A 72,089-nucleotide genomic window follows, 5' to 3' on the forward strand; every position below is an offset into this window, starting at 1 on the left:
CAGAGCTCTGCCCCGCTAGGGGAAGAGACAGACAGGCTGGGAGTATGTATCAACCTGCCTAAACCCATGTACAGCAGAGAAACAATTACAGAAGCCAGACCTTCCACCTTCTGCACCCCAAAATGTTCCTGGGTCCATACTCCCAGAGGAATAACGAATAGGAAAGCTTTCAAGGGAGGGGATGCAATGCAGAACTCTGGTGGTGGGAATTGTTTGTAATGGTACCCCTCTTAACCAATGGACTTGTCATTGTCACACTCAATAAAAAATAAAATAAAAATAATTTACAAAGGTTATATAATTACAATAACTTTAGTAATGTAATCTATTAGAAAATTAAATTAAAATGTTGTTGCCTTGATATACTTTTCTTCACAAATTTTACCTTGGTTATGAAGCTTAATATTTCCTATCATGTCTAATCCACCTTTTATTTAAAAGTAACATAATGGCTTTATTTAACAGAGACTAATTGTTTTTTTTCTACCATAGGTCAGTTTTGGTTTACTGTGATGCTGGGAACTGAACCTGGGGGCCTCAGGTCTAAATGTCATGTTTGTATAACCATTCTGCTGTCTTTCCAAGACTGCATTTGCTTTTAGTATTTGTTTTAGTATTTAGCATTTTTTTAGTAGTTAGTATTTGTTTTTAGTACTTATCTAGCTATAAATATGTATATATATATACATACATATACACATGTATTTGAATCAGTACATATTAGATTTTAGTTTATTTTACTTTTATTTTATTTATTACATATAAGAGGGAAAATTTAACATGAAAAAGAAGCCAGAGCATCACTTTGGTACATACATTACTAGGAATTGAACCTACCGCAGGTATGCAAGCCCATTCTAGCAGTTGAGCCACTTTTGTTGCACAAAAGTTTTTTTGTGAGAAATTTTCATGAAAAGTTATTTACATTTTATTTACTAAAAACAATGCACAGATACTTATTCCAAATATTTCATACTGGTATGGAAAATATATCCGCAGAACAGCTCCAAGTGTTACAGCGCTGAGTGTCACAAGTCAAAAACAATACAATTTCAGGTGTCACAGCTCAAGGGCATTACAGCTTATGGGTTTGGAAAAGATACATTTTGATTGGTTACAAGGTGCCCAACCAGGTAAGACAAAGGATGAGGTGGACTGGTCACATTCCACACCCAATCTGGACTGCCAAAATACAAGTGCATACAATTTAGTTAGCAAAAAGATTCAACCTGATTGGTTACATTTCTAGTCCCCTAGGTTTACTGAAATGCACAACAGCTGACCCACCAGCCTGCCCCCATGGAACTGGGGAATATTTATTTCAATATAATCACCATTTTTTCTTGCTAATGTCCACATAATCTGCTGGTGCTGTAAGCTGCTCAGCCAAAAGTCTCATTTTATGTGTAAAGAGGGAAAACTGGAAATTAGATTTTCAAGAGAGAAGTAAATTTGAGAGTTGTACCATTAGCATGGAGATGTAATTTGAATTTGGTATCTGCTAATAAAAGAAAGGTACCCTTTACAAATATTCAGGAAGGTATTATTTTTACTCATTTTCTCTGATAATACAATGCATGTTCTAAGACAGCTGGGGGTGGTAACCAAGGGCTTCATTTATTTGAAATTAGAAGTGCCTAGAGTTGGTTGGCAGGGCTGTGGGTAGCATTGTGTGTTTCCCAGCTCCAATTAATCATAGAAAAACGTGAACAATAGCACTCACATTATCCAGATTCTCTTTAGAATTCACCACCTTAAAATATTTTCCTTTTTTGTTATGTTTAATGTGTAATTGTGTTTTCAGAAGGTCCTCTGCTTTGGAATTCACTCCTTGCTTGCTACCTGTTCTCTAGTTGTAAATCATATCCACTAACTACTGCTTATTTGCTGAAGGCTAAATAGTGGTAAAGATTATATAAACACACACACACACACACACACACACACGCGATATACATGTAAAACTTAATATAGTTGAGTAGTCACAACTGACTTACTTTGTTTACCAAGTTAAAAAAAAAACAACTGTTGGAAAAATCCATTAGGTCAGTATACATGACCTTTGGTAAACTTGATATCACTGGTACTTGGATCATGCATCTATTTCTAAATACTCATAAAATCTCTGATGTTTGGAAAATAATAATTGCTTTAAAAAGAGCCTGTCCAGGTCAACATGTGAGTAGTAGCTCTCAGGGGCTTCTCTCTCCTTTATGTGGGCCTCTCATTAAGATATGAGTAGGGAGTCTCTCTCTCTCTCTCTCTCTCTCTCTGCTTAGGTCACCATGTTAAGTAAGCTGCTTTTTGGGTTTTCTAATTCTCTCTTTTTCTCTCTCTCTGTCAGGCTTCCAGCCCTAGTTGAGTGCCCCATCAATATGTGAATAAGAGAGCTCCGGGGCTTCTCCCTTTCTCTCTCTATCTTATTCTTCTCTTCCCTTCTCTTCTCTTCTCTTCTCTTCTCTTCTCTTCTCTTCTCTTCTCTCCTCATCTCTTTTCTTCTCTTCTCTCCTTTCCCCTCCTCTCCTCTCCTCTCCTCTCCTCTCCTCTTCTCTCTCTCTCTCCCTAACATGTGAATGCTCTCAATTTTTCTTAATAAAGTTTAAAGTTTCTGGAAAAAAAAAAACAGGTATTGGGAATATGCTATACTTTATTTACTGTAGACATGAGGAAAACTGTGCCATGTGTACATAATTAGCATACAGTTGACATCAGCTTGGGAAGTAAACTTCCCAAGAAGTTTACTTGGAAAAGGCCAAGAGGAACTATGGCAATTGGAAATTACTTAAGGAAGGGTCTGGCAGAAATAGTCCCATTGGCCTTTTATGTTCTCTCCTGCTTGCTGCCCTTGGTTCCTGATGTCTTGTGCCTGCTGCTCCTGGGGACTACACATCATAGAAGCTGAATGGTAGTGAATGATGAATGTTTAAGGACTGGTGACTCAAAGAGCATGGCTGGCTAGTCTTTTTTTTTTTTTTTTTCTTGCCTATTTCCCTACCTAGGCTTTTAAGAACCTATTAAATCTGTCAATTTTGTAAATACTGCACAAAAGAGGTGTTTTTTAAAATTTTTACAATAAGTAGGCATAATATCAACAACAGAACAGGCGTTTTATTTAGTATGAATCTACTTTAACTAAGACTCTTCCCATGTCATTATATAAGACTGTATCTAGCTAGGAGAGTCTCATATTCTCCAATGTCCATGTCATGACTTGTGCTCAGATCCCTGGAAAACATAAAAGGGCAGGAATAAAACACTAACATTCAAAATCAGACTATTATTCACCATAATACATGTTTGACACAGTCTCTGCTAGTAACAATCAGGAGGAATGATTATGAAATGATGATAGGTAAAAACAGAGGGTGCTAGAGGGAACATGGCAGAAGGTTTTGATATATTCATTTATATATGGAAGAAACATCAATGGGAAACTTCTGAGTAAGCAGTTTTTAGTAAACCAGTGCAATTTGTTAAAGGATTTTAATTTTTGCTTGCAGAAATTGTTTTGAATAGAACATGGATCTCTTTCTCTTAACAAAATTTACTGTTATGATACACTCCTCTTTGGTTTCATTCATCATCCTCATTGAAAATTACTTGACACCATCTCAGTGATTACTTTGCTACTGCTCCAGTACCTGATAATCCCACCCTACTTCCCTGCTATGTAATTTTGGTATCTCCTTCTTTTGTAACAGTATTCTCCTCTGGATCTGAGATAACAGCATTTACTAGCACATTCTCCCTTTGATCTTATACTTTGAACTTGTTACCTCCTCTTAAACATATTTTCTAGCAAACAGCCTCAATCTCTGTACAAGCTTTGTGACCATTTAACTTTTTTCCCCCTCTTCTTAATTTGAGGTTCAAAGCACTATAAAAACAGGTCAAATCGGGAGTCGGGCGGTAGTGCACAGGGTTAAGCTCACGTGGTGCAAAGCGCAAGGACTGGCCATAAGGATCCCGGTTAGAGCCCCCGGCTCCCCACCTGTAGGGGAGCCCCTTCACAGGCAGTGAAGTGGGTCTGCACATGTCTATCTTTCTCTCTCCCTCTCTGTCTTCCCCTCCTCTCTCCATTTCTCTCTGTCCTATCCAACAATGATAACAACAACAATAATTACAACAACAATTAAAAAAAAAAACAAGGGCAACAAAAGTAAAAAATATTTTTAAAAAATTTTAAAAAGATTAAAAAAAGGTCAAATCTACCAAAGATTGGGCCAACTAATTGGGAGTGGTTATTTAATTATAAAAAAGAAAAAGAGAGAGAGAATGAGAGGGGGAACAACTTTGTTCTCTCTCAACTAAGGTTAAGAAAAATTCATTTCCCCCAAATTATTTAAAGGCTGTCAATGAAAAAAAATTCTCTAATCATATAGTGTATCAGATTTAAACCAAAATGTCCATCCCATCATGCTTACCATTACTAGTTTACACTCCCAAGGCATCAAGTTTTTAAAACTGGCAAGTGATGTTTCACTCTGTGAAATTATTAGAAGAGTTCTGGGTGACAGTAGAGATTCTTGACAGTTGCATTTCTCTATTTTTCTTCTTTCTGTGCCCCACCCATTTTGTTATCCTCTCAGATTTTAGGGGCTCAAATTTCAGAATATATGGCCCAAACATTACTTCTTTGTTTGGGTGGAGAAGTAGAAGTCCAGAGAAGGAACACACGTTTTTTGCTATCTCAAGGTTAGAAATAACACCTTCTGTTCCCCACAATGATCCTGGGTCCATACTCCCAGACAGATAAAGAATAGAGAAGCTAGAAAACACCTAGAATCACCAAAACAATCTTGAGGAAAAGAAATAGAAATGGAAGCATCACACTCCCAGATCTCAAACTATATTATAAGCCCATCATCATCAAAACAGTCTGGTACTGGAACAAAAATAGGCACACAGACCAGTGGAACAGAATTGAAAGCCCATAACTAAACCCCCACACCTATGGACATCCAATCTTTGATAAAGGGGACCCAAAATATTAAATGGAGAAAGGAAGCTCTCTTCTATAAATAGTGCTGGGAAAACTGGGAGGAAACATGCAGAAGAATTAAACTGAACCATTTTATCTCACCAGAAACAAAAATCAACTCCAAATGGATTAAGGACCTGGATGTTAGACCTAAAACTATCAAATACTTAGAGGAAAACATTGGTAAAACACTTTCCCATCTAAACCTCAAGGACATCTTTGATGATACAAACCCAATTGCAAGGAATACTAAAGAAGAAACAAATCAATGGGACTACATCAAATTGAAAAGCTTCTGCGCAGCCAAAGAAACTATTACACAAACAAAGAGACCCCCTCACAGATGGGAAAAGATTTTCACATGCCATACACCAGACAAGAGACAAATCACCAAAATATACAAAGATCTCACCAAACTTAGCAGTGAAAAAGCAAATGACTCCATCCAAAAATGGGCAGAGGATATGAACAGAACATTCACTACAGAAGAGATACAAAAGGTTAACAAACACATGAAAAATTGCTCCAGGTCACCGATTGTCAGAGAAATGCAAATAAAGACAACATTGAAATACCACTTCACCCATGTGAGAATGGCATACATCAGAAAGGACAGCAGCAACAAATGCTGGAGAGGTTGTGGGGACAAAGGAACCCTTCTGCACTGCTGGTGGGAATGTAAATTGGTTCAACCCCTGTGGATAGTAGTCTGGAGAACTCTCACAAGGCTAGACATGGACCTTTCATATGATCCAGTAATTCCTCTCCTAGGAATATATCCCAAAAGCTCTGTAATACCCAACCAAAAAGATAAGTGTACACCTATGTTCATAGCAGCAGAATTCATAATAGCTAAAACCTGGAAGCAAACCATATGCCCAACAACAGATGAGTGACTGAGAAAGCTGTGGTATATATACATAATGCAATACTATGCAGTCATTAAGAACAATGAACCCACCTTCTCTGACCCATCGTGGATGGAGATAGAAGGAATTATGTTAAGTGAGCTAAGTCAGAAAGATAATGACAAGTATGGGATGTTCCCACTCATAAACAGAAGTTGAGAAAGAAGAACAGAAAGGGAAACTCAAAGCAGGATTTGACTGAGTTTGGAGTAGGCCACCAAATTGAAAACCCTGGGTTCAGGGTAAGGGATAAGGGTGGATATTCTGCTTGATGGGAATAGAGGGAGGGGATAGGGGGAGGGGGGAGGATGGGATGGGACACAGTCTTTTGGTGGTGGGAATGGTGTTTATGTACACTCCTATTAATTTGTACTCAAATAAATCACTATTTCATTATTATGAGAGGGGAAAACTGATTGAATATCTCAAACTTTTTAATGCACAGACCATAGGCTGATGAGTCTCTGACATGTTGACCCTCTTAAAAGCTTAGACCAGGGAGAACAGAAGCAACCAGTGGCACAGCTATATACAAATAATGTCAAAGGATAAAAATTATGGTGATATTGTGTATGATACAACAAATCCTAACAGGGATATTTCCAAGTTAACCCAGTTACCAAATAATGTGATTATAGCAATAACTATCTATTGCCTTCTTAAACCCTAAGACAGCAGGAACCTTCCACTTCCTCTATAGAACCTATATTTCCCCCAGTCCTGGAACCTCCAGGGCGGGGCTCACTTTCCTGCAGGCTTCTCTCAATCCATCTGCGGATCCCAACCTAAGCAATGCAACGAGTACCACCTCAGCATGTTTCACTTCAGACTGTGTCCAGAGACGTCAGGCATGGAATGTCAACCCTTCAGCCTCATTACTCAGATGAGACCTTTCCTTTCATAGGATTCTCTAATTCCATTCCAAAAGGTTCACTTCCTAACAAAATCCCAAAACCTAGATTTAAACCAGGTCCCATAAGATAGAGCATATGTTCATATGTATCCTTAAATTAGGGCAAAATATATACCTGAAAACAAAAATACACAATAGTCTGTAGTGAGTCAGTATAAAGTTCATAATGAAATAGTGTCTACTTAGACTTAGATACCCTCCTCACCTATTTCCTATTATAGTTCCCTTACTCACTCCAAAGCTAACCTCATCAAAGCAAGGACTGCAAAAGCTGAATAAGGACAAGAGACTGGCATACTTTAATGATGACTCTTCAGTCACTATCAGGCCACCCCATCAGCTGGGGCCCTATCTGGGGAGTCCTAATATTCCCAAATAGACATGATGGGCTTAGACCTCGAATAAATCCCTCTCTCCATTGTTACCAGTCATCTCCATTAGGAACAACACAACACAGTCCTGGAACCTCAGGAACTTTGCTTGTATTTCTTTTTTTTAAATTATTTTATTAGTAATTTAATAATGATTAACATGATTGTAAGGAAACAGGGGTACAATTATGTATGGTTCCCACCACCAAATTTTCATGTCCCATCCCCTCCATTGGAAACTTCTCTATTCATTACCCCTCTAGGGTACAGGAGGTGGAAGGCCTAGCTTTCTTTATGGGGTGCAGGAGGTGGAAGGTCTAGCATTTATAATTGCTTCTCTGCTGGATGTGGACATTGGTGGGGTGATCCATATCCCTAACCTTTTTCTTTTTCTAGTTGGGTAGAGCTCTGGAGAGGTGAGACTTCAGGACACATTGGTGAGGTCATCTGCCCAAGGAAGTCAATATGGTATCATACTTTTGCTTAAATTTGTTGATGCTTCTCCACTTGATCTCCCTACCCTGTTATACTGCCTCTGCTGACCTCAGCTAAATCAGTACTATCATGCTACCATGCCACGTTTCATTTCAAACTGTAGTTAGAGATGTCAAGCCTGAGATGTCAACCTTCCAACTCTAATAATCTGGTGAGACCTTTCCTAATGTATGGGACTAACTAGTTCCATTTCAAATGGTGCAATCCCGAGCGAAGTTACAAATCCTAGACATAGATTAGGGCCTAGGGGACAGGGTACATATACACATGTATCCATAAGTTAGAGGAAACTATATACCCCAAAGTAATAGTGCTCAGTAGTTTGCTGTGATTAGACTTAGGTATAATAAGCCCAGCAAGTAAGAAGAAAAACCTAAAGAAGACACCATAAAGTGTCTAATTAGAAATTTATTCCTTAGGCCTAGACACCATCCTCTCCTCTTACTTCACTTTCCTCAACCACTTTATCTACTCAGTTAGCTACACAAAAGAAAGTAAGAGATGTCCACTTAACTCTCCTGACAGCAACAACATTAAGGTCACCCCTCCTTGATAATCTTTAGAAGAAATACTGTATAAAGTATATATATATCAACTAAAGAAGAATTATTGTCCCCTATGACAACCTCTATTATAATAATCAAACAAGTAAAACTTCAGGTTAACTTAGATCCCACTTAAACCATAGGTCTATTCCCTCCCCAGTTTGAGGCCAGATCCTATAAACCCAAAACTGATTTGCATACAACAAATGACAATAACAACAACTGGGAGGAAGTTAAATCTTGTCAGATAAAGAAAGGACTACAAAAGCTGGATAAGGGCAAGAGACTGGCTCACTTTAATGATGACCTTTTGATCAATACCAGGCCACACCATCATCTGGGGCTCTAGTCAGAGAGTCCTTGGATTCACACACAGATATGATGGGCCTAATCCTCTAACAGATCCATCTCTCCACCATCACAGGTCACTTCAATCAGGAACATCATCATAAGCCCTCTTGTGGGCCTTTCCACCACTGGGTCAGCCTTCTCTACCATTCAAAGAAGACTGGTCCTGAAATGAGTGCAGCTTAGAATGTTCTTAGCTGTGATCATGGACTGTGAGCTCAGACTGACAGGGACTCAGAGGTCACATAGGCTCCTGTGCTAAATATGAGTATATATGGACCCTAGGTCATATTGATGTGGTTTACAATGAATGGCAATTATAAACTTTCCTCATACTTGGAAGCTACTCTCTGCCCTAATAAAACTTTTTAGCCCTATTCTCAACTCTGACACCATCCTCCTAGACAATATTTTTAGTTCACCTGCATGCTAGCTATTAGGCTCAAGCAAAAATTAATAAAGTTACAGGCCCCTTGGAAAAAACCTAAAATAGACTTCCTAGTTTCTTTCCACTTGAAGACCTCTAATTTCATCAGCTCTATTCCTACCTTTGGGTTCCTGTTTCTTAAACAATCTGTCCTGCTTATCTTACCACCTTTCAGCCACCTACTTGCAGATGTTAGTATCATACCCTCCTAACTTCCCTGGGCAGATGACATCACTAATGTGTCTCAAAGTCTTACCTTTCCAAAGCTCTACCCAACTAGGAAAAGATAGAAACAGGATGGGGGTACAGATTGATCTGTCAATGCCCATGTACAGCAGAGAAGCAATTAAAGAAGATAGACCATCTTCTCGACCCCTTAAAGAATTTTGGTCCATACTCCCAGAAGGATAAAGAATAGAAAAGTTTCCAGTGGAGGGGATGGGACATAGAATTCTAGTGGTGGGAACTGTATGGAATTGTACCCCTGCTATCTTGTTAACCGTTATTAAATCACTAATATTTTTCCCATTTAAAAAATTTATTTATAAAATGGAAATATTGAAAAGACCATAGGATAAGAGGGGTACAATGCCACACAATTCCCACCACCAGAACTGTGTATCCAATCCCTTCCCTTGATACCTTCCCTACTCTTTATCCCTCTGCGAGCATGGACCCAGGGTCATTATGGGGTGCAGAAGGTGGAAGGTCTGGCTTCTGTAATTACTTCTCTGCTGAACATGGACATTAGCAGGTCTATCCATACTCCCAGCTTGTCTCTTTCTTTCCCTAGTGGGGCAGGGGTCTGGGGAGGTGGGACTCCAGGATGTATTGGTGAAGCTGTCTGTCTCCAGCTTTCATGAGAATAGAAGTCACCTAGAAATCTTACTCTCTGTGAATATTCTCATACCCTAATCTGGAGGATTCTGATCTGATAATTTTAGAGAGGCAACATGATTTTCTTTTCTTTTCTTTTAATATTTATTCCCTTTTGTTGTCCTTGCTGTTTCATTGTTGTAGTTATTATTGTGTCATTGTTATTGGATAAGACAGAGAGAAATGGAGAAAAGAGGGGAAGACAGAGAGGGGGAGAGAAAGATAGACACCTGCAGACCTGCTTTACCACCTGTGAAGGGACTCCCCTGCAAGTGGGGAGCCAGGGCTCGAACTGGGATCCTTATGCCTGTCCTTGTGCTTTGCGCCACATGCACTTAACCTGCTGCACTATAGCCCAACTCCTGTCAACACAGATTTCCAAGTAACCATTTGTATGTACTTTGCTACAGATAGTTTTTAGAATATATCTGGAATATAGTTGACATAGTCCAGATGTCTGGATGTCTATATGCTCTACCTGGTGAAAGTCAGAAAGATAAATATTTTATCCTTTAATCCTAACAGTTGTTACCTTGAATCACAGTAAGTATGATCCTGGATGAATGGTCTTTAATTGCCACTTCCTAGACAATACTATACTGGACTACATTAGAGTGTTTTATTTTACTTACTTATTTCTTTGACTAGAGCACTACTCAGTGTATGGTAGTACCAGGGACAAACTCAGACCCCTGAGTCTGTTGTATAAATGTCTTTGTTATATTCCGGGCCCTTCATTAGAGTGTGTACACTTGTGGCTTATTCATTCCACAGGCTGACTTTCCCCTCAATATCCCACTCAATATTATCTTAATACATTTTTGGAAATCTAAGTTTTCTTCACAAATCATGACACTGCTAAATTATGCTCTTTATATCAGTTAAAGCAAATGAGAATCATCAGAATAAAAGTTCTAAATTATCATTCATTAGTAAAACGTGTTTATTCAACAGACCACCACAGCAGGTAGCCCTGATTTAAACTTGCAACTGAGAATGCTCATTAGTGACATAGATATGACTAGAACTAGAAGATGTATAATGTCTCCTGGTACCCAGCTCTCCTGACTGCATCTAGCAGTCTTCTTGCTTTGTGGAAGTAGGTTTTCAGCTTTAGAGTGCATAAGTATCAATTACTTTATCTATAAAAATGTAGATTCCTGAACCTATAAAGATTCAGATTCAGAGGAATTTGGTATCCAAAGTCATAAACCTATCTTTTATCAAGACTTGTATTTAGTTAGAAAAACCCTGCAGTGACTTGGGAGGCTGTGCTATTTACTGGCTCTCACTGTTCTAGTTACTCTCTTCTCTTTGAGGTCTACAAGTACATAATACCTGATTTGGCTTTTAAAAATTATCTTTGCTTTTATGTATAACACTTACATGTGTACAGTCTTTTTAAAATGATGTCATTTTTCTCTGCAGTACTTTAATTCTTCTTATATTTTTGTTTTTTTCTTTTTGCTTTTTTCCCCTCATCATTCTTGTTCTAAATGATAAGTTGAGGTTCTTTAATTTGATGTTTGTGTTCAAGGACTCTTATTGCTATATCTGTCTACAAATGACCTGCATTTCTCTGATAACTAGAGCATGGTTTTTGCTCATATGTGCAATATTAAAAACTGAAACACATGAGATTATTAACAAGGAAAACAACAAAGAGTCAAACTGTTGCAAAGACTTTATGAAAACTATAGTTATTCTTGAGAGGGATAACGAAAGGCATATAAGTGTGGTGGAAGGTATGTGTGGTACTATACCCCTGCAATCTTATGATCTTATAAACCATTATTAAATCATAATAAGGTAACATAAAAATAAAAAAATATCTAGTCACAGATGCAAAAAGAAATAAGAACAAAACCTGCAAAGCTTTTCCCCTTCCCTAAGTAGATTCAAGATTCAACCTATCTGTCTCAATAGAAGACATGGAAACTCAGTAAGTTCCTTTTCCCCTAAATAATAGTATACGGGGTATAGTGGGTCCCCACCCAATTCCCCCCCCACACACACCGCTCCCTCTCTCTCTGTCTCAGATTTTTATTTCCTTATTAATGGGATGAATAGAAGGAGAGACTTGTGGTTCCATAGTGTAATGGTTAGCACTCTGGACTCTGAATAGGAGAGAAATTGAACCAGATATCACTCTGGTATATGTGCTACCAGAGACTGAACTCAGGACTTCATCTCTGAGAGCCCAAACTTTATCTACTGTACCACTTCCTGAATCACTAGTCTTTCTCTCTTATTTGGATTTCCTCTAACCTATAGTGGGTCTTCTGCCCGCAAGAGATATCTAAGAATATAGACAGAGAAAAAGAGAGAGAGAGAGAAAGAGAGATATTGAGATTATATGTAAGGTAATATATATCATTTAAGAGACTTTTTTTTTGTTTTATCTAGACAAGATACTATCTTGTTATTTTAAGTGGTCATGTGTGACGTAAACTTTGCCTATAGCAATGTAAATTCAGTCGCATGGTGCAAACTGAATCCGCTAGGATGGCCTGGAGTCTGGCTTTAGTACAGAGCAGGAGGTGAGAAGGAAGAGCACCTGGGAAGGAAACAATTATTATGAGATAGATGTAGGTTGGACTTTAGAAAGGAAAAAGAAGTTGGGGCCATAGAAAGATGCACTTGGGAGACAGGATCAATAGAAAAGAGTCAGGAAAGTTAAATGGATTGATGAAAGTTTATTCTAGGTAAAAACAGACTAGGATATAAAAAGCAAGAGAGAAATCAGATAGTCATCATTTTCTCCAATGACCCCTCCATGTCTGTAAATAACCTAGCTCCTTTTTTCCTAAATAAGATTTGCGTTGTTTGATCTATGGACTCCCCAATTTTCTGTGGAAATCTATCATGATGAGCCAGATACTATAGGAGAGAAACTTTGGCCACTCTCTTCCAACATCCCCATAACTCTAGTTAGCTTCCAAAGTTCTATACATTTTTATGTTTATTTTCTATCCTGTTTTTCCAACTAGAATGAAATATTCAGTAAAGTAGCAGTTATGGATTTGTTTATAGATATATGCTAAGTACCTGCAGTACATATTAGGCATCAGATACATACTTTTTCAGTTCATAGTGGTTTTCTGACAGCACTGCAAAATACTATAATGCCATGTAGATATTATTTATTTTACTTTTACACAATCCAGATTACTAGTTTTTCCTTCCCTTTGAAATAGAAAAATGATAAAAAGAGAAATAATGAAAACAAAGCTCCTACACTATTAATGATGCTTCCTATGAGAACCTAGGTGAATTAGTTATGACCTACCTAATCAGCATCTGTCCCACAGAGAGTTTCTTAAGACTTGAGTGCATGATATTATATATGGAATATTTCTGGGAAAATGTTTTCTGTTTCTATATCATCCTTACACGAAAGGAACTGAATAGATATTTACTAGAAATATGTGAACTGCTAGTGATATAGACTCAAGATATGTGTTAAAAGAGAAATTTGTTTGTAGGGGAGATGTCTTAGGGCCCTTTCAATAGAGTCTGGGAAACAGTATGCCAAGTGAGACTGATCTTGGGAAAAAATCATGATGACCAGAAAGAGTGCCTACTATCTGTGATTTGAATGTTTTCATGTACATCAGGCCCTGGAATGTCAGTAAATATTGATTTGCTCTGGAGCTGCAGTGGGAGACATTTGACCACAGTAGTATGTTGCATCATAGGAAGCAGGGAGACATTTACTGAATGACAGTGAATTTTCCTGGGGCATGGGGTGGGGTTGAGGGTTTTGGGGGCGGGGTCACTTAGTTTACACATATTCACAATTCTTTTTTTTGCTTCTGTTTCAAGTCCACTCAGGCTATTATCTTAAAATTTATTTATAAAAAGGAAACACTGACAAAACCATAGGATAAGAGGGGGTACAGGCTATCTTTTTTTTTAGAGCTTGATAATTGTGGAATAAGGTAATGAGAGTACAAATTTTATCAGAAACTGTTAGTGTGTTTTTTTGTTATAAGAATAGGTCATTAAAATAAATGTATATGTCCTTTAAAAATATTTGACTGTCTACCCAAATGCCTTAATATTCACATTATGCCATTTAATCTAGTATTTTATATAAAAGGCATTTAAGATTTCAACTAACACCCATTCTAGTGAAATAAAATGCTGCCTGCTCCTTTTTGTGTTCAGTTTCTGAGTGCTTGGGCAGTTGTTATTATGTGTACTGAAGGGAAATTGGATTCTTAAAGATACTGCTTAATCTTCTCTACTAAGCAGATGAGTAAAATGGTCATGAGAGGTGCCCATTAAAAAATTACATCTTGTGTTTAAAATTAATATTTAAAGAAGCAAAGAAGAAATGATGGGGAGGTTTTATTTTTATTTTTTATTAAGTGCTTCAAGTTAAGTCAAGAAAGAGTGAGTATTAAAAGTACTTATACAATAAAAAGAGGAAGCCCAGTATGAGGAAGTAGGCCCTCAATTTAAATAGGATCATTCTAAAAGGACACCATGAAATTTACTCTTAATCGTTCAGATTTTCTTCTTTGGGGAGGAAAAGGAAAAATACAGGGGCACAGAAACATAACAGCCTTACCTTGCAAAGCAGTTTTTTTTTTTAGGGTAATGTTATCTTTGCATATGTGTGTGAGAAATACAAGAGTTAAAGATCAAAATGAAAAACAAAAACGAAACTAGTAGTACTATCCTAGCATTAAAGGGCGGGCCTTCCCGTTTTATGTATTTTTTAATTAAAAGAAAAAAAAGGAAGGGGGTATTTGATTTGTCTTAAAAGTTGGTCCTTTCCCGCGAAATCTGAAACTAGAGACACAATCCATTCCGCAATTGGTCAAATACCTACTTTCAGAGCAATAATGCAATTAAAAAGGCTTTGGCCCGGAATTCCGAAGACTCATTTCCACCCCTCCCAGGGAGTCACCTGCTCTGGGGGAACCCCGGCCAGAAAGCTGGGTCGCGCCAGGTCAAATCTTGCACATCTCTTGTTTACTCCGCCCCGGGCAGGGAGGCGGCGCGGCCCGGGGTGGGGAGGCAGCCCTGGCCAGCGGCGCCCGGGGCGGGCGCAGGACTCAGCTGTTAGGTGTGACGGTCCTCAGTCCGCTGGAAGACCACCCGGAGGAAGCGCTTGTGGGCACAAGTCTGATTAGTTACTCTTTGCCTCACACTGCTGCAGCCTTCTGCGTACCTCCTCCCCCAAGGGTGCACAGGAGTCCATACTTGCAGGGTAAAGACCAAGAGTAAGTCCCAGTGTCTCCCGTGGGGGAGGAAGCCCAGGGCTCTAGCCCCCACCCCTCTCGCCTGGGATTTCCCGCTCCCTTCTTTCCCCGCCCAGATCCTGTCTTCTCAGCACAGGGTGTGATTTCACTCTTGTCCCCTCGGGGAGGGAAGCGCTCTGGCTAGAGGCGGCAGCTCGCCCCAGTTCTCAACACAACCCTCCAGGAAAGCCCAGCTGCTTCCCGCGCCGCAGCCTAAGCCTTTCTGAATACCCCGGCGAGGGCGGGCCGCGTCCCCAGAGCAGGGTGCACCCAGGGCGCCCTGGTAAGTGACTCCCCGCTAGGCAACTGGGGCCTTTCAAATGTGTGAAAAGTTACTGTTCCCCCCGGGGCTGGGAGAAACACCTTCGCAAAGCTTTTTGTAGCCAGAACCTACAGTCTGTTTTTCTTTTTCTAGACCGATAACATAACCATGACTTGAGTCAGTGGTGAATGAGAGGAAAGGGATCAGAGGCGCTTGGATAAAAATCATAATGACAATGTAATTATATAATTCCGTTTGTCTTGTAGTCAATGCACTAGGAAGATGGAGTGGGGGCGAGCACATTTCCTCATCTCTGAAGGAAATTCTCGGGCTCCAAGAAACGTCCAAGGGCTTTTATTCCCCCCCCCCTTTTTTTTTTTCTGAGTGACTAGCAGACTGGCTCTCCAGGGAGTTTCCTCGATTCGAGAGAGAGCTTGAGCGCTGCAATGATCTTCCCGCCCCGAGCAGCCGTGGCCTGGCCTGGCCAGGCCCTCCCGGGCACTTCCCTCCAGGGTCACCGGGCGCCGCACATCCTTCTCTCGACCGCCGGCTCCAGACTGGTTTTTCTGGTTCAGCCTCCCTCACAGGGACGCGCTGGGGGATCCGATGACGTCGCTGGCTGAGTCTCTCCCTCTTCCTCCCTCCTCCCCCACCCGCCCTCGCCGCGCACTCCTCCGAGTAACTTCTGTTCTGGGAGGCTCTGCCAGGAATAACCCGGTGCGTCCACAGACCCGGAGGGGAGGCGGCAGCTGCAGCTCCCGCAAGCTCAGTACTGCGGCCCCCGGGCCTCGCGGCTCCCCCCCCCCCGAGCCCGGCGGCCCCGGTCCCGCGCCCATCATCTCTCTACAGTACCAGAAAAATAAATAAAGGGCAGAGAAGCCTGGGCTGGCGGTCGGGATCTCTTCCCTCCCTCCGCGCCCGCCCTCCCTCTCCCTGTCCTTAAGGAAATGCTACCAGACACCCCCCACCAGACACGCTCAGCCTTGGCGAAGAGCGGCCGCCGCGGCAGCAAGAACAAGGGCACCAGGGGGTTTTCCTCCCCCTCCTCTTCTCTCTCTTCTTTCTCCTCCTCTCCGTCTTCCTCCTCCTCAGCGGTGACTTTCCAGGTGAGCGGCAGCAGCTGCTGCGAGGATCCCCCTTGCCCGCTCGATCGGGCTCGGACCGCCGCGTCGCACCATCCTCCAGCCCCTGTCACCCGGTGGCGACCGGGAGCTGACAGCCGCCCGAGGGGCTCGCAGGCGGGAGGCGGGTGGCTGGCTGGAGGCGGGCGGGAGGTGAGGGGGTGGAGAGCCGGCCAGCGGGGAGCAGCTGAGCGCTTTCTCTCAGCGCCGGGGGTGGGGGGGTATCCACAAAAAACATCTTCGGGGACTGTGGCTTAAGTCTTTGCCAAGTTGTGTCATGGACGTTGACGCTCCCAGGAACCCGGAGCAACTTGAAAGGTCCTGGCTCCTTTACAATATTCCGACACGTCTCGACTTTGGGTCCTGGGCTGCAGCCTTGGGGTGCGTGTCTGAGCGAACCTAGATTTGGGAGAGCAGAGCAGCGGGAATCTGGGTCCCCCGGTTGGGTAAGTGGCTTCGGCGCTGGGTTTTTTCTGCCTGCTTTTAGCCTTAGGAGCTTGTTTCACTTTATGCCGTAATCGCCGCCGCCGGACCCTGTCGCTGCTCCGGGGTGCGCGTCCCAGGCCCCTAGCCGGCTTCCCCCGGGTGAGGGTCGGAGGGGGCGGGGATGGGGAGACCTTGGGAGGGAGGGTCCTGCGCGTGGGGAAATGCGGGGAATACCCGGGCCGGCAGAGGATCTATGCAGATGAGGGGAGGCAGCTTTGCGTAATGTCCTGGGGGGAGGGGACCGCGCGGGAGCGCAGGAGGCAGGAATGTGCCTGGTTACTAATGAGGGACGTGCACCGGCGCGCACAGCCGAGCCACCTCTGCGGCTACCGCGGCCGCCGGCAGCCAGTCAGCAGGTAGCGGGGGAGGGGGCGGCGGGCCTTGGCCCCGGGCTGCGGGCGGGCAGGCGGGCGGCGAGAGGGCCGGGCCGCCGGCCTGCGGCCGAGCGAGCGCAGCCAAGGCTGTGGCTGGAGGCATTTCAGTCCCCCCTTTCTCCTCCAGAGCAAGGAAAGAAGGAGCGAAGAAAGAAAGGAGGAGAGGAAGGAGGAGACAGTCTCCATGGAAGGTTCAGGCGGAGGCGCCCTCGCCTTGCGGGTTCACCGGCGGCAGAACGGCTTCCTGAGCGCCGGGCCGGCCAAGGGCGCGTGGAGACGGGTGGGGGCGGTTTGCATTCGTGTTTGTGTGTCTGTCCGGCGACTGGGAAGGAACATGTGTGTTTGGGCTGTGCACTGGGGGGAGCTGGGTCTGCGCCTTTATGTCTGTTCCCTGAAGTGGGTGGAACGTTGGCCCGTTCCGGGAATGTTCCATGACGTGGTGCGGCCACAGGAAGGGGGTTAACGAGGGGCTCTCTGCCGCGGCGGCTCTGCCGGCTGCTATCAAAGCAGATGTGCTGCTGCTGCTCTTCCTCCTCCTCTCTCACCTCCCATCACCCCTACCCCCCCCCCGGCCCCCCGCCTTTCCATTCTGTGCGTCTGGTACTGGTTGGGGTGAGACCAGAAAACACTGCTCTGTTTATGTGTGTTTGTATGTTGGGGGGGATTGATGTGTGTGGTGTCTGTCGTATTCGGTGGGGAAAGACTCCAGATCAGCTTTGCCACCCCAGCTGTTCTCACAGATCGGTGCGCTTTATACTTGTGCCTCGCGTGTTCTGTCTCTCTTACATAACACAGTTAGTGCAGCAGAGGACGCGAGAAAATGCGACCCTTACCTGCAAATCCAAATTGGGAAAGGGACAGAAGGTTAGGAAGTGGTCCCTTGGTGCTGTCCTTCAGGGACGTGAATCCCAATGGGGAAAAGGAAGGGAAGAAAGGTCTTTCTCAAGTGGCTCCTCCCCTCTCTGAATTGAAAGCGTTTAACTATAAAGGATTGCTGGAACTAGTCCTCCCTAATGGGAAAGCTTTTACTTGCTATGCGGAGGTAAAGTGGTTATTTTAACTCGGGGAGTGCAGAGGAGTGAAAGTCCTTCATAAAACTCTTGGAAAGACTGGCAATAATGTGTTCTGGGTAGAGGGCAGTGGCTTTGAAGAAACTGGGGACCAGAGGAATTCCCTGGTAATAGGTTTCACTGGAGGCCTTAGGACACCTGTAATGGTTTAGAATTCACACAGGAAACTGTGTTTGCAACTGACGTTGCAGAAGTCTTATTCTCTGCACAGTTGCTTAGTCCTAAAATGAACACGATAGACTTGTTTCCGGTACTTTCATTATAATGGAAAATTTGAACTGATTTTCCTCCTTCCTTTTTTGACATTTTAAAAATAACTTAGTTTACTTCCAAATAAATATTGGAAATTCCTTAATCATAAGAGAACAGTGTTTTCTTCTTGTATACTTAGAGCCCCAGTCAAGAGCTATTGATTTTTCTCTTTGGTACAGTTGTTTCTTTTGCAGTGCATAATCAAGCCCAGAAGTTACTTGAAATATTAATAAGATCCATTTAAATTAAATTTGCAATGATCTGTCCTCCCAGTAAAAAGGTAATTTAATTTTATTATAAACATTTCCTTCAGTGGTATTGTAATATTTGCCCTTGAGTTATTTAAAAATATTTTATCATACATGTTTATGGATATATGTTATATAACATAAATGTATTTGATTTTACAAGTATTGAGGGTTTTTTTTTTCACCTTATGAAAATCTCAAAGGAAAATTTTAGCCAAGTAGGTTCTGTAAGAGTAGACTGAGTTTGATTTTTAGGGTGTAGACCAACTAGCTTATCAAGACAGCAGTGCACTCCACCTGATCAGGTAAACATTGCACCAGGTGAGTTACCTCACAGGCCTAATATCCTCCTTTTGAATGAAGTGGATATCCTTTTCATTACTAAGAGGAAATTACTGTGGGATGATAGGATGTCTTGAACTAGTGAGAACTGCATTATTACTTTGAGGTGAATGGGATTTACCAGCATCCACTAATGATAGTGTGCATCAAACTGTTGTGATCTCTTTTGACTACTAGGTTTTTAAAATGCAGTATATTTCTTATATACAGAAAAATGTTATCATAGCAACTCTGAAATTGTCTTGATTTAACTGCTTGGAATGTCAATCAGGCATAAAGCAAAATTGTAGGATTTATATTTTTGCTGTGGTGATTGTATTTCCTGTGGCTGACTTTATTAGAGATTGGCTATATTTATAAGAAGATAATTGTGACTAAACTGATGTGAGATTGATATGGAGACAGTTTTGGGAGTGATAGCATATTAATTATATTACAAATTTAAAATCAAACTATTTTCTTAAACTGGTGAAATCATGTGGAAATCTTTGAGAAAACATTTAAAAGAGGTAAAATATTTCTATATTTCTATTAAGCATAGAATGTGAAAGTGGACTTACTATGTGTGTATTATAACATTGTGAAAGCATGCTATTTGACTGCACTGAAAGATTAGCCAGCAGAATCTTTTGATTGATCAGGCTCCTTTTATGAGATTTGTTTACAAACTCATGTTACTATGAAGACAAAACATAAGACAACAGTATGCAAACATTCCTTGTGGAATAATGGTGCATGTATCTGCTTGAACTTTGGCATTTTGTCACTGTTCAGAAGTCAAGATTGAATCTTGCACTGATTCAACTTTAAAAAAAAAAAGAAGATTCTGAATTTACCAAGTTAGTTTTTTAAAGCAGCATTTATTTTACCAACAACAGCAACAAATATAAAAAGTACTTCACTGTGCAGATTCTAGATTTTGAGTTATCATCTGTTATCAGCTGCAATTAATCTCAGTCTTAAATTAGAAAAAGCAGGTAGTTGGAATATTTAATGTAAAGTGTGAGCCATTAGATTGTATAATCACTTAATACCAGATATGTTAACTATTATAATAAAGGAAAAGTTGCTGAGACTAATTGCATGGATGGCTGTAGATCAGTGTTAATCACTTACATATTTAATAAGAGACACTATCTTCATATTTTGGTTTATAGTCAGCATTAGCGGAATGCCTCTGTTGGTCTGTGCAGTAATCCTGCAGGTGGAGAAATAGTTCACAACTTAAGTATCCATTTTAATATTCCAAAGATATTTCTCTGGTTTAATGAATTTATGTATGATATCATCATGAACACACATTTTGACTAAACTAAGGTCATATTTTGGCTAAATCATGTAAGTATTGCAAGTTTTAGAGTGGCAATATAGACAGGAGCAGAGGAAATTTGATACTCAATTCTCTGAACTTCAGCTTGCATAAGAAACTTCAAATCATTCACTATGTGTATGTTTGCTCAAACAGGGTTTTCATTATTACCCTTCAGTAAAATTTTAGTGAAGCCCAGCAACACTCAGTGTTTAAAACTGTGGATGTGCTAAGGTTGTGCTTATTCAAAGGAAAGTATGTGAGAAATTGTATAGTTTTCTATTTATTTGATACTTAATCACAGTCAGAAGTATGGCTTTCCTTGTGCTTTTTATTTCTGTGCTAGCAAACAGGAGATTATAAGTCAGTATGTGTAACTATGGTACATTTAATTAATTTGAGGAAATATTTCTGCACGTTGTTATTGTGACACAACTTCCAAGTCTTTCTTTTATTTTTTTTTTAAATTTCTTTATTGGGGAATTAATGTTTTACATTCAACAGTAAATACAATAGTTTGTACATGCATAACATTTCCCAGTTTCCCATATAACAATACAACCCCCACTAGGTCCTCTGTCATCCTTCTCCGGACCCACGCACCCCAGAGTCTTTTACTTTGGTGTGATAAGCCAACTTCCAAGTCTTTCATATATGAGTATAAAAATATGAGTATGGGGGTCAGGTGGTAGTGCAGCGAGTTAAGCTTACGTGACAATGCGCAAGGACCTGAGTAAGTATCCTGGTTTGAGCCCCTGGCTCCACACCTGCAGAGGAGACGCTTCATAAGCAGTGAAGCAGGTCTGCAGGTGTCTATCTTTCTTTCCCCTTCTCTGTCTTCCCCTTCCTCTCTCCATTTCTCTCTCCCCTATCCAACAACGAATGACATTAACAACAACAAAAATAACCACAACTAGGCTACAACGACAAGGGCAACAAAAGGGGGAAAAAATGGCCTCCAGGAATAGTGGATTCATGGTGCAGGCACTGAGCCCCAGCAATAACCCTGGAGGCAAAAAAAAAATGTATATGGGTATAATGAAGCTTTCTTTCTTAAAAAAATTATTTATTATTGGATAGAGACAGAGAAATTGAGAGGGGAGAAAGAGGTAGAGAGGGAGAGAGTCAGAGACACCTCTAGCCCTGCTCCACCACTTGTGATATCCCCCCCCCCCCCCGCAGGGGCTTGAACCCAGGTCCTTGCATACTGTAAAATGAGTGCTTAATCAGGTGCGCCATTGCCTGGCCCCTTAACGAAGCTTTCTTGGTCAGTGCAGTTTTTTAACTTCTCTGAGTTGGACTGTGAATACTAGTATTAAGATAGACATAGAGCTATTTTATTTCAAAACTGAATTTAGAATACAGTCAACTGCTTGATAATTGAGGTCATTTCATTCTCCAAATATGTGCTAACATAGCCTTTTCTTAATCTTTTGAAGTATTGACTATGACTAATCTATAAGGGCCCATAGTTTTAGAATTACTACTGGCTTAAAATTTGGAATTAAATTAGACATACTTGAAAAAAATGGCTCTGGAGATATGAAATGAAAATGTTGTTTGTGTGCCTGAAAGTAATTCTGGACAGAAAGCTTGAAGAATTTGACTTACTGCTTCTGTGTCCCAAGATGGTTGAATGCAAGTTGAGGAAGGAAGTACTTTGACCCAATATTTTTGACTTGCCACTCATATATAGTATCCACCCTTTCTTTAGAGTACTGTGGACAGGTCCTCTGATTAATGACTCTGCCTCCTGTTAGATACTAAGAGTTTGATGGTGATCCAAACTAGAAAAAGGAGTTTCTAATCTAGTCAACTTGACATATATTAATCATATGGTGAATCACTATATGTGACATCATACTTGTTGTAGGTGCTACAGAAGAAACATAAAGGAGCATTTAATAAGGAGTTCATTACTCTTATTTGGGGGTGAAGAAATGACCTCTCTGAGAAGCTGTATTGGAGCTGGGACTAGAGGATAAGTGAGAGCCCAGTACAAAAAGGTGGGTGAGGAGAGGGAGAATATTGTGTACACAGAGGCAATAATAAGATTGTTCTGAGGTTAGAGGATATACAGTATTTCCAGAAGTTGAAACCAAGCCAGTAGACCAAGAGGGCAGGTAACAAGAGAGGTGATAGATACCCAGAGGTGAGCTCAGATCATGTGGACAGGCTGACCACATGAATGATGATGACATCTATCATGAAAGGGAACTGGCATTGACAAATCAGGATATATTTATTGGATTACTAGAAAAGTCATAACATATTTACACAGAAAAACAAAAATATATCAAGACTTTTATGGCAACCCATAATAACCATCTGAAGACTAAGCATTAGAGAAGGAATTTTGCAGTATAGGAACTAGGATTGGGAGAAGGCATATGTAAAACATAAAACACTTCACACTGCTTTCACACCTGTGGCCTCTGGTGTCCTAGAAATTTGTTATGATTGTGTTCAATTTAATTTGAGAGGCTTTGGTGTAAGTAAGCTACTGTCATTTGCATATGATAATGTGCAATTAACATAAAAATGTTTCATGTTTTTAAAAATAGTTACTTGGTGGCGTTGGGGATGATTCACTCAGTAGAGCTCACACTGTATGGTATTTGAGGACCTGGGTTCAAGCTCCTGGCCACCATGGGAGCACCTTGTAATGTGGATAGTTCATGAGTGGTGGAGGGTGTTGTGGTATCTTTCCTCTGTCTCTCTTCATCTCTGTCTGTCAAGCTGTCTGAGAAAATAATATTCACTCATAACAGTGAGTGGTGAAATAGTGCACGTGCAAAGCCCCAGTGATGGATGCTCTGGTGGCAAGAACAAACAAAAACAAAACCCACAGAAGTAAACTTATTTGGGTTACCATTTAAATTAGTTGGACAGGGAGTTGGGCGGTAGTGCAGAGGGTTAAGTGAGGTGGTGCAAAGTGTGAGGACCAGCATAAGGATCACAGTTTGAACCCCTGGCTCCCTACCTGCAAGGGAGTCGCTTTACAAGCAGTGAAGCAGGTCTGCAGGTGTCTATCTTTCTCTCTCCCTCTCAGTCTTCCCCTCCTTTCTCCATTTCTCTCTGTCCTATCTAACTACAACAACACCAATAACAACAACAATAATAACTACAACAATAATAAAAAATAACAAGGGCAACAAAAGGGAAAATAAATAAATAAATATAAAAAAATAAAGTAAACTTTATTAAGGTTTACAAGTAGATATATATATTGTAACTGAAGACATGGTTTTGTCCAATTGGGAAACTAATTTTTGATTGGAGGAATCTCTGAGCTGAATATCTTAGAGTTGAGTAACTTTCAGTTAGTAGTGCCTGGGCAGTGATGCACATGTTGAGAGTACACATATTACAATGTGCAAAGATCCAGGTTCAAGCTCCTGGTCCCCACTTGCAGGGGAAGAGCTTCCTGAATGATGAAACAGTGTTGCAGGTGCCTTTCTTTCTTTCTCCCTCTCTACATCCCTCTATTCTCTCATTTCTCTTTGTCTCTATCCAATAAAGAAATAAAACATTAAAAAATGAATTTCAGTAAGAAGGAGAGTAAAGGATGGGTCTCAGTTTATTTTGATATAAGGACAGGTACATAGTTATAGTACCAGGTTAGAAGAGTGCAGTGAACCTGGGAAAATATGTTAGTTCCAGATCCCATAGGACTGTGATGTGAAGGCTTCCTGAGAGAAGTGGAATTTACTTCAGGTCTTTGAACAGGGGAATAATCATTATATATATATCCACAAGTAAGGGATAGATGAGAGATATTCTGGTGGCAAGGAGGTATGTAAATTGCTGTAAGTTTCAAAAGAGAAGTACCTAATGAAGGCTAACACTAATGCCTAAAAAATGAATTTTTTTTATTTTATTGGTTAAGACAGAGAAAAATTGAGAGAGGACAGGGAGACAGAGAGAGGGAGAGAAAGATAGATACCTGCAAACCTGCTTCATCGCTTGTAAATCGGACATTCTGCAGGTGGGGAGTAGGGGCTCGAATCTGGGCCCTTGTGTTTGGTAATTGTCCACTTAACTAGGTGAGCCAACGGCCTCCATAATATGAATTCTTAAGCCTGCTAGTGGACACCTTGAAAAATTATCACAGGCAAAAATGATTAGAGTATTTTGATAACCAAGGCTAAGTATATCAGATTGTCAACTTGAACTACATTTTAAGTCCAGTATTGTGTTATTGTTTTAACTTACAATAAAACTTTTACTCCAGAAGTTACTCACTAACAGTGAAAGTTAACTATCAAACAACTTATTAAAATGGTTATACTTAAAATTATAAGTATAGTAATATTTTTAGGCACAATTTGTTTTAAGACATGGTAGCTGATGCATTGCATGGTTCATTAGAATACCACTTTATTATTATCACTCAGTTTTATTTACATTATTAGAATAGTAAGCACATAGCATTGCACAGCATATATCAGGGGTAGAGAGACCTTTTCCTCTGTCAAGGGACATTTAGATATTTAAAACATAAAAGTTAAAACTGGCGGAGGGTAGATAGCATAATGGTTATGCAAACAGACTCTCATGCCTGAGGCTCCAAAGTCCCAGGTTCAATTCCCAGCACCACCATAAGCCAGAGCTAAACTGCTCTGGTAAAAGAAAAAAAAAGTTAAAACTATTAAAAAAGACATGATTCATAGGCCATATTATTAACTTAAAAATTAACATTTACTGCTGCTACGATAAAATCTAGGTTTATTGAATTTTGAGTCCTGCTTGTGTTTGCCTTAGCAACGCCAGACCAAATGATTTTATGGGCTGTATGTGGCTGGAGGGCTGGATCTTCTTCACCTCTAGTGTGTATGAATGACAATTTTTTTTTTTTTGACAAAGATTTATTTGGTGCTTTCATTTTCTCTGAAAAAGAAAGCAGGAGATCTGCAAAGATCTTATAGTTTGCATTGTGGCAGATTCACTGGATTTCAGAAGCTCATCCAAAAGGTGGGACATTTGAAATTAGGCAGTAGGAAAATATAGACATACCCTCATCTATTTTTGCTTGGAGATCCTTATAGGCATGCATATTGTATAGACACATGTGTGCACAGAACACATGCAGAGATGATACAAGATCTTCTGTTCGTTGCAAGAGAATTTTCAGGTATTAAAGCTCTGCACAAAGTCTCATCCTAATAATTACAGAAATGTTTCTTTTAAAAAGGAGATTGTCTAGTTCCATATAAAGATTATAAAATAGATAATTTAAACTGCTCACTAAAAAAATAATCTAGATTCAACTGAAACAATATTTTATTTCTTTTGGAAGCCAGACAACTAGTTTAATAGTGTACATATGAAACACTAATTTGGTTTGTTAATTTGGTGCAATTAAACTGAGGTTATTTTATACTGCTTAATCATCTGAAAATTACATGCATAGCCATGCCTGTATTAGTATGAGGCAAAAACTGGAAGTATAGTGGGGATAGAGAAACATAAGGCCTAGCTGTCTCTTTACAATTAACTTTCTGTGAAACTTGGAAACAAGTCCTTTAAACTCTCTGGACTTCATTTGGAAATGGAAGGAATCAAAACAGATGGCCTCTAAATCCTCTTCCAACTCACATTTTATCAGTTTATAAATTCTACTTTGTAGTTATAGAGAATGCAGTGTCATTATATTCAGTAATTATGGTATTACGGGGATGTACTAAACACTCAAAAAAAAAAAATCAGTACAGTGCCAATTTAGCAAATCTGTTAGAAGGAAGGGAATTTAGTTTTAAAGAATACTTACTTCATGCCAGGCTTCATACCACTCATTTCCCAATAGCAACCGTGAGGAAATTTGGTATTCTTATCTTTGTGTCTATATTTATGGAAACTGAGGCCCAGGAAGGTTCAGTGGTTTTGTAGAGACTCTCTGATAGATGATGGTGTAGCTGGATTTGAAACTAAGGCTATTTGACTTTAAAAAACGTTTGGTCTTTTCACAGTTCATGCAGCGTGAGGACTGTTTACATATCTAAATTTCTTCAAGACCAGGGAAGTAGCACAACTGGTAGCTCAACAGAACATGCTGAGGTCCCAGAGGTCCCAGGGCTACCATAAGCTAGAACTAATCAGTAATATTCTGCATGTCCCTCCTCTTATTCTCTTCCTCTCTCTCATTGAAAAGAAATAATATTAATAAATATTTCAAAACAATAATTTCAGGCCTGGGTAGGTAGCTTACCTGGTACAACTGATTGATCATGCAAGTTTGGACTTGGTCCCATTGCACTGGAGGAAGCATATATGCTGTGTTATCTTTCCCTCTGTCTGTCTCTCTCTTTTTAAAAATTTATCATCTTTATTTATTTATTGGATAGAGACAGCAGAAATTGAGAGGGAAAGGGGGAGACAGAGAGAAGGAAAGAGACTTGAGAGACAGCTACAGCCCTGCTTCACCAGTCTCAAGGCTTTTCCCCTAGGTAGGGACTGGGGTCTCCCCTAGGTAGGGACTGGGGACTACTTGCCCCCCTCTATGATTTTTCTCTATGTGAAAAGTCAACCTGGGAGCGGGGTGGTGGCACACCTGGTTGAGCGCATATGTTACAATGTGCAAGGATCCGGATTTAAGCACCTGGTCCCGACCTGCAGACCTGCAGGGGGAAAGCTTTGCGAGCTGCAAGAAGAGTGCAGGTGTCTCTTGCTCTCTTTCCCTATCACCCCCTTCCCTATCGATTTCTGGCTGTCTATATCCAATAAGTAAATCAATATAATTAAAACAACTTTAAAAGTCAACCTGTAGTAGTGAAGTCATGATCATGGCAAAATAGATATACCCATAATTAAAAAATTGTCACCCCCGCATTTATGCACATCTGGCGGTGTGTAGATATACAGATTGTCTTGTGGTTAAGAGCTTGGATGGGAAATCAGGCAGAACTGGGTTAACTTTAGCTTCATTGTCAACTGCGGTAGGGGGAGGGGAGACGACTTAGGAACATCACTTAACTTCCCTGAGGTTACACAGTGAAGATAATAATACCCATTTAAGGGTCATTGTGAAATTTTTATGAGCATATGTGTACGAATATTAATGAGTAAGTAGTAAATGTTTAATACCTGGTAGCTCTAATGATTATTGAGATGGGATTAGAACAAAAGCAAGATATAAAGGAAGCTAAATTGGTGTGAGAATAAAATATTACACATTTGCAATTCATCTGTTGAAGTTTTGATTAAAATGGTTTAAGAAGCAAATGTGCATGTTTTACAGCTGTTAAGCATATCAAAACATTAATGCTTGGAGTATTCTTTGTTGAGCTCAGACTAATGAAGTGTGAACTAAATTATCTGGTACTCTGGGTTATCCTCATGGTGTTTTTGGTCTAAAAATAGCCTTTGAGGCATGGATTACCAAGCTTGAATGTCTTGCTTTTTTTTTTTTAAATTTATAACTGTGAGCTCTTTTCTTTTTTTTTTTTTAAAGATTTTATTTATTTATGAGAAAGAGAGGAGGAGAGAGAGAAAGAACCAGACATCACTCTGGTACATGTGTTGTGGGGGACCGGACTCAAGACCTCATTCTTGAGAGTCCAATGCTTTATCCACTGCGCCACCTCCCGGACCACACCTAGCTTGAATTTCTACATCAGTTCTACATTGGCTTCTATATAAGCTGTTTTGGAACAATGGCTTGCTTAGGAGGTACAAGTAGCACATGCATGGGGCAACTGATTTTTACACAAAAGTTTAAAGATTTGTTGAGCAACTGCTCTGGAAGAGTTGCTAGATATTGGGAATTCATCAGTGAATAAAGTAATAGCAACTGAAAAACTCCACCCTTTTCCCTCTGGTGTTAACATTTTAGTGGACTAATTTAGAGAAGTTTTTTTTTTTTAATAGCAAATACAGTGATTTGACTACTTTTTAAGAGTATTTACTTTTTATTGATTTTTCTGAACCCAAGCAACAATTAAAGAAGCATTGTAAGACACGGTAAATTACTAGTGAAAATATTCCATATATTAAATGCTATACATATAGAGGTAAAAATGATTTTTGAAGACACACCTTTTATATAACTATAATATTATTATTAAAAATTCTTTTATAATTCAGTATGTGGTCCTTCATATCTGTAGAATCAAGTGGTGGCTGTTCTCCCCCCTTCATGGGGAAAATAAATGGATTACTAAAGGAACCAACTATTATGAAATGTAAAATGCATCTGTAAGTTTGTTCAAGTGAAGAGATTACTGCAAATTTGGAATGTGTATTTTTTATTTAAGTGAATCATCACTATTTTAAATTTTGTGAATGTTTATTTATTTTCCTTTTTGTTGCCCTTGTTTTTTTTATTATTGTTGTAGTTATTATTGTTGTTGTTATTGATGTCATTGTTGTTGGATAGGACAGAAAGAAATGGAGAGAGGAGGGCAAGACAGAGAGGGGGAGAGAAAGATAGACACCTGTAGACCTACTTCACTGTCTATGAAGCGACTTCTTTGCATGTGGGGAGCCGGGGCTCAAACTGGGATCCTTCTGCCAGCCCTTGTGCTTTGCGCCAAGTGCGCTTAAACCGCTGCGTTACTGCCTGACTCCCGAATTATTATTTGTTGTAAAATTTCTAATGGGTTAGGATGTTTTTTACTTTGATGAAAATGTGGTAACAGAATCGACATTTGGTGAATGTTTAGAATTCACCAAAAAGAAATTTCTCAAGAAACTTATAGTCTAAATGTTGAGCAAAGATACTGTGATACAATGCAAGATGGGTTTGGGCTTGTCATAAAAATCAGATAAGAATGAAGACCTGGGTATCCTTTATTTCATTAGTCACAGTCCATCTACTTGCTACCTTCTATGTGTTTCTTAAAAATAAAAGTCCTTCTGCAACCCACAACGACCCTGGGTCCATGCTCCCAGAGGGATAGAGAATGGGAAAGCTATCAGGGGAGGGGATGGGATATGGAGATTGGGTGGTGGGAATTGTGTGGAGTTGTACCCCTCCTACCTTATGGTTTTGTTAATTTTTCCTTTCTTAAATAAAAAATAAATTAAAAAATAAATAAAAGTTCTTTTTTTTTGTTTTAAGATGGGTTCTCCAGGAAACATCTGCCTTACTCATCCACCTTACAATCATAAACACTTCTTAGAACTATAATCAGAGTACTCTAATGGTACAGTTCCTATCTGACACACATTGCTAGGACAGTTTATAGATACGATTATTTTTTATAAGACAGTTGTTGTTGCCATAGCTATTATATTTGTTTTATTGTGCTCTCAGAGAAAAAGCTCTTTGAAGGTGGTTATTATTAATATGGGTGGGGTTTCAGAAAGAATTATTTTTGGGTGGGCCTTCTTGGGTAAACTTCATAAAGACAGGAGGTCCCTGAATAGTATGGTTTTGTTTAGTATCTTTTTGTTTTGATGAAAAAAGAAATATATGGCATTTGCACAATTCTCCATGTCTACTTGTCTTTTTGCTAGACATTGTGACTTCTTGCACACCCTAAAGATGTGCACATTGGTTTCACATGTTTGAATTGTATCTGAGTGTATGCATGTGCATGCATGCACCCTTTAATGGAAAGGTGTCTTGTCTTGTCCTTTGTCTCCTTGGCTGTGAGTGTAGACATTGGGTACTTGTGACCCTGGTCACTTATGACCCTGAACAGAAATTAGCAGATCAGAAAATGAATGAATATAAACTATTGGCTAATATTATAAACTTTTGTTATCTTTATTTACAAGTGTGATTGGGGTGGTCAGGTGGCAGTGCCTCTGGTTGAGTGCACATTCCTAAGATCCAGGTTCAAGCCCAAGTATCTACCTGCAGGGTTATAAGGGGCTTTACAAGAGCTGTGAATTAGTGTTACAAGTGGCTTTCTTTGCTTGTCTCCCATTCCCCTTTTAACTCCTCTCTATGCTATCAAATAAGAAGAAAGGGGGGAAAAAGAGGAAACAAATAGCTGGGAGCAGTGGATTCATAGCACAGGCACTGAACCTCAGCAATAACCTTTGTGGCAATTAAAAAGAAGTGATGTTTTTGTTATCAGAAATATGCTATAGGAACCCAGTCTTGCTCATATGAATTAGCCTGTAGTAAAACTGATTTCTTACTATGCCTTTTCTTTGGAGTTGCAGTTTCCAACAATTACTGATCATGTGAAATGAGAAGTACTATATTCTTTCCATCCATCTCCACTACAGAAGCAAAGAAAAATGAAAAGAGGCAAGACTGATGGGTAAATCTTTTCCCTCATTTGAGGCTAGTGGTTAAATTTTCTGTCTTTGCAACTTAGCAATGATGGTTGATCCAATACTATATATATATATGATGGAGGAGAGAGAAAGAGAAAGACTCATATCTATAGTAGTGGAGCTCAACTTCAGGCCTTTATGCATATGAGTACTGTGCTCTACCACTGAACTACCTCTCTAGCTGCTGGTCCAACACTTACTTTATGCTTGGGCTATTGGAACTTCAGTTTCTAGTTATCCATGGAACAGTTATCAAACTTTATTTTCTTTCTTCTCTCTATATTTACATTTTGAATAATCTCTATTTGTTTAAGCAAGGGACAAATTAAGTGCTGTAAACATTCAATTAATTTTCTTGTCTGTAGTCATGCATCAAAATCTATATTTGAAGAAATATAGAATTTTTTTGGGGGGAAGAAATGAGGATTTCAAACATTTTTTTCTGTCCTGTTTTGAGGATTATGCTCACTAGAGACCATGCTAGAGCTGCAGAGAATGCTAGAATGGCTGCATGGGAGATCTTGACCTCACAAGTTTATTGCTTGACTCATTATTGATTTTCAAAATGATTCAGACCAAATGGTTGCACCTCTGTTATATTCCATTATTTCTTCATCTGTAAAAATGAAGCATCATTTATAATACAGCTTTACCTCTTGGGAATAGGCCAGGGAAACACAAGAGAATTGCAGTGGCTATTTTTATACATGAAACAAAAAAACTTTTAAAAACACTTAATTGTTAAAAAAATGGAAACATATAAGTATATCTTTGACAAGGCCTAGTAGTGTGTTCTTGAGATAACTGATGGCTATTCATGCAGTTTATTATAGGCCTATGTCATTGTTTTCAGAAAGATAATGTTAATCGGCTAAATGGCTTGTTGATTCATTCACATTTTGTGTAGATCACAAATGCACACATGTAGCATTTTGAGATGATGCACACATTCAGTCAAAAGCAAAGGAGTTCAAAAGTATTTTCTTTTTGATACACAATCTGTTTATTTGCTCAAATGGCCTTAGTAATATTCATGTTCAATTTTACTCATGGTAAAATAGGCCAAGTAGCCAAGGAAGTGAGTTAGCAGGTCCTTGCAGGTGTGGGGCCCTGACTTTGATCCCTAACTGCATATGGCAGACTATTCTGATCTTTCTCTTTCCCTTGAAAATAAATAAAATAGACTGAGTGTCCAAAAATGTCCAATTAACTTTTAATTTTTTAGTTTATTGGTGATTTTACTTGTTTTTGAAGCAATCACGGTACACAAGACTATAAATATCTTAGAAGTGCAATTTCTTTGCTTTGTTGAAGCTTTCTTCTATTGAATTTCCCTTTTCAGAAAGTATCCTTAGGACCATAGCATGAAACCTTCTTTAGGAAGTTTATTTAGCTCTGTTGAGTTTTGGGTTTTAAGTGCTGTTTTAGGCTATCAGTTTGTTATGTTCCAATTATGTTTGATGCTTTGTGAGGACCAGAGCCAGTGGTTTGTGTTTACATGGGCCTGACCAGTAGCCAGAGGTTCAAAGTCACAAGTATTTGGTTGAGATTATAGCACCAAAGTTGCACCAGTAGTGATTAAAAGCATGATGAGATTATAGCACCAAGGCAGCACCATCGTGGGTAGTGATTAAAAGCATGAGGTTGCAGGTGTTTCATAGACTGGTAGAAGAACAGACTCTTGCAGGTTGTGCACACACAGTAAATAAGAGCACTTCTCCCCAGCTTCACCCCAGGGTCTTTTACTATGAAAACCAAATTCTGGTATGGTTGTACTCACCAGGACAACTCTTGAAAAACTACCATAGTAGTTAGGAAAACTGATGCAAATTCCAAGTGCTCTTATTTCCAGTTGTTGTAAACTTATAAGCACAAGTAGAATTGGGATGCTAGAATTTTGGTTCAGCCTACCTCCTGCTTGCCAAATTAAAGTTCTGTGTTTTACAGGTCTTTTCCTGATTGTGGCTTATTGTTAAGTGGAATTACTTTTCACCTTTGGTGAACATGCCTCTCTGTACCCTCACCACCTGGATGTTGAGCTTTGTCCATTGCTTTGAAGACTGTTGGACATCCAATTTGTTTCTATGTGGGGGTTTTCCATGTGTGTTGTAGTTTTGTTTTTGTGAGTGTGAAGGGAAACAGGCCCTTATAGTCAGTCATTCTGGTTCTACCCCTCTTTTGTTACTTTTAAATTAAGTTACTTCTCAGTGTAGCATGTGCTCTCTACCATGAGCACCACCACCCTTCTCAGTGTGTACTACAACAAATAATTAGACACTAAGTATCTAATTACATTTTCTAGTGGATGAATCCCAAATTCACTCAATTGTTAGTTGGGTTTTGATCAAGTTTGGTGAGATTTGCTATTTTTAAGTCTAATTTCTTAAGACATTTTCACAACATACAGCTAGTTGTGCAAATCAAACTGCTGTTCATATATTTAATACCTAGATATATCTGAAAAATAAGTTAGGTATTAAGGACTGTTATAGAAGTAGGATTCTGAGGGTCTTTTAAACTATGTAAATGGCCTGCTTTCTGCTTCCTTCTTCAAGCATAGTTTCAAGAACTTTTTTTGCTTTTCCTTTTTTAAAATTGCCTCCAGGGTTATTGCTGGGATTTGGTGCTTGCACAAGAATGCACTGCTCCTGTTGGCCATTTTTTCCTTTTTTTTTTTTTTTTTTAAGATAGGACAGAGAGAAATTGGAAGAGGATAGGGAGTTAGAGAGAGGGAGAGAAACAAAGACACCTGTAGGCCTGCTTCACTGCTCCTGAAGCAGACCCCCTGCATGTTGGGAGCAGGGGTTAGAACTCTGGTCCTTGTGCTTGGTAATATGTGCGCTTGGGTGCACCACCTCCCAACCCCCCAAAACTTTTTTCTAGATGGGTCAGGTAGCATCTCCAGTACCAGCTCAACATTTTGTGAGAAGCTAAACTCATTTGTGACACTGTTGTGGCAACTATTAGGGCATCTCTTAAGAATAATTTAAATTACACTGATTAATTTGCTTAGGTCTCTGGTCTGGCAGAGTGATTTATCAAATAGTGATGGAACACTTTGTAATGAGAAGTCCTCTATAGAATCCTGAGATAAGATAAATTTTGGAAGCAACATTTGCTGGTTGGAACTAGTCCCAAGATTAGATGAATCTTATAGGCCTCACTTAATGTTTGGGGCCATTGGAGGCATCATTCAATCCCCAACCAAGCAAGGAGGAATCACTTAAGACAAATCACCAATGTCTGACTTAATTCAGAATGCCTCTACTTTCCTAGGGCAGTCTATTCCACTTTTAAACATTTCAACTTATGAACAGTTGAACTCTTGACAACTATCCAGAACAGGCTATTCATAGACTTACATGATGGTCCTGTAATTAAACATTGTGATCATGTTCACCTGAAGTATTCTTTTCACCAGGCAAAATATTCCTAGTTCCTTCAACTAGAGCTCATATTATGTAACTTTCATTTTTGTTCTATTAACTTCTTCATGGATCACATTATCTCATATGTGAAGCTTATTGTTGTACGCTATTACTGTTTTCTTTTATGAATCCTCCAAAGCAAGTTGTTTATTTCCAGTTACTCTTCAAACTATAGCCTCTTTCCAGCTGACTCAGAAACATTTTTCAGAAAATGCTCCAAGTCATTGATGGTCAGATATGCAAATAAAGACAACAATGAGATACAACTTTAATCCTGTGAGAATGTTATACACCAGGAAATATAGTAGCAATAAATACTGGAGAGGTTGTGGGGACAAAGGAACCCTCCTGCACTGCTGGTGGGAATGTAAATTGAGAACTCTCAGAAGGCTAGAAATGGACCTACCCTATGACCCTGCAATTCCTCTCCTGGGGATATATCCTAAGGAACCAAACACACCCATTCAAAAAAATTTGTGTATATCTATGTTCATAGCAGCACAATTTGTAATAGCCAAAACCTGGAAACAACCAGGGGTCCAACAACAGATGAGTGTCTGAGCAAGTTACTACTTGCTATTAAAATAGCTTGAATACTACTCAGCTATTAAAAATGATGATTTCACCATTTTCAGCCCATCTTGGATGGAGGTTGAAGAAATCATATGAAGTGAAATAAGTCAAAAACAGAAGGATGAATATGGGATAATCTCATTCACAGGCAGAAGTTGAAAAACAAGATCAGAAGAGAAAATACTAAGCAGAACCTGGACTGGAGTTGGTGTATTGCACCAAAGTAAAAGACTGTGAGGTGGGTGGGTGTGGGTGTGAGGGGAGAGTTCAGGTCCTGGAACAAGATAGCAGAGGACCTAGTGGGGATTGTATTGTTATGTGGAAAACTGAGAAATGTTATGCATGTACAAACTATTGTATTTACTGTCGACTGTAAAACATTCATCCCTCAATAAAGAAATAATAATAAAAAGCAATCCAAAGAGACAGGGAACATAGCAGGCAATATTAAAGTGTTAATGAGGGCTTGGGCAATGTGGCTTTTACATTGTGCTAATTAAAAATAACTGTATGGTCCTAGAAATAGAAAAAGAAACATTTTTCAGTCAATTGTTGAGACATGTTTGATGAGATTTTTTATAACTGAAACAACATTGGCACATATACTGACATAAGAATTTACTTTGGCAAATGTAAATATTGAGAATCTGACATGTATATTTGCAAATATAAATTAAATTATAGAAGTAGAATATAGTATTTGAAGAAAAATGTCTCACTAATATTATCGAAACTTGTGTGATACTCTATATTGAGGAAAAGGACTGTACTAAGAAATCTATAATTAAAAGAAGCAGGGGAATACTAAAGTACAAAAATCACTGCAGACTGGGAGATGGTAGAATATTTCATGGGAGAAGAAAATGCTTTAGTAGGCCTTGATTTATTAGGCTCCAAATGTGGGAAAATGTCTAGAGAGTCTTTAGAGGAGCACCTGATTTGAGATCAGCATAAAATGTATATTAAGTGAAACTTGAACAGTTTAAAAAAGTTAAATCATACTGTATTATTTCATCTTAAAGAGTCTGTACCTAAAAGGGTAGTCAATGGTCAGTGTTCCTGCTATAACATATTAAGAGTTTGGTTGTTGATTTTGGCAGTTATATTGACAATATTCTTAAGTGAAATGAAATATATATACATATATATATGAAATAAAACATTCATGTGAAAAATATTTATGCAGAAAATTTGATTGTGTTTGTAAGTAGTATAAAGTATGTGCATTTTGCACATGAGGCATATTTACTTAGAATTAATATATTATTGCATGAATCCGTCTGTAATCTTCGAGGGGATATGTTCTAAGGCCTTTTTTATAGTGGATATTTAAAGCCCTAAATAGGCCTAAATAAGTATATATATATATTTGGTATATATGTGCTTAGGATGGACTTTATATGTTTACTAGGAATTTAAGAACAATATTTAATAATAAAATAAAACTGATTTAATACTAAACTGTAATGGAAGTATTGTGACTAATGATCTCATAGTATTTTAAAAATATTTTATTAGTTATTTAATAATTATTAACCAGATTGTAAGTAACAGGAGGATAATTTCATACAGTTCGCACCACCAATGTTCTGTGTCCCTTCCCACCCATTGGAAACTTCCCTATTCTTTATACCTCTGGGAGTATGGTTTAAAATTCTTTAAGGGGTGCATAAGGTAGAAGGTCTGGATTCTGTAATTGATTCTCTGTTGTACATAGATGTTGTCAGGTCAATCCATACCCCCAGCCTGTTTCTGTCTTTCACTGGGGGGGGAGGGGAGTTGGGCTCTGGAGATGTGAGACTTTGGGGCACTTTGGTGAGGTTATCTGTCCAGGGAAGTCAGGTTGGCATCATAGTAGCATGTGCAAGTTGGTGGCTGAAAGGTTAAGATATAAGGCAGGACAAATTTTTAATCAACAGGAACCCAAAGTTAGGAATAGAGTTGATGAAATTAGGGGTCTTCAGATGGGAAGAAGCAAGTCTATTTTAGGTATTTTCCAAGGGGCCCATGACTTTAGTAATTTTTGCCTGAGCCTAATAGCTAATATACAGGTGGACTAAAACATTATCTGGAAGATGGTATCAAAGTTGAGAATAGGGCTAGTAAGATAGATTATGGCAGAGAGTAGCTTCCAAACATGAGGAAAGCATATAAACACCACTCATTATAAACTCCACTTCTTCTTCTAGCGTTTGCCCTTCTTCCATAGCCAGTCAACAGCGTCAGGTTGAGCCTGATGTCTGCTTGTTGCTGGCTTTGAAAGTGACTGGGATCCATATGGATTCAGTCGGCTAGGAAGGATCGTCAGTTTCCCCAATAAATGGGTACTCACGGGATGCACCACGAGAAGGTCAATCCAATAAACTCCACTGATATGACCAAAATCTATTCATATTTAGCACAGAAGCCTGTGAGATCTCTGAGTCCCTGTCAGTCTGAGCTTGCAGTATCATGGTCACAGCAAGGAACTAGAATGGCTGCACTCATTGCAGGACCAGTCTTCCATGAGTGGCAGAGTAGACTGACCCAACCTCTCTTCAGAAACTGTTGCAGTCCCTATCATTGCTGCTATATGCAGTGAGGGCTAGGTCCTGTAGAGGTCCACAAGAGGACTTATGATGATGTTCCAGATGGAGGTGACCAGTGATGGTGGAAAGAGGGACCTGTTAGAGGTCTAGGCCTATCATGTCTATGTGGGAATCCAGTGATTCCCTGACTAAAGCTACAGATGATGGGGTGACCTGATATTTACCAAAAAGTCCATCATTTAAATGATCCAGTCTCTGGCCCTTATCCAGCTTTAAATAGTCCTTTTTAAAAAAAATATTTTATTATTATTTATTTATTCCCTTTTGTTGCCCTTGCTGTTTTATTGTTGTAGTCATCATTGATATCGTTGTTGTTGGATAGGACAGAGAGAAATGAAGAGAGGAGGGGAAGAGAAAGATAGACACCTGCAACCTGCTTCACTGCTTATGAAGTGACTCCCCTGAAGGTAGGGAGCTGGGGGCTTGAACCGGGATCCTTATGCTGGTCCTTGCGCTTTGCACCACCTGTGCTTAACCCGCTGCGCTACAGCCAGACTCCCAGTCATTTCTTTATCTGATGAGGTTAGACTTACTTCTAGTTGTTAAATCATTGAGTGTCGTTTGTTGTATCCAAACCAATTTTGGGTTTATGGGATCTGATCTCAAGGTGGGGAGGGAATAGACCTAGGGCTTAAGTAGGATCTAAGTTAACCTTAAGTTTTACTGAATTTTACTTGATGATTATAATAGGGTTGTCATAGGGTACAGTAATTGTTCCTTAATTGATATATATATATGTATATGTATATATATATACATATATATATATTTGTGGTATATCTCTTGGTCAATTGTATATAGAATTTCTTCTGAAGATTATCAAAGGGGTGAAATTATGCATTTACTGTCAGGAGAGATTAAGGGGTATCTTTTGCTTTCTTTTGTGTAGCTAATTGAGTAGATAAAGTGGTTGAAGGAAGTCAAGTAGGAAGTAGGAGAGGATGGTGTCTAGGCCTAAGTAGTAAATACTTAATTAGACACTTTATGGTGTCTTTCTACTTGCTTTCTGGGCTTATTAAGTCTAAGTCTAATCATAGCAGACTATTGAGCGCTATTACTTTGAGGTATATGGTTTACCCTAACTTCTTCTTTTTTTTTTAAAAAATATTTATTTAATTTATTCCCTTTTGTTGCCCTTGTTGTTTTATTGTTGTAGCTATTATTGTTGTTGCCGTTGTTGGATAGGACAGAGAGAAATGGAGAGAGGAGGGGAAGACAGAGAGGAGGAGAGAAAGATAGACACCTGCAGACCTGCTTCACCGCCTGTGAAGCAACTCCCCTGCAGGTGGGGAGCCGGGGTTCGAACCGGGATCCTTATGCCGGTTCTTGTGCTTTGCACCACCTGCGCTTAACCCGCTGCGCTACAGCCCGACTCCCCGACCCTAACTTCTGGATACATGCGTACATGTTCCCTGTCCCCTAGGCCTTGGTCTATGCTTAGCTTAAGTGTTTGTCAATTTAGTATGTAGTAAATTAATCTCTTCCATTTATATTTTCTGTTAAATATGGGGACATATGTGTTGGGAGATAGTTCAGCATGTAGTGTACACACACATCTAAGAATGAGGCCCTAAATTTGATCCTAGGTACCACTTATGACTATTGTGGACAGCATTAGGCAGGCAAACTTCATTGATGGTAGAGTGTAGTGCTTCTGTGTCTTCTCCACTTCTCTCTTTCTCTTTCTTTCTCTCTCTCTCCTCTCTCTCTCTCTCTATATATATATATATAATTAAAAAATGGGCCAGAGAGGCCTCTCAATAACATATCACATACACATGCCCTTGGTTTGTTCCTTGTCAGTACATTAAAAAAGTGGGGTTGGGAAGCTATCAGGGGAGGGAATGAGATACGGAGTTTTAGTGGTGGGAATTGTGTGGAATTGTACCTCTCTTATTCTGTGCTCTTGTCAGTGTTTCCATTTTGTAAATAAAAATGAAAAAAAAAAAAGTGAGGTTGAAGGGGGAGGGCAGGAAGCAGGCTGGGGATGGGGGTAGGGGCTTAGATTCCTGGTATATGATGGTAGAAATGGACCTAAGTTGGGGATGGGAATGTTTTGCATACATCTATCATGAAGACATGAAAAATTGTATTCATGTGTCAACAACTGTACCATTAACTTTCTCCAATAAAGTGATAAAAAGGAAAAAAAAAGGACTATAGCATATTGGGAAATACTTCCAGGTAGGTGTATTATTTGTAAGAACTTCATTTATATAGTAACTTAACAGTATGTAAGGAGTGAGTCTCCTAGTGGTCCAGGAGGTGGCGCAGTGGATAAAGCACTGGATTCTAGACCATGAGGTCCCCAATTCAATCCCCAGTAGCACATGTACCAGAGTGCTAGCTGGTTCTGTCTCTCTTGTGAATATATATATATATATTTTTTAAAAAGAGTGAGTCTCATTGTACCGTAATAATAATAAAAAAATAAAACTTCCTTGGGAGTCCGCGGTAGCTCAGCGGGTTAAGCAAACGTGGCGCAAACCGCAAGGACTGGCATAAGGATTCAGGTTCCAGCCCAGGTTCCCCGCCTGCAGGGGAGTCGCTTCACAGGCAGTGAAGCAGGTCTGCAGGTGTCTATCTTTCTCTCCCCCTCTCTGTCTTCCTCTCCTCTCTCCATATCTCTCTGTCCTATCCAACAACGACGACTACAATAATTACAACAATAAAACAACAAGAGCAACAAAAGGGAATAAATAAATAAATGAATAAATATTAAAAAAATCTTCCTTTAAATCTAGACTTTCTGGAGTAGGGACACAGCATAATTGTTATGCAAAACAACTTTGATGCCTGAGGCTCAGGGGTCCTAGGTTCAATCTACAGTAGTAACATCATAAACAAGCGTTAATTAGTGCTCTGTTCTCTTTCTCTCTCTCTCTCTCTCTCTCTCTCTGTTGCTTTCTTACTACATATCATAAAAGGAAAAATAAAAAAATTAAAACAACAACAAAAAGAATTTTATGCTAAAATCTTGAGAGAACAGGTTCAATCCCCAGTACCACAATAAGCCAGAGCAGAGCAGAGCTCTGGACTTGGTCTCTTTCTTTCTTTCTTTCTTTCTTTCTTTCTTTCTTTCTTTCTTTCTTTCTTTCCTTCTTTCTTTCTTTCTTTCTTTCTTTTTTGTATTTCTCTATCATTAAAATAAATTAATAAAATGTTTAAAAAATCTAGACTTCTTTTAATATCTATGAGAACACTCCTTTTTTAATTTTCTTGCACAGATTGCTTACTAATTTGCCTTACAATATTTATAATAGAAAGTAAAGTAGGTGACTACCTAGGTGAACACTAATTCAATATAACAAATGTATTTGTATTAAAAAGTGGTATACTAGACAATAACTGAGAGTCGATGGTTAGGAAAATAAAAGTTTTCATCTCTTTAGTGGACACTTTGATTTTGGGGCTCTTATCCACTGTGTAAATTGACTTATTTTTGACTTTCTTCTAGTCACACTTCTCTTTTCCTGAGAAGATTACAGGTTTTTTTTTTTTTTTATGAGGAAGTAGGAATTAATTGAAATACTGTGCTATAATAAAATAGTTTATACAGGTCATTAATTTTGATTTCACTTTTATGTTTGTTGAAATACTTACAGTAAAGTAAGTTGTAGGGTATCTGAGCATAAGTATTTAGACTTTATTGATGGGCCTACTCTAAAATATAAATGTCAATGGAGACTGGAAAAAGAGTTGTGCTTTTTCTTTTCAAAGGTTTATTTACGAGAGAGGGAACAGAGAATGAGCAAGAGCAATAGAGTGAAACCAGAACATTCTTAGCTCTGACATATATAATGGATTAAATTTAAGGCTTCAGACTCAATATGTAGTTTGTGTGCTACCATTGACTATCTTGCATCTTGCCAGACAGAGGTATGCTCTTAAGCATTTGCATACTGCACAAATATATTCTTGTTTGAAGAATATACTGACTTTTACCTGGAGCTTTAAAGGGATGAGGTGATGATGTCTCATGTTGTTATTATGTAATGAAGGAATTGAACAGTTACTGAAATACCCGTAAGTCTTGGGACTACTCTAGTACAAGTGCTATGCTTTGTGTATTTACCCAGTTTTGGGATTAAAGCACTAGACATTTTTTTTTAAAGCACTAGAAATTTTGCGGAAGGGCATTTAATAGAAAAATTGCCATTTAGGGTGAATTTATAAGAAGAAAAGTATGAAACGTGGAGTAAAAATAGGGTCGTATTGATACTGAACCTATGACAGTAAAGCCAGCAAAGTTAATAGCTTACTTGTGTGTGTGTAAAATATATTTCACACTTTACTTCATTCTTGTACATTATGTTCACTCAGTAAAAGCTATCTTCATTTGACTGCTTCATATGTATGATTTTGAGTTGAGCAGGCCTTTGATTTAGGAAACCACTGGCTCTAGAGAAAGAACTGTACAATGTACAATGGAAATGGGATGTGACTTGAGAAAGAAGAATGTTCTGATTGCCTATTATTTTTGGCAAAGAAATGATTGGTTAATGCTCTTTTGAGAAGAGTTATTATTGGTCTTAAGTATAAAAATCAATTGTATATCTAACTAGAACCAATCCTAAGTTAAATGAGTTTTGAGAGGGTTAATTTGGGGCCAGAAAATTGGCTCAGCAGGAATGTGTGGCAAAGTGGTGGTCTGATGTCTCTCTCTCGTGAAAATATACAGTAGAAAAATGGGACTGGGGTGACTTAATAGTAGAGTTCATATGTGATGCCCATGTTTACTACCTGTCATCAATCACATTAATAAAACAAAGGGGAAAAAAAAAACAAAAAAAACCCCACCAAAAATAAACAAACAAAAAAACGAGGGGAATTGAACTGAGAAACTAAGTCCCAGTAATTTACATTGAATAAAGTGATAATAATTTTTCATATTTATTTATTGGATATAGACAGAAATTTAGAGGGAAGGGGGGACGATAGGGACTGAGATGGAGAGACACCTGTAGTACCACTTCACTGTGAAGATTTCACCTTGCAGATAGGGACCGGGATTTGAACCAGGCCCTTGCACACTGTAATGTGTGCACTTAATCCAGGCCTCTCTGTGTTTTTTTTTTTTTTTTTTGGTAGTAACTTTTTTAAAGTTGAAATTCTGTAGTCTTATAAATTAAAGTGCAAAACTGGAATGCAGCTGGGGAAATTGCTCACCTGGTATAGGCCAAGACTGACATGCCTGAAATTCTCAGACCTCTAGTGTTGTATGTACTAGAGTGTTGCCCTGGCTGCTCTCTCTCTCTGCTGTTGCATATAAAATAGAGAATATAAATATTTTATTTTTTTTGAAATGGAGTCCCTTTACTTTTTAAAGACATGGAGGAATATTTGTTATTTACTTACTTATGAATGAGATACAGAGAGAGAGAGAAAGAGACCAGAGCACTAATCAGCTTAGGATTATAGTGGTGTTGGGGACTGAACCAGACATTTAAGAACCTCAGTCATGAAAGTCTTTTGCATAGCCGTTATACTGTCTTCCCAATCCTAGAATACATATTTTTAAACAAGTGCAAATTTGGAGTATTTAAAAATTTTTAAGGCATTTTCTAAAGAGAAAGTGTCAATATATTAGCCTGTAAAACATACTTTTATTTTGATAGTTTTCTCTGTCTCATGATATAAAAGATGTGTTTGAAGGTGGTACTGGGTATGTGAAGAACTCATACTTTCTATTATAGTTTATGCTTTTAGTTATGTATTGATTCACAAATTGGTTTATTGCTGTTATACTATTCCTATACCTTCAGTTTTTTTATTGCTTATGATAATATTGTTAGTCTATAGTTAAAATTTAAAAAATAGGATAATTTTAGTTATTGCTCTTGTTCTTACCAAGTGCCATTCTTAGCAACTACATCTAAATAAGAGAGCTTGTTAGTGTTATTGTTTTTATTCTGACTCTCTGGTTGCTGGTGTTATTGGGACTTGAACCTGGGACTTCTCTCTCATATAAAAGCCCTATGCACTACCATTATGATGAACTTTGAATATCTTCAGTGAGTTTTGACTATATTTGAATAATAACCTGCAGTTTGTAGAGTATTAATTGAGTACTATTGATAGATGATTGAAGAAGTAAGCAGATCCTCTAATAAAAACATAAGAATCATTGCAGAGATTTAATGGCTAAAATTATGACTGCTATAAGGGTAAAAATATACTGAAAAAAATTGCTACCAGTAGTGGGGAGGTTTACAGGACTTTGGCAGTAGGTGTGGGTATGAAACTATACCCATGACATCCATTTTGTAAACCATTGTTAAATCATACATAATAAAAAGTATTAGAAAAATAACAAGTGGGCTGGGTGGTGGCGCATCCAGTTAAGCGCACATAGTATGAAATACAAGAACCAGTGCCAGGATCTAGAATCGAGCCCCAGGCTCCCCACTCTCAGGGGGTATGCTTCATGAGTGGTGAAGCAGGTCTGCAGGTGTCTGTCTTTCTCCCTCTCTATCTCCCCTCCCCTCTCAATTTCTCCCTGTCCTATTCAATAAAATGGGAAAAATGGCCAGCAGGAGCAGTGGAATTATAGTGCTGGCACTGAGCCCCAATGATAACCCTGGTGGCAATCAATCAGTCAATCAATCAATCAAATCTAATCAAATAAGAAAAAAGTATTAGAAAAAACAAAAGTTGATTTGAGGTCACCCAGGAGGTGAACAACAGAAATATTACCTAGGACTGGACACACAGTAATCACTTTTATAACTGAGAATGATTTGGTAGTTTAAAAAGGTGTTTAAAATTGCTGTATTTAGGCTAAGTAAATTAAAGAGTTGGATGCAGGAAGTGGGCCCTTTCTAGCATTCACATACAGAAGTTCTGGCCACCAAGTCAGCCTAGAGCATCCTATGAAGGATAGAAGGACTGGTTGCAGTTTGAAATTAGGAATATAAGAATAGGAAGGCTTTGGGTTTTCCTATAAAGTTCAAAAGTATGCATCTGAGATCCATACATATTTACTAGGCTTGTGTTTTCTGAGCCTATCTCTTGCTAAAATGGATCTGTATGAAAAAAGACAATGGAAAAATATGGGATACTTAAGCCAAAGTTCAGTATTTTCAATATTGATCTTAAGAGAGAAGTGACTGGATCGGACAAATGACATTTATTAAATTGCAAGGGCTGTGTGTGTGTGCACTGACTTTTTCAGTAGGTTAAAAAAAAAAGTTAACTTCTTTGTCAAGGAGGGTAAACCAGAGTGATGAACTTCATGAATACACCAAGATGGTGATCTGCTTGTTAATTTTTAAGATTTGTTTATTTGGGAGTCAGTTTAGAATGTAGTATATGTTTGAAATATCATGATACTTATAACAACACCCATAATATATTATAAAATATTTTATTTTGGATGGGCAAAGTCACTCACTTGAATAATGTGTTGCTTTGCCATGCATGTGCAACCCAGGCTTGAGCCTGGCCCCCTCCACATTGAAGGGAGTGTTGGTGCTGTAATCTATCTCACTCTTTCTCTCTGTCTCTATTTATATAATAAAATATTATACTTTATACTAAAAATATTATACTTTATATTTTTTTAGAGCACTTTTAGGTCCAGAGTAAAACTGAGAAGAATGGAGATTTTCTATATACTCCTTGCCCCCACAAAAATACTGCCTCCCTTACTATCTTAATCCTTCATTTGTTATCAGTGATGGACCTAGATTGGCATGCCATTATCACCCAAAGTCCAGAGTTTACAGAGTCCTAAATCTTTTAAAGATTTATTTATTTCATGAAGGGTAGAACCAAAGAGAGCATAGCACTTCTTTTGCATATAATATATTGGAATTGAAATTGGGCCTCATAAATATAAATCATGTGTTCCATTGAGCCATTTTACCAGATGACTGAATATTTTAATTCCATGTCCCAATGTGAAATATTGTTTTAGTCCAAATGTTTCTGATGTTGGCATGATATAGCATCTGTAACATTAATTCACCCTGAGAATAACAGCATCTTTAATTTGTTTTGTAATGAGCAGTCTCCCAGACACACTGAAATTAAAGCTGTTTTAATTTCAAATTTATTATATAGGAATCCAGGAAGTGCAATGGATAAAGCACTGGATCTCAAGCATGGTTTTTATATCTGGTTTTCTATGTGCCAAGAGTGAGACTTTCTTTTTTTCTTTCTCCCTATTAATAAGTAAATAAAAAACAAGACTATATGAGTGTTTGATATTACTTTAAATCCTTGTGAACATTAAGTGCTGCTTCTCTAGAATTACATATGCTTATATTATAATCTGGTTTGTGATTCAAAATTAAGTGGAAGCCTGGAGACTTGAGGTAAATTAAAGCTTTAAAGTTTCTTCCTCCTCCTCCTCCTTCTCTTCCTTCTTCTTCTCCTCCTTCTCCTCCTCCTCTCTTTTCCTCCCTTCCCTCCTTTACCTCCTTTCCATTCTTATTTTTTGTTTTTTTAAAAATATTTATTTATTTATTATTGTATAGAGATAGAGAGAAATTGAGAGGAGTTGGAGAGATAGAGAGGGAGAGGAAGACAGAGAGACACCTGCAGCCCTGCTTCACCACTTGTGAAGCTTTCTCTCTATAGGCGGGGACCAGGGGCTTGAACCTGGGATCTTGTGCACTGTAATGTGTGTGCTTAGCTTGGTACCACCACCTGGCCTCTCTCTTCGTATTCTTTTTCCCCTTCCTTCTTTCCTACACTCTCTTCCTCTTCTCTTTCTTTTCTTTCCCTCTTGCCTTTCTCTCTTCTTTCTTTCTCTTTCCTTTCTCCTTTTGTTTCTCCTTCCCTCCTTTCCCCTCCCCCATTCCTCAAAATCTTTGTCTATTTTAAAGTGGCTAAGTGTGAGACTGAAAAATTGTTGAGAATCTGACTCATATTAGGTATCTGAAATATGATCAGTTAAAGATTGAATAAAAGTGGGGCCAGGTGGTGGCGCACCTGGTTGAGCGCACATGTTATAGTGCACAAGCCCCCTGTCTCCACCTGCAGGGGGAAAGCTTCACAAATGGTGAAGCAGTACTTGCAGTTGTCTCTCTCCCTCTCTATCACCCCCTTCCCTCTCAACTTGTGACTGTCTCTATCCAACAAATAATGATTAAAAATTAAAAAAATATTTAAAAGTACTGAGGTTTTAGCAATGAAAACATAGAACAGGGAGGCGGAGCCAAGATGGCAACTTGGAAACAACATCTGGCCTGAACTCCAAAAAAAAAGCGGCGACAACCCCACCAATGTGTCCTGGATCCCCGTTTCTCAGAGCCCTTCCCCACTAGGGAAAGAGAGACATGCTGGGAGTATGACTTGACCTCTTAACACCCATGTTCAGCTGGGAAGCAACTACAGAAGCCAGACCTTCCACCTTCTGCACCCCATAATGGCCCTGAGTCCATACTCCCAGAGGGTTAAAGAATAGGGAAGCTATCAAGGGAGGGGATGAGATTCGGAGTTCTGATGGTGGGAGTTGTGTGGAGTTGTACCCCTCTTATCCTATGGTTTAGTCAATGTTTCCTTTTTAATAAGTAAATACATAAATAAATAAAAGAAAATATAGAACATATTTTCACCACTGTCAGTGAGGTGTCTTCTTGGACCTCACTGGAGCTATGCTTACAGAAATGTACATTTAATACGGAAGTCTGGTTGATTCCCAATGAGGAACTAGGAAATAGATGAGACAAAATTATAAAAACAGCTAAATAAATTTCATCCATGGTCATTTAAAAGTTCTAGTGGTAACAAAGACATCTTTGGGGAAATTAAAAATTAAGCTAAGAAATATATGCAAAGAAAGTGTTCCTCTACAAGCTTCAGGAATCACACAGTCCTTTCTCCTCCTAGGGAGAGGGGAGATAAACCGGGGTCAGTTGACAATCATGTGCTGACAATAATCCCAGCTGACATTAATCTGCGGGATTGCCCATCTTGATTTTCTCTGGGAGGAAAAAGCATCCCTGGTGCAAAGCTCTGCGCTGGCCTCAGTGGCTCAGCCACCTCCCTGCGCCGCCAAGCTGTGCAGCCACCAGGCACAGAGAGTCCTTCCAGGAGCGGTAACCTCGGCCTCGCCCTAGCAGGCCGCTCTGGGCACGCCCTGGAAGGGACTGAACTTTGGCCCCTAGGCCGCTGTCACCGGGGAGTGTGAATGCTATGACGTCTCTGCTCGATTCAACACAACAGGAAATGCACTTTCGGCTTCCCCGGCCTCCCTTCCTGCCCAAGAAAGCGGGGCTCGCCGCTTCAGGCGGCTGCTGCTGCACCACCCAAGACCTAGTTTTGGGGCCGCAGCGCTACAGGGCCCTTGTCCAAGGGCTCCCGATCGCGGGGGTTGGGGGGTGATGCCTGGGGCACGAACACTGGGAAATGAACTTACTGTGGTTCACTTTTCCCAGCTTGCTGGGAAACAACACTGTGCTAAACTGACAGCGATGTTTTGGAGACCACATCACATGCATAATACAGAGCACCAGACCAGGCTGACCAAGGGCTTTGGTGGACTTTTGAAATCAGGGCCAAGTAGTTCTGAGTAATCAGCAAAGGTTTTTTTTTTTTTTTTTTTAGATCATTTTGATAGGACGTACAGTTTATATTTAATTTTATGACGCTCTAACAGGAAACCTTGTTTAACCCTCCTTCAAACTGTCATTTTGTTGTGGAAAAAAGATATGACTGTTTATTGCAAAGCGCAAACATCTTGTCCCACTAGACACTTTGAGACAGCCATTACAAGAAAATTGTTTTAGTATTCATTATTTAAATTCTTGATATTTAGATAGTAGATCTTGTTTCAGAAATGCTAATCTTGTGAATTTGAGAACTGTGGTCCTGAATTTACTATTATCAAGTAATAGATTGTTTTTTAACACACGTTTTTTGTTTGTTTTTCTTTTTGACTGTTGGCTGGCTTAAAAAAGTTGAAGCTTGGTAAGTAAGCCCAGACTTAAACAAGTTTTGATTTGCATTAATAATCTTTCAAGTTTAATGTTCATAATCTGTAATGCTATAGCATGAATCTGGTGTTTTATATATTTTCTGGTATGGTAAACCGTAGTAATATCAGCTGGCCAGTCTCACTGTGATTGCTCCACTGGTCGACTCATGAATAGGCTGTGTAATGGTAGATTGTTCTTTTGCCACACAGACAAAATGCCAAAGTTCACTGGGAGGTCTCCAGATTTTTTATATCAAGTAATTGACAGAGAAAGGATTTTAAAAGATAAGAATTTTATCTAGTGTTACACAGCAAACCTAGAATTTTTTTTCTAAATTGGAACATATTTGACATGTTTACATGTTCAACAGTCATGAAGCTAACCATCAATGTTTTTTAATTGTTGCTTAAAATCTCTATAGGATCACTAGGTGTGTATACTGTCATTCATCTTGGGAATTTTTTTTTTTGCTGATTTAATGTAATAAGGAAATTAAAGATTATTTAAATACATTGGGAGTATTTTTTTTTAGCTTTTGTGAATTTGTTTTTATTGGGGCTGGAGAGATGAAAGTATGTATATCTTTGAGATAGCTTTTTCCTTTGTTATATAGCTTTTTTATCATCTGAATTTCAAGTTGCTATTAGTAATGAGACATAAATATATTTTTACAGGTATTCTGAATGGCTTACTAATGGGAAAAAAAAAAGTAGAAATTAAGAACAGGGGAAGTGGTTCCTTGGTATTACACTAAGGCTTTTGGACTTCATTATAGTAACATCTTTATAGTTAAATGGATTCAAGGCAAATAGTTTGATTTGAATACAAGTGCTTTGTAAAGTAAAAAAGCAATGTGTTAATGTAATAGTAATAGTTAATGCAATTTTTATATGATTCTCCTTTTTTTCCTCCCACTCTAAGTAACCTATGCAAAAGATATTACTGATATAAAAAAAAACTGTTTAAATGGATACTAGCCTTTTCTTTTGTGACCACACTATAGTTGCGTCTTATGTGCTATGTTAGGTGCTCTAACATAACTAAGATATAACTGATCTAAAATCCAGCCTTGGTCATTTATGAAAGTGTTTATTTAGAAGAATTAATATAAGGATTAATTACTCCAGAGCTGTATTAATAGTAATCCTCAGGTTTTTATGCAGCATCTCATTGGAGGTGCTAAATCAGATCCTTAAACACTAATTAAATCGCATAATAAGGAGATTAGCATGCTGTTTTATGAAAATTGCTGTGTGAGAAGTTCTGTGGACTGTTCAGATAATTTGAATTTTTATAACATTAATACGGACTTATCACCTTGTCTGTAATTGTGGTTCACACATATGCAATTTGTTTCACTCATGAGTTATACATGATTATATGTTCCAGTTATTACCCCACAGTTCTGATTAAGGTTGCAGAATAGTTGTGGAAGGAAATACTAGAATAAGTGTAACAACTTGGAATTGTTATAGCTTGGGTTCAGAATCTGAAATATATTAAAAAGTATTTTGTAATTGACTGATGGTCTGCTGTCTGCCCTTCCCAGTTAACTGCACAGCCATGGCAGTTTTTCTTGCCCTTGCTCAATCCTCCGTGCTTAAGACAGCACTCCACTTGAAAAAGATGCTTGCATAAAGGTGCTGAAGGAAGAAATTACAAAGATGTTACATCATCTCTCTCTCTTTTATTTATTTTCTTTTAATGAGAGAGATGGGGGGAAGAAGAGGGAGGAAGGGAGGGAGAAAGAGAGAGAGAGAGAGAGAGACCAAGACTGAGACTAGAGCACACTGCTCAACTCTGGTTTATGGTGGTGCTGGAGACTGATCCTGGGACCTCAGAGCCTCAGGCATGAGAGTCCTTTGCTGTATTCCCAGCTCCACCATGTCTTATTTAAGGTGCTATTTCATGTACCTGCATTATAATTTTAGTACTCTCTTTTTAAAATGTTGTTTGAGTTCAGTGAATATGAGAGATACTGGTTTTGCAGAATGAAATGTCAACATATAATAGGTGAACATTAGACACTTAGTAACTTGCAGAATTTGAAGGAACCATAATATTTAGGAATAATGCCATTTTGGGTGCTTTATTTACTATTCTAATTCTTTGCAACCCTATCTTTTCATCTAAGGAGAGCCATTAAAAATATAGTAAGTAAAAGTTTTTGTTGTTACAAAAAATAAAACATTTAGCAAAGTAAAAAAAAAAAGCAAAGCACTTGAATTTGAATATTTTTTCTTTTATTTAAAAAATTTTATTTATTTCCCCTTTTGCTGCCCTTGTTGTTTTATTGTTGTAGTTATTATTGTTATTGTTATTGATGTCATTGTTGGATAGGACAGAAAGAAATGGAGAGAGGAGGAGAGAAAGACACCTGCAGACCTGCTTCAGCGCCTGTGAAGCCACTCCCCTGCAGGTGGAGAGCAGAGGTCTGGAACTGGGATCCTTACGCCAGTCCTTGCGCTTTGCGCCACGTGAATTTGAATAATTTTTAATGATTTATTTATTGATTAATTAGAGAGGGAGGGAAAGAATCAGAGCATCATTCTGGCACAGTAATACCAGGAATCTAACCCAGGACCTCATGCTTGAGAGTCCAGTGCCCATTCACTTAGACACCTCCTATCTGACTGAATTTGAATAATTTTCTCTAGCACTTAACTGGTTCAAGACAATACAAAAATTCTCTTAGCTCTTGAATATAATTTATATCTGACCACCATTCATTACCTACTAGGATCTTTGAAGTGGCGTTCGAGCCTTTCTATGTATTGGGACTGTGGATTAATGGTATTGCTGTACTTCCAATGCATAGGACTATGCCTGGCACAAAATCTAGGGGTAAACAGGACCAGCTTTGTGAGGAGATGTTTGACCTGTGCACAACCACAGTGAGCCAATTAGAGCTTAAAAAGCTCGCACTTCTGTTTGATTCTCTGTTTTGTCTTAAAGTTCTTTATGTTTTTGTTTTGCACTGGGCTTTGTGAATTTTGTGGCAACTCTTGGACCTCAATATATATGTGAAAAAATAAGTGACTTGACTAAGGATTTTATTTATTTATTTACTCATTTATTCCCTTTTGTTGCCCTTGTTGTTTTATTGTTGTAGTTATTGATGTCATCGTTGTTGGATAGGACAGAGAGAAATGGAGAGAGGAGGGGAAGACAGAGAAGGGGAGAGAAAGATAGACACCTGCAGACCTGCTTCACCGCTTGTGAAGCTACTTCCCTGCAGTTGGGGAGCCGGGGCTGGAACCGGGATCCTTCTGTCAGTCCTTGCTCTTTGCGCCACGTGCACTTAACGCGCTGTGCTACCGCCAGAGTCCCTTGACTAAGGATTTTGAACATTATCTTTTATTGCAGAAAGCATTGGTTTACTAGGATGGGGGTGGGGAGGTGTGTGTGTGTGGGGAGGATTGTATCTTAATTTCCCTGTCTCTATGAAGTGGAAGGAAGGAAGGAAGGAAAGAAGGAGGGATAGATAGATATTGCTTGTATCCAATAAAGTCATTTTAAGTACAGTATTGTTTGAACTGAATATGAAAGTACTTTGGGAAAAAATATTTCTCCGTAGTGTTTATTTGGGTGGAGCTATGTAAAAATGCTGATAGAAGGTGGAAGATTGAAACTAACTTAATGATGAGTAGTAAATACCACTATCTGATTTTTCTTTATATTCTCTCCTAATTATCAATGGTGCAATTATTTATTAGTAGCAGTGTGTTATATATAGTGAGCTGGACTTCCATATTTTTGGTTTTAGAGTAATAGAAATGAGCATGTAAAATAATTGGAGAGAATATATAGGAAGGAACTTGCTGTCATCATCTGGTCCTTTGACTCCAGGGAAAATTCAATCATTAAAAGAATATTTATGTTTAAAACTCTTCAGGAATGTAAATGTCCTAACTGTTGTTGAAAATTAGTTCTGTTGCTTAATTAGATTTATGTCTAAAAAAAACAAAACAAATACTATGGAGCATGACTAGGAATGTGGGTTTCAGTGGTGGCCTGGATGGGTTTGAATGCTGTCTTTACCCCTTTCTAATTGTGTGACTTTGGGCCAATTACATCATTTTTCAGCCATGATTTTTCACATCTCTACAACAGTGGTTATATCTAAAACAGATCTCAAACTATATTGTGAGAATTAAATGAATTGACATATGGAAAGTACTCGGTCTACCCTAGTGCTCAATAATGCTAGGTATTAAGACACTTATTAAATTTTTTAAAATAGATTTCATTTATTTATTTATGTTACTTGTATACTATCCAACAATAATGAAAAGTTTACATTGCTATGATCAAAGGTAACTTGGTCTAGAGAAGGAACTGATCTGGAAAACAACAATTGGAGGGATTGGACCTGGTAGTGGCACACCTGGTAAAATATAGAACTTTAGGTTTCTGGTTCCTATCTGAAGTGGGGGGAGTTTCATGAGTGGTGAAGCAGTGCTATAAGTAACTTTATTTCTCCTCTATCTACCCCTTCTTTGATCTCAGGTTTCTGTTTCTATTAAAAAGTGAAAAAGAGAAAAAAAGAAAGAAAAATAGAAAGAAAGTCATGAAACTACGGAACTATAGAGATAGCCTTGGTGACAATTAAAAACAAAACAATAGACAAAAAATAAAGCAATAAACAAAACAATCCAAACACTAGAATTTTGTGGTAGTAAGTGCAAAAGTGGAAAGTAAAGGTTAAGAAGAACACCTAGACAATCTAAGCCAGCTGTGAGCGTGTGTAATGGAATGCTTCCTAAGATGTCCTTCCATAGATAAGTGGATAAACTAGATTTGCTTTGAAGGTTTGAGAATGCATAGGAAGTTTGGTTGAGCTTGAAGAATTTAAAGAAGTTTGAAGTGGAAGATCATGAAAAGTAAGTAGAGATATAACTTGAGACCAGACCATGAACAAGGAGATTGGAGAGGTGGTAGGAGGCCAACCAGAGAAGTCATATGTTGGAGGCCAACAGAGTTAGGAATTGCCCCAGAGTTAGGAATTGGGTTTGAGCTTCAATACTGAGGTGATATGTTGAATTAAAAGAAAACAAGAACTGAAAATTGGTCTAATAATCAGGAGCTGACTGGCATTTATTTTCACTTGCCATTTACTATTTGCTATGAATAAGCCTCATGATTAGTAAATAGGAAAGACATTTATTTTTATTTTTATTTATTTATTTTTTATTTAAGAAAGGATTAATTAACAAAACCATAGGGTAGGAGGGGTACAATTCCACACGATTCCCACCACCCAATCTCCATATCCCACCCCCTCCCCTGATAGCTTTCCCATTCTCCATCCCTCTGGGAGCATGGACCCAGGGTCATTGTGGGTTGCAGAAGGTAGAAGGTCTGGCTTCTGTAATTGCTTCCCCGCTGAACATGGGCGTTGACTGGTCCATACTCCCAGTCTGCCAGGAGAGACATTTTTTATATTTAATAATATTTTATTATTTAAATTTATTTTGATGAGTGATACAGAGAGAAATAAAGAAAGAATGAAAGAAAGGAAGGTAGGAAGGACCCAGAGCACTACTTCTCTTTGGTTAATGATAGTGTTGGGAATTGAACTTGGCACCTTAGAGTTTCAGGCATGATAGACTTTTGCATATCCAGTAGGCTATCTCCCCAGCCCTAGCGGAGACTTTTAAAGTAGACTTATGTTTCTCAGTAAAATAAGGCAGTTATTAATTTAGGGTCTCAGTGATAGAAGAAGTAGGAAGAGGGCAATGGAGCCTTTGTCATTGTAGTTCTAGAACCTGGCCATATTTGCAGATTATAGGGATTATTAAAAAATGGGTTTCAAGCACTTTTCTAGGCACTTTAAATGTGTTCATTGTCTTACTACTTAACTTTATTATTTCTTATCTTTAAATGTTTATCCTCTTTGTTAGTCTTTTTATTTCTGGAAAAAAAGCTGAAAGACAGAGTCAAGTATCAGCACCCCACTCAAAGTTATAAAGACGAAATATTTTGGAGTTTGAGCTTTAAAGGATAGTCTAAATTCCAATCTTAATCTCTTTATCATTACTATACCTCTTGATTCTTTATGCGTTACACATTAAAGCTCCTTCTAGGTCTTCTTATTACACTCTAATTCTGTCCTGTCTCAATGTGCATAATAGAATAAGTGGATGAGTGAATGAATGAATTGGTTTAGCAACTTTTTTTTTATCTTTCACTTAAATTTTCTCCTTATTAGTGAGTGGTTCTATTTTTTCTTTTTTAATTTCACTTATTTTTATTTTGTTGGATAAGATAGAGAGAAATTTATAGGGGGTAGGAAGATAGGGAGACAGAGAGACACCTGCAACACTGTTTCACTCCTTGAGAAGCTTCCCCCTGCAGGTGGCGAGTGGGGGCTCAAATCCCAGCCCTTGTACACTGTAATGTGTTCACTCAACCAGGTGTGCCACAACCTGCCTCCAAACTCAAATATTTCAATGCACAAAAATTTCTGAAGCAAATATTATAAATTTCTGAATATTTAAAATTCAATGTGTAGGTTACATAGCCATTTGCTGTTCATCTTTTCTGTGATGATTTTAAATGGAGGCATCTAATTTGAAATAATATGACTAATTAATTAGTTAATAAACAAAAAGAATAACTATCAGGTACATGTGAAATACCTGAATTAGTATAAGCAATATGATAGGAAGAGGACACTTTATCTATGTATAGTGACTTACCACAAAGTTAACTTCTTGATTTAGATTTCTTCACAATAGAGATGAGTTTTAATTGAAAGTAGATGACAGATCTTTTTTTTTTTTTTATAATTCATTTGTAAAATGGAAATATTGACAAGACCATAGGGTAAGAAGAGTACAATTCCACACAATTCCCACCACCAGAGCTCCTTATCACATCACCACCCTTGAAAGCTTTTCTGTTCTCTATCCCTTTGGGAGCATGGACTCAGGATCATTATGGGGTGCAGAAGGTGGGAGATCTGCCTTCTGTAAGTGCTTCTCCATTGAACATGGGTGTTGGCAGTCTGATCCATACTCCCAGCCTATTTCTATCTTTCTCTAGTGGAGCAGGAGTCTGGGGAGGAGGGGTTGCAGGACACATTGGTGGGGTTGTCTGCCCAGGGAAGTCAGTTTGGCATCATGGTATCATCTGGAACTTAGTGGCTGAAAAAGCATTAAGATATAAAGCAGAATAAATTGTTAAATGATCAGGAACCTAAAGGCAAGAATATAGTAGATGAGATTTGAGATGTCCATTTTAGAAAACCCTAATAGGTCTATTTTAGGTATATTCCAAGGGACTCATGACTTTACTAATTTTTACCTGAGCCCCACAGTTAACATGGGGAAGACAGAGAGGGGGAGAGAAAGACGCCTGCAGACTTGCTTCATGGCCTTTGAAGGGACCCTGCTGCAGGTGGGGAGCTGCAGGCTCAAACAGGGATCCTTTTGCAGGTCCTCGCACTTGGCGCCATGTGCGCTTAACCCACAGTGCTACCACCCAACCCCCAGTATAATATATAAAAAGTAGAATAATATAATATGATTTAAGAGAAGAATAACATGTACATGATTATGTATTTGATGAAACATGAGTTAATAATTACAAATGTTTCCCTTTTTGTATTTATTTGTTTATTTTCCCTTTTGTTGCCCCTTTTTTATTGTTGTTGTTATTGATGTTGTCGTTGTTGTATAGGACAGAGAGAAATGGAGAGAGGAGGGGAAGACAGAGGGGGAGAGAAAGACACCTGCAGGCCTGCTTCACCGCCTGTGAAGCTACTCCCCTGCAGGTAGAGAGTCGGGGGCTCCAATCGGGATTCTTAGGCCGGTCCTTGCGCTTTGTGTGTGCACTTAATCCGCTGTACTATCGCTTGACTCCCAAATGTTTCCCTTTTTAAAAAACATTCATAGCAGGAATGATTTAATCTGAAGTTTCAGACTCTCTCAATTAGATTGCTTTTATGCCATCGCCATTTTCCAAATTATTAGAAGATACATTTATGAGAGTTTGCGTTTACTTTAATTAGTCATGGAAAAATGCATTCATATAAGTTAAAGCATATTAATTTATTTTGTCTTCTATTTATATAATTGTATGAACATGTTACTTCCTTAAAAATGAAATCATATTCAGTAATTGCTGGGTAAACTGTCCTTAAGAGAGTGCTCTATTTTTTACTTGTGCTTTAGGCTATCATGTTCGAAAGTGGTCAACTGGATATGATCTATGGATATGAATTTTGGGGAGACGGTTTGGAAATAGCCGCAAGTTTGCAAAGTTGAAAGACATTATAAATTGACTTACATGCGAAGCACAAGGACTAGTGTAAGGATCCTGGTTCAAGCCCCGTGCCCCATCTGCAGGGGCATTGCTTTACAGGTGGTAAAGAAGGTCTGCAGGTGCCTTTCTCTCCCCCTCTCTGTCTTCTCCTCCATTTCTCTCTGTCCTAACAAAGATGACATCAATAACAACAACAATATAAAAAATAACAACAAGGGCAACAAAAGGGAAAATAAATAAACATAAAAATTAAAAAAAATAAAATGACTTACAGCTACAGTTAGGAACTATCTAGTCTGTTAATGACTATATACAAATATATGATATATATATCATCTAAATTTAAAACTAAATTCTAAGACTAAGTAGTGAGTGAGAAACAGGAGTATTTAGCTAGAAGGAATTAGTAGTATTTATATCCATGAAAGTGTTGTGGATACTGTTTAACTCCATTTAATAGGAAAAGTAAGTTTATGAGGTGGAGGAGCTTTAAGGAAAAGATATTGAGAAGGGACATTTATTACTACCACGGTTCTTGTTATCATTATAGAAAAATTATGGATTGCATAGTGTGTGAAGCTACTAGAGAAATACATTTAGCTGATGTTTACATCTGGTTATTCTGGTGAAAATTTCTTAGTCTTATTATCTTTTACTTCTATTTTTTTAAATATTTATTTTATTTATTCCCTTTTGTTGCCCTTGTTGTTTTATTGTTGTCGTTATTATTGTTGTTGTTATCATTGTTGGATAGGACAGAGAGAAATGGAGAGAGGAGGGGAAGACAGAGAGGAGGAGAGAAAGATAGACACCTGCAGACCTGCTTCACCGCCTGTGAAGCGACTCCCCTGCAGGTGGGGAGCTGGGGTTCGAACCGGGATCCTTATGCCGGTCCTTGTGCTTTGCGCCACCTGCACTTAACCCGCTGCGCTACAGCCCGACTCCCAGTCTTATTATCTTTTATATAATAAAGTGAAGACAGAGTTTGGGCAGGAGATATCTATGCATATTTCTAGAAGTTGTTTCCATGATTCTTTTTTAATGTAATAAAATAAGAATTATTAGCATTTTCTCATTTTGAAAATATTCTTTTGTTATTATTCTTATTGAGAGTAAAATTTGTTAGTTTGGAGTTGACATGCAATCATAGTTGTGGTCATACTGCTGTGTGCAGAAGCGTCCCAGTTTCTGTAGTGACAAAGTATCATAACTCAGGTGGCTGAAAACAATAGAAATCTTCTTAAATTTTTGCTGTAAACAATTTGAGTCTAAGAGTCGGCATGGTTAGCTCTTTCTGAGTGTAGTGAGTGTAAATCTGTTTCATGTCTCTTCTCATGGATTCTGGTGATGATCTTTGACATGTAGATGCAACATTCCAATCTCAGACTCCATCTTCATATGGCTTTCTTTCTGCGTCTCTATGTGACTGTCTTCTCATAAGAACACCAATCCTACTGGAGTAGGGTCAGTACAACCTCAACTTTATTATATCTGTAACAATTCTATTTCTAATTAAGGTTGCAGTCTGTGGTATTGTAGTGAAGTCTCCAGTATGTCTTTCTGGAGATGACACAGTACTTAATAAGAGCATACAGATTGTTTTCCCTGGAGGGAAAACAGTGACATAATCAAGATAAAGTTAGATCCTCAAATAGTGTCTTAATACATGGTACTCCAATATTTCCATCCAATAAGATTCAAAGTGATATGGGAGTTGAGATGACCTTAATTGGTAAGACAAGAAGATCAAATGGGGTTAGATAAGATGAGAAAATATTTTCATAGAGGAAATGAAATTTGAATTGTGCCTTGTTATATGTAGTTCAAGCCTTAAACCTGGGGAAAAGAAAGATGGTAAGATTGGATTTTTAAAATTTTATTTATTTATTTTTGGTGTCTTTTTTGTCTTTATTTATTTTTAATTTTTATTTATAAAAAGGGAATACTGACAAAAACCACAAGATAAGAGGGGTACAACTCCACACAGTTCCTACCATCAGAACTCTGTATCCCAACCCCTCCCCTGGTAGTCTTCCTGTTCTTTTTCCCTCTGGGAGTATGGGCCAGGAATATTAGGGGTGCAGAAGGTGGAAGATCTGGCTTCTGTAATTGCTTCCCTGCTGAACATGGGCATTGGCAGGTTGATCCATACCCCCAGCCTGTCTCTCTCTTTCCCTAGTGGGAAACTAGAAAATTCACTGACTTCTAATCACGACAAAAGAAAAACAAACAAACAAAAGAATGTTTAGAATCATAAGTGGTAAGCACATCATATACTCTTGAAAATAGAACTCTATACCACTCCATCAAAGTAATTTCTAAATTTATGATAAATAGTTTAATATTAATTGTTAAAATTGTTTCTAAACTAAACATTGTCAGATCATACATTTTAAAAAGCACACCCAGGGTGTCAGGCATTGACACACCCAGTTGAGGGCACACATTATCACACCAAAGGACCAGGGTTTGAGCTCCCCATCTGCAGAGGGAATGTTTTCACAGTGGAGAAGCAGGCTTGCATATATCTTTCTTTTTCTTTCCTTCTCTCTCTCTCTCTTTTAAATTTTATTATCTAAACTTTTAAGAGAGTCAACATTTCAAAGACAGTCTATGGTCTGTGCATTAAAAAGTTTGAGACATTCAATTAATGTTCCCCTCTCATATTAATTAAATAGTGATTTTATATGACTACAAGTTAATAGGAGTATATATAAACACTGTTCTCACTATCAAAAGACTGTGTCCCATCCCATCCTGCCCCCCTCCCCCGATGAAGCCAAACATCCACCTTCACCCTCAACCCAGAGATTTTTTACTTTGGTGTCCTACTCCAAACCCAGTCAAATATTGCTTTGAGTTTCCCTGTCTGTTCTTATTTCTCAACTTCTGTTTATGGTAAGATTGGATTTTGGATTTACAAGAGGAGAAAACCTGCACAAAGTTTTTTTTTGTTTGTTTCTTTCTCTCTCTCTCTTTTTTTTTTTTTTGGAAACATTTCCCCACCATTAAAAATTAGTAACTTAAGCACCAAGGTCACATATGTGGTTTCACCAGTTACCACTCCCCAGCCACTTCTGAATTTAGGTAGAGAAATAGACACACAGAGAGATAAAGAGAGGGAAAGACCACAACCTAAGAGTGTCCTTCCTTAATTCATGGCACCTCATATATGGTGTTGGGGCATGAACCTGGCCTACACTTGGCAATGTATGCACCCTAGCCAGTGAGCTAGCTCCCCAACCCTAAGTCAGATTTTGTTTAGACATTTACCCACCACCCTCTCAACACCTCTGTATTAACTATCATAGCACATAGTTTATGGGTAATAATAGGATTTATTCTTTTTAGTGCATTCATTTTCAGTTATACATTTAATAGTAATTATTAATGATAACTGAGCATCTTACTCAGGGTCAAGCACTATTATGAATACTTAAACATTCAGTTATTTAATCAATACTCTATGATGATTCTATCACATTTTGTTGATTCTAAGGTATGAGTTTCAAGATGGCACTTGATGTAATAAGAGACATTTTCAGGAATGTTGAAATATATATACATATACATGTCTTTGAGTTTGTGGATGGCAAATTTAATGTTAAAGTGGTAGCCATAACTGACAGATGAAGAAATTGAGGCACTGAGAAAGCAAAGAGTGCCCAAAAGTTTCACATACATATGCAGTAAACCCACATTTTAACCTGGGTTCGTAGGCATCATGGTCCATTGACTGTACCATGATAGTAAGAATATGAGGATAACTCTGCTGCCATATATACATCTATATCTCGCTTGGTTATGTTTCAAAACTCTAGTCTGGCCAAATTGAGGGTGTGCCATAGTGGGGAAGGTGTGTATAGATGTGTATAGAGGTGCAACTTGCTTTCAGGGATTTGACTGTAGGAGAACTTTGCTGTGTGGGTCTTTTGGTTAGCCACTTTTTGTCTATTTGAAATGGTAATGATGACTAAAGGCCATAATAGCAAGTATACAAACAGGACTGAAGGCGGGGCTGAGGCAAGAGTGGGTGACTTTTCTTGTGGAAAATGATGCATTGTAAATGGGTTCTTTTAAGTTTCATTTCCTCTGACATGCCAGCCCCACTCCCCCACTTTACTTTTTATCCTGATTCTGATTGTCATCAGTTGTGCTATTTTGTCTTGCTGTTTTGCTTGGTTTCATTTCCTGTAAAATTACCTTTTGCTCTAGTTTAAGGTGGCCCCATTATATCTTTAGCTTTTTTTGAGAAAGTCTCCAAATGTTTAATTAAATATGGAAAAACATGTTAAAGTTGACTAAATAAAAGAGTAAGTGGTGAATGTGATAGCTTTTCTTTTTTCTATCTTCATGGATATATCCAATGTGACTTGATAAATGGGTTCACCCATCCAGTTTTTTTTTATCAGATATCATTATTTGAATACTATAATATTATCCAAGTGATATCATGAAAGATATTTACCTCTTTCAGTGATCCAGAAGAAATTTTCAGAGTGAACATAGAAGTTCATTTTTGGATATCAGGCTTGTGTTTTTGAGGATGTTGTAACTGCATGAGTAAGAATTGAATCAGTGCAGGCTGTTTGAAAAGTTACTCTTAAGCTTCACAATTCAGTTGCTATACTGTGTGTTTATGGAAATCTGATTGTGTGAAGTTTTAAAAATGGATTCAAAGGTATATAACTCCACTTTGGAACTTGACTGCCTGGGAGAACGACATGTATGAGAAGAGTACATACTTAGAGCTATTAAGTCAGATGGAGAGAACCATAAAAAGGAGGTATGATGGGAAGGACTTTCTGAGGTGGAGTCATGAATTTATATTGGAGGATATTGGAAATGCTTTGTGCAGGAGAGATAAGTTTGACCCTAGTTGTTAGCATGTGTTAAAGACAGATAAAAATTAGTTATTTATCTTGAGATAAGGTCATTGTATTTTCACTAAGAACAATGATATTCAATTATACTGTAGTACTATGGATGATCTAGATCTGTTTTTGACCATCTGGCAGCCACTAACCTCAAGTGGTTTTGGAGCACTTGAAATGTGGTTAGTGCATTTGAGGAACAAATTAATTAATTTGCTGTGGGGTCCTAGAATATGCATGGTTTCACTGCTCCTGGGTGTTTTTGTTTTGTTTTGTTTTTCTTTTTAATCTCAGAGAGAAAAAGAGATAGTACACATCATAACACTGGAGCTTTCCCAGGGACTGTGGCACTCCGGTGTGGTTTTGGGGTTGAAACTGAGCCATACATAGACTTGGCATCTACAGGATGATCTATCCTCTGGCCCTGAGGAACTAAAATTCTTAAATTTTATTTAATGTTAATTTTTAAATTTAAACAACCACATGTGACTATCATATTGGACAGTAGATCAAGAGGCAGTCTTGTCATTAACTCAATATAGTGAACATTGATGGTCCATCCCTTTGATTATAAATCATGGACTTTGACTGATTTCCACCTTTCAACAAATCTTCCCATAAACATGTCAGTATTAGAGCATTCACTAGAATACTAAAATACAGTACTTCTTTGTTAAGAAACAATGAGTGGTTCAATAACATTCCTCCATATACATTCATGTGTACAATGTATGTACGCATGCGTTCATTTTTCTCCTGACTACTTTTTAAAAATTGTTCTTCCATATGCATTTTTAAACATTTTTATTTGTGATTAATAGGGATTACAAGATTCTAAAATTATAAGGTATAGTTCCACACTGCACTCACCACTAAAATTCTGTGTCCTTCTCTTCCCAAAATAACCACCATAGTTCTTACAAAGTCTTAGAGACAGTTTCTTTGCTTCATTGTTTTCTTTATCTTAAATGCCCTCTGGCTTCAAATATCCACACTTGAGAGTCTCTCCTTTAGAAATTCTGCCCCGAACTTTTTTGGAAGTCTTCATTTATGTGTCCATAGAATCTTCTATGTAGTACCTGCTTTTTCTCTCAGCATCTCTTTGTCCAACTGTGATTGGGATGACTGTTGACTATTGCTCTCTCATCTTCTTCCCCCAAATGTTGAGTTTCTGTATTACAAAGATAATTTCATTGTGTCAGTGCTTTGTCTTCCTGGTTAGAAAATTTCATTGTGTCAGTGCTTTGTCTTCCTGGTTAGAAAATAATTTCCTTGGTCAGAGACATTCTTTAAACACTTACTATTACTCATTAACTTTTAAAACTTAATTTTATTTAGTACTTGTATAGAGTGGCAGTGAGTAAATGTAGCAGAATGGTAGTAAGGAGAGGACTTGGGTCTTTAGGGCTCAGACATCCCTGCCCCACTGGGGAAAGAGAGAGACAGGCTAGTAGTATGGATAGACCTGTCAGTGCCCATGTTCAGCGGGGAAGCAATTACAGAAGCCAGACCTTCCACCTTCTGCACCCCATAATGACCCTGGGTCCATACTCCCAGAGGGATAAAGAATAGGAAAGCTATCGGAAGGGGATGGGATATGGAATTCTGGTGGTAGGAATTGTGTGGAGTTGTACCCCTCTTATCCTATGTTTTTTGTTAGTGTTTCCTTTTTATAAATAAAAATAAAAATGCACTTTTTAATATTTTAGATCAGAAATTTCAGGCTTTATTATATTCAACAGGCTCCCAAGGTACTTTAAAAGAAGTCCAAGCTTTTTTCTTTTTCAAATTTATTTTTTATTGGGAGATTAATGTTTTGTAGTTGACAGTGAATATAGTAGTTTGTACATGCATAACATTTCCCAGTTTTCCACATAACAGTACAACCCCAATAGGTTCTCTGCCAGTCTGATTTACTTCTTAAGGTTAGGTTTCCTGTTATCCTCCTCAGACTAAGTAATATTTACAAAGCCCACAAGCTTGGACTTCTTTTAAAGTATCTTGGGAGACATTGAGAGGGGAGAGGGAAAGAAGGTGAGGGGAGAAAAAGGGGAGGGGAGAGGAAGAGGGAGAAGAAGAGGGGGAGAGGGAGAGAGAGAGACAGAGAGAGACAGAGAAAAACATCTGCAATATAACTTCAACAGTCATGAAGCTTCCCCCTATAGCTGAGGATTGTGGGGGGTGACGGGGTCTTGAACCTGAGGCCTTGAGCATAGTACTGTGTACAGTTAACCTAACAGATATTGACCAGTCCCCTGTAATGCTTGTCTTAAAGAAGTGATTCTAGGAGCTGGGCTGTGGCATACCTGGTTGAATGTGCAAGAATCTGGTTTCAATCCTCCATTCCCAACCTTCAGTGAGGAAGCTTCATGAGTGGTGAAACAGTGTTGCAGGAAATCTCTCTCCTCGTCTCTCTCTCCCCCTCCCTCCTGCTTCCTCCCATCCTCTCTTTGTATATCTCCTTTTCCTCTCAATTTCTATCTACATACAAAATTAAGAAAAAACATCGAAAGAAGAGATTTTATGAGTGTTTTTTAGTAAATCTTTATTTTTTAGACATCTTGTCATCAAATCAAGCATTTTTATAGTATAACAACATTATATTAGTACAGAATATTTTCAAGTCTTGAAAATGCTAAGAGAAATTTCTGTATGTAGATATAAATTTGACAGACCAACTTAAAGATGCCTCTTTCTATAGCAAATACTGAGTTATATGGTTAACCATCTTTTAATAGATTATATTTGTTTATATATGTCTGAAAGTGTATACTTGCTTCCAATGTCTTCAGATTTGCATTCTTTAAAATTGTCCTTTAGTAGACTTTTTTTAATTTATTTAAGAAAGGAGACATTAACAAAATCATAGGATGGGGGGGTACAACTCCACACAATACCCGTCACCCAATCTCTATATCCTGTCCCCTTCCCACTAGCTTTCCCATTCTCTATCCCTCTGGAAGCATGGACCCAGCGTCGTTGTGGGTTGCAGAAGGTGGAAGGCCTGGCTTCTGTAATTGCTTCCCCGCTGAACATGGGCATTGACAGGTCGATCCATATTCCCAGTCTGCCTCTCTCTTTCCCTAGTAGGGTGGGTGTCTGGGGAAGCAGGGCTCCAGGACTCATTGGTGGGGTCTTCAGTCCAGGGAAGCCTGGCTGGCATCCTGATGGCATCTGGAACCTGGGGGCTGAAAAGAGAGTTAACATACAAAGCCAAACAAATTGTTGAAGAATCATGGACACAAAGGCTGGAATAGTGTAGATAAAGTGTTGGGGGGTACTCATTGCAAACTCTAGTATACTACTGCTTTCAGGCATATATTTGCCCTGGTTTATGGATACATGTGGACATATGCTCTATCTCCTGGAACCTGGTGTATATCTAGGTTTTGGGACTTTGTTAGGAAGTGGTTCTGGGATGGAGTTAGAGAATACTATGAAAGGAAAGGTCTCACCCAAGTGATTAAGCTGAAGGGTTGTCATTCCACACCTGAAGTCTCTGGATGCAGTCTGAAGTGAAGCATGCTGGGGTGGCACTCATTGTGTTGATTAGTTGTGATCAGTGGATGCAATATTACTTGATAAGAATTGGGAGAAGCATACGGGAAATTGGGCCCTACCCTAGGGTCCCAGGACTGGGGGAAGCTTTTGCTCTATAGTGGAAATGTGAGGTTCCTGCTGTCTTAGGGTTCAAGAAGGTAATGGATAGTTATTGTTAACATCACATTACTTGGTAATTGGGTTAACTTTGAAAAGTCCCTTTGTTAGACATACAATTCCCCCCCTCTTATATTAATTAAATAGTGATTTATATGACTACAATTTAATAGGTGTGTACATAAACACCATTCCCACCACCTAAAGATTGTGTCCCATGCCACCCCCCCACCCCCACCCCCACCCCAACCCCCCACTGGCCCAGGAAGCCACATGTCCATCCTCCCCCTCACCACAGGGTTTTTACTTTGGTGCCCTACTTTCAATTTAGTCAGATCCTGCTTTTAGTTTCCCTTTCTGATCTTCTTTCTGAACTTCTGTTGATGAGTGGGATCATCTCATACTCATCTTCATCTTTCTCTCTTAGCTCACTTAACATAATTCCTTCTAGCTCTGACCAAGATGGGTCAGAGAAGTTGAGTTCATTGTTCTTAGTAGCTGCATAGTATTCCATTGTGTATATATACCACAGCTTTCTCAGCCACTCATCTATTGTTGGGCACCTGGGTTGCTTTCAGGTTTTAGCTATTATAAATTGTGTGCTATGAACATAGGAGTACACACCTCTTTTTGGTTGGGTGTTATGGAGTCCTTGGGTGTAACCCGATGAGAGGAATTACTGGATCATATGGAAGGTCCATGTCTAGCCTTGTGAGAGTTCTCCAGACTGCTCTCCACAGAGGTTGGACCAATTTACATTCCCACCAGCAGTGCAAGAGGCTTCCTCTGTCCCTACAGCCTCTCCAGCATTTGTTGCTGCTATCCTTTTTGATGTATGCCATTCTTACAAGAGTGAGGTGGTATCTCAGTGTTGTCTTTATTTGCATTTCTCTGACAATCAGCCACCTGGAGCAGTTTTTCATACGTTTGTTAGCCTTTTGTATCTCCTCTGAGGTGAATGTTGTGTTCATATCCTCTGCCCAATTTTGGATGGGGTCATTTGCTTTTTTGGTGCTAAGTTTGATGAGCTCTTTATATATTTTGGTGATTAGTTTCTTGTCTGATGTATGGCATGTGAAGATCTTCTCCCATTCTGTGAGGGGTCTCTTTGTTTGTTTAATAGTTTCTTTGGATGTGCAGAAGCTGTTCAATTTAATATAGTCCCATTTGTTTGTTTCTGTTTTAGTCTTCCTTGCAATTGGGTTTGTTTCATCAAAGATGTCCTTGAGGTTTAGGTGGAAAAGTGTTTTACCAATGTTTTCTCTAAGTATTTGATTGTTTCTGGTCTAACATCCAGGTTTCTAATCCATTTGGAGTTGATTTTTGTTTCTGGTGAGATAAAGTGGTGAGATAAAGTGGTTCAATTTCATTCTTCTGCATGTTTCAACCCAGTTTTCCCAGCACAATTTATTGAAGAGACCTTCCTTTCTCCATTTAATATTTTGGGCCCCTTTATCAAAGATTAGATGTCCATAGGTGTGGGGGCTTAGTTCTGGGCTTTCAATTCTGTTCCACTGGTCTGTGTGCATATTTTTATTCCAGTACCAGGCTGTTCTGATGATGATGGCTTTATAATAAAGTTTGAGGTCTGGGAGTGTGATGCCTCCATTTCTGTTTCTTTTCCTCAAGATGGTTTTGGCAATTCTAGGTGTTTTTTGGTTCCAGATAAATGATTGTAGTGTTTGTTCTATTCTCTGAAAGAAGCTTGGTGGAACTTTGATGAGTATCGCATTAAATTTGTATATGGCTCTGCGGAGAATATTCATTTTGATGCTATTTATTCTTCCAATCCATGAGCATGGGATGTCTTTCCATTTCTTGGTATCAGTTTCAATTTCTTTGAATAGTGACTCATAGTTTTCAGTACACAATTCTTTCACTTCTTTGGTCAGCTTTATTCCTAGGTGTCGGGTTGAGCTTCACTGACGGGAGACAGACGACCAGGGACTCATGGTTGAGCTGTACGCAGTATCTCTTTATTCATGCAGGACGCAGCACAATCTATACCAACCTAGACTAAACTAACAACTAACTAAAACGAACAATGTTGTCTTTATATATACTTCCCAAGTAGGGTGTGAACAGGATGTGACGCAGAGAGGGTGGAGAGAAAAGTGACTGGTGAAAATCAGGGTGTGACAAGGAGAGGATTAGGGTGTGACAAGGAGAGGGGGTGGAGCAGGTGAGAATTCTACCACTAAACCACCAATGCCCTGGAGAGAAGGTGGTGCTTTATGTAAATGTAAAAGTGATTTATGTAAATAGACGGCAGTGGTTATGTAAATAGAATACAGTGGTTATGTAAATAGAATGCAGTGTTAAGCAGGGGGGATTTAAACCAAATGAAACAGAAGGGGTTTTTGAAAGCAGAATTAGAAGATACCAACACCTAGGTATTTTATTGATTTTGCTGAAACAGTGAATGGGAGTGATTTCTGGATGTCTTCTTCTTCAGATTTAGTGTTTGAATAAAGAAATGCCACTGATTTTTGTACATTGATTTTGTAGCCTGATACCTTGCTATATTGCCTAAAAATTTCCAGTAGTTTTCTGCTGGATTCTTTAGGTTTTTCTGTGTATACTATCATATTATCTGCAAATAGTGAGAGCTTGACTTCTTCCCTTCCAATCTGTATTCCTTTGATTTCTTTCTCTTGCCTGATTGCTATGGCAAGAACTTCCAATACTATGTTGAAGAGTAATTGTGACAGTGGACAGCCCTGTCTAGTTCCCGATCTGAGGGGGAATGCTTTCAGCTTCTGTCCATTGAGTATGATGTTGGCTGTAGGTTTGCTATATATGGATTCCACTATCTTGAGGAATTTCCCATCTATTCCCAATTTTTTGTAGAGTTTTGAGCATGAATGGGTGTTGGATCTTGTCAAAGGCTTTCTCTGCATCTATTGAGATAATCATGTGGTTTTTGGCTTTGCTTTTATTGATATGGTGAATGACATTGATTGTCTTACGGATGTTGAGCCAGCCTTGCACTTCTGGGATAAATCGCACTTGGTCCTGATGAACAATCTTTTTGATGTGCTGCTGTATCCGGTTGGCCAAGATCTTGTTTAATATTTTGGCATCTATGGTCATCAGAGATATTGGTCTGTAGTTTTCCTTTTTTGTTGTGTCTCTATCTGCTTCTGGTATCAGGGTGATGTTGGCTTCATAGAAGGTGGAAAGGGGTGTTCCTTTTCATAGAAGGTGGAAGGGGGTGTTCCTGTTTCTTCGATCTTATGGAAAAGTTTTGAAAGTATGGGTACTAACTGTTTCCTGAAGGTTTTGTAGAATTCATTTTTGAAGCCATCTGGTCCAGGACTTTTGTGGTTGGGGAGATTCTTAATAACAGTTTCGATTTCTTTGTCTGTGATTGGTGCATTTAAGTTTTGTAGTTCTCCTTGGTTCAATTTTGGAAGGGCATATGTTTCTAAGAATTGTTCCATTTCTTCGAGATGCTCTAGTTTGGTGGCGTATAGTTCTTCATAGAAGTTTTGCATGATTTTCTGGATTTCTGTGGTATCAGTTGTGATATCTCCTCTATAGTTTACAATTCTATTAATTTGAATATTCTCCCTTTTTTTGTTTAGTGAGTCTGGCTAGAGGTTTGTCAATTTTGTTTAATCTTTCAAAGAACCAACATTTGGCTTCATTGATCTTCTGTATGGTTCTCTTATTTTCGATGTTTATTTCTCCTCTAATTTTAGTGATTTCCATCCTTCTGGTTGCTTTAAGGTTCCTTTGTTCCTCTTCCTCTAAGTCCTTGAGGTGTGCAGTAAGGTCGTTTATTTTAGCTTTTTCTTGTTGTTTAATATGTGATTGCATGGCTATGAGTTTCCCTCTCAATACTGCTTTAGCTGTGTCCCAAATATTTTGATAGATTGTCTTCATTTTCATTTGTTTCCAGGAATATTTGAATTTCTTGCTTGAGTGACTCTCTGACCCTGTGGTTCTTAAGCAGTATGTTGTTTAGTTTCCAAATTATGTGTCTTTTAATAATTTTCTGTTTGTTTTACTCCAGTGTGGTCTGAGAAGATACTAGGGATAATTTCAATGCTCTTGAATTTACTGATGCTTTCTTTGTGGCCTAACATATGGTCTATCCTTGAGTATGTGTTGTTGTGTGAATTTGAGAAGAATGTGTATTCCAGTTTTTTGGGGTGAAGAACTCTGAAAATGTCCAGGAGGTGTAGTCTGACCATCTCTTCATTTAATTCTCTTGTTTCTTTGTTGGTTCTCTGCTTTGTTGATCTGTCTAAGTGTGAGAGTGGGGTGTTAAAATCTCCCACTATTGTATTACTATTGATGTATTTCTGAAGTTCTTTCATTAGGTGCTTGATGTATTTAGATGGTCCCTCATTGGGTGCATAGATGTTAATAATTGTTAAGTCTTCTTGGCTGAATGATCCTCTAATAATTATGTAATATCCTTGCCTATCTTTTATTACTTTATTTAATTTAAAATCTATTGCGTCAGAGATGAGAATGGCTGTTCCAGCTTTTTTTTTGTGGTCCATTAGCCTGTATGATAGTTTTCCATCCTTTCAATTTATGTCTGTGTTTTTCCTGTTGTGTCAGATGGAATTCTGACATATGGAATTCTGACATATGGAATTCTGACATATGCAAGCAGCATATGGTTGGGTTATGTTTTCTGATCCATCCTCCCACTCTGTGCCTTTTGATGGGTGAGTTTAAGCCATTGACATTTATTGATATTATGGATTTAATGTATTGTAGTGCCATTGTTCAACAAATTTTTATTTGCTCTGATATATGGCAAGTATTATAGTGAAGTTCTTGTTTATAAGAGATCTTTTAGAACCTCTTTCAGGGCCGGTTTGGTAATGGTTGCTTCCTTTAACTATTGTTTGTCTAAGAAGGTTTTGATCCCTTCTTCTAGTTTGAATGAAAGTCTAGCAGGATATACTATACTTGGTTGAAACCCTTTTTCATTCAGGGCTTGATAGATATCTTGCCATTTTCTTCTGGCTTTTAGAGTTTGAGTGCAGAAGTCTGCTGATAGTCTTATGGGTTTTCCCCTGTATGTGACTTTTTGTTTTTCTCTTACAGCCTTTAGGATCCTTTCTTTATCCTTACTTCTTCTCATTGTGACTATGATGTGTCTTGGTGTCTTCAGGTCTGGGTTGATTCTGCTTGGAACTCTCTGGGCCTCTTGAATCTTAATGTCCTTTCTGTTGTTCAGGTCTGGGAAGTTTTCTTCTATAATTTCCTCTAGAATGTTTCCTTCCCCTTCCTTTCTTCCTCTGGCAGGCCAATTATATGAATGTTACTTCTTTTGAGATCATCCCATATGTCTCTGTTGTGTTTTCAGTGTCTTTAAATCTCTTTTTGAGCTCTTTCACCTGTCTCTTAGTTTGCTCTAACTCATCCTCTGTCTGACTAATTCTGTTTTCTTTTTCTGCTAGTCTGCTTTCCCTTCCCTCAGCTTCTTTCTTCATTTCAGCTATTTCAGCTTTCAGTTCTCTAATTGCCTCAAGGTAATCAGTGTTTTCCTTGAGGGTCTCATTTGTTGTTTCTCTAATACTGCCATTCATTTCCTCAAAAGTTGTTTTCATTTCTCTGTTTAATAAGTTTATTATTGCATGCATACTTTTCTTATCTGTGGTTACTTCTGGCTTGTTGTTATGCTTCTGGATTCTGCTTGTGAAGCCTTCTGTTTTTATCATCAGATTGGGTTCGCTAGTGTAACTTGCTATGTGTTCTGTTTCTTCGTCCACTGTTGGATTGCTCCCCCCCCCCCGCCTCCGGGACATTGGTTTGGTCTTCCCCCCCTTGCCTATGGGACATTTGGTTTAGTCATCGCTGGTTCACACTTCTTTCTTCTCCCCACCCCCTGTCATATGTATTTCCTTTGTTCCTTACTCTTCCACAGGAGGAGAGAGATTCAGGACAGAATTGTGCTGTGATTAGAAGAGATTAATTTTTTTAACTACATCCCCACTCGTGAATAAAGATTGAACTGCCTTCTCAGCTTAGCCATGAGTCTCTGGTCATCTCTGTCTCTCACCCACGAGGCTATTCTGGCAAAATGTTACCGGAACAGGGACAAGAATCTCAGCTCCACACACATGCAATAGACCAAAGGAGACCAGATAAGTAAAGCCACCATGGCCTGCCTTTCTACTTATGGAGTGGTTTCCAAATGCTTTTACCCTTTCTTCATGAGACAGTTTCTCTCTCTCTGGAACATTTCACACTTTGGAGCCTGCTTGCTGCCATGGGACGTGGGGCACTGGGTGCGGGTTCCCTCCGTGCTCCTCGGCTGCCAGGGGCAGGGCGATGGCCCATCTCGGCCCCTGTTGTTATAATTCGGTGGCTCCAGCTGGCCGGGCTAGCTTCACGGGCGGGTAACAGAGATGACCAGAGACATACAGATGGTTAGGGAAGCTGTATTTCTTTATTCAGGAACAACAATTTATAAACTAAGACAAACTAATCACCAAACAGAACTCTGCTGCCTCTTTCCCCCGCGGCGGCGCCAAGCACTCTCTTGCCTCTTTCCCCCATGGCAGTGCCAAGCACTCTCTAACTCTGCAACTCTGGTACTCTCTCGGGGTTCCTTGGGGCGGGGACAAGCGGGCCCGCAAAAACTAGCAGGACTGAACCAATTTTCTTGGCAGGGGGAGAGCTAGAACAACCCAATGTAAAGCATTCAACAATTCCCCCTTTTCTTTTTAACTAAATGACCACAGTATCAGGGGTGTGGGGTGAACAGAAACCTATATCATACAGGCATTTCTAAAAAAGAAACTGGCACAAACAATGAGAAACATGTAAGCAAGTAACAAGAACCAGTGTGCTGCCAAGGGAAGGCCTGAGGGGGCCACTTTTTGCCTCTGTGGGCAAAACTTTATCAGCTTAAAAAAAACATTTCTTGCCTCTGGGGGGCGTACTTGTCTCGACAGACATTTGTATGGGGGCGGGGAATGGCCTAGAGTCCCAAAG

The 72,089-nt window shown here is 38.8% G+C and overlaps 2 long non-coding RNA genes across 8 annotated transcripts; one reads left to right on the forward strand and one right to left on the reverse strand.

Moving 5' to 3' along the window:
- Positions 1-3,090: 3,090 nt before the first annotated feature.
- On the reverse strand, positions 3,091-14,906 carry LOC132538135 (uncharacterized). Its single transcript, XR_009549576.1, has 2 exons — positions 14,783-14,906; positions 3,091-3,225 (listed from the first exon to the last, which is right to left on the reverse strand). It is a non-coding gene; the product is annotated as an uncharacterized LOC132538135 (long non-coding RNA).
- Positions 14,864-36,272, forward strand: LOC132538134 (uncharacterized). Of its 7 annotated transcripts, XR_009549569.1 has the most exons (4): positions 15,278-15,399; positions 15,867-16,484; positions 30,694-30,794; positions 34,874-36,272. It is a non-coding gene; the product is annotated as an uncharacterized LOC132538134 (long non-coding RNA). The 7 variants fall into 7 exon arrangements; XR_009549570.1 differs by lacking the exons at positions 15,278-15,399; positions 15,867-16,484 and adding an exon at positions 14,864-15,098; XR_009549571.1 differs by lacking the exon at positions 15,867-16,484 and having other exon boundaries at positions 15,261-15,399.
- Positions 36,273-72,089: the final 35,817 nt, after the last annotated feature.

The sequence above is a fragment of the Erinaceus europaeus genome, chromosome 4 (genome assembly GCF_950295315.1).
Source record: "Erinaceus europaeus chromosome 4, mEriEur2.1, whole genome shotgun sequence".
Classification (NCBI taxonomy): Eukaryota; Metazoa; Chordata; class Mammalia; order Eulipotyphla; family Erinaceidae; genus Erinaceus; species Erinaceus europaeus.